The sequence below is a fragment of the Leptodactylus fuscus genome, chromosome 7 (genome assembly GCF_031893055.1).
Source record: "Leptodactylus fuscus isolate aLepFus1 chromosome 7, aLepFus1.hap2, whole genome shotgun sequence".
In the NCBI taxonomy this organism is placed as follows: domain Eukaryota; kingdom Metazoa; phylum Chordata; class Amphibia; order Anura; family Leptodactylidae; genus Leptodactylus; species Leptodactylus fuscus.
In genome coordinates this window covers 132,827,943-132,899,938 of record NC_134271.1, presented here as the reverse complement: position 1 = coordinate 132,899,938, position 71,996 = coordinate 132,827,943, and the positions used below count along the sequence as shown (strand labels likewise).

The 71,996-nt window shown below is 42.0% G+C and overlaps 4 protein-coding genes across 4 annotated transcripts in view; 1 reads left to right on the top strand and 3 right to left on the bottom strand.

Annotated features, from left to right (window-relative positions):
* LOC142213363 (vomeronasal type-2 receptor 26-like) overlaps nucleotides 1-2,642 on the top strand; it is a 14,922-nt gene extending 12,280 nt beyond the window's left edge. Inside the window, exons 5-6 of the mRNA XM_075281680.1 lie at nucleotides 21-144; nucleotides 1,729-2,642. Of these exons, the coding sequence (XP_075137781.1) occupies nucleotides 21-144; nucleotides 1,729-2,642 (1,038 nt within the window). The remainder of the gene's footprint in view (nucleotides 1-20; nucleotides 145-1,728) is intronic.
* Nucleotides 2,643-13,770: 11,128 nt separating this feature from the next.
* Nucleotides 13,771-34,183, bottom strand: LOC142212953 (extracellular calcium-sensing receptor-like). The gene is made up of 7 exons (XM_075281089.1): nucleotides 34,162-34,183; nucleotides 26,479-26,629; nucleotides 23,219-23,510; nucleotides 21,940-22,782; nucleotides 19,214-19,438; nucleotides 17,226-17,349; nucleotides 13,771-14,681 (listed from the first exon to the last, which is right to left on the bottom strand). Exons 1-7 carry the CDS (start codon nucleotides 34,172-34,174, stop codon nucleotides 13,771-13,773), a joined length of 2,559 nt encoding a protein of 852 aa, XP_075137190.1. The 5' UTR covers nucleotides 34,175-34,183.
* Nucleotides 34,184-36,981: 2,798 nt separating this feature from the next.
* LOC142213362 (olfactory receptor 6N1-like) lies at nucleotides 36,982-39,500 on the bottom strand. The gene is made up of 3 exons (XM_075281679.1): nucleotides 39,421-39,500; nucleotides 38,521-38,624; nucleotides 36,982-37,919 (listed from the first exon to the last, which is right to left on the bottom strand). The coding sequence occupies exons 1-3, from the start codon at nucleotides 39,498-39,500 to the stop codon at nucleotides 36,982-36,984; spliced, it is 1,122 nt and encodes a 373-aa protein (XP_075137780.1).
* Nucleotides 39,501-59,275: 19,775 nt separating this feature from the next.
* On the bottom strand, nucleotides 59,276-60,184 carry LOC142213361 (olfactory receptor 6C4-like). The gene has a single exon (XM_075281678.1). The coding sequence runs from the start codon at nucleotides 60,182-60,184 to the stop codon at nucleotides 59,276-59,278; it is 909 nt and encodes a 302-aa protein (XP_075137779.1).
* Between the last annotated feature and the right edge of the window lie 11,812 nt (nucleotides 60,185-71,996).

The following is a 71,996-nucleotide window of genomic DNA, read 5'->3' as shown; positions in this document are numbered from 1 at the left end:
TTTCTTTCTTTTTTTCCTAGACTCCACAATCTTTCTGCAGTTATCCTTGTTTTCCAGGCTATAGAAAGTCTCTTAAAAGTGGTAAACTGGCTTGCTGCTTTGACTGTATGCCGTGTAATGATGGGGAGATAACAAATGGCACAGGTATTAAGCTTTGCTAGCAATCGTATCAAATCTGTTCTTTAGTAGAGATGAGCGAACAACGTTCTATCGAACACATGTTCGATCGGATATCACGCTGTTCGCTCTGTTCGATTAGAATCGAACACCACGTGGAAAACTCTAAAAAAACTTGATTCCCCTCCCACCTTCTCTGGCGCCTTTTTTGCACCAATAACAGCGCAGGGGAGGTGGGACAGGAACTACGACAACGGGGGCATCAAAAAAAAATCGGAAAAAGTCATTGGCTGCCGAAATCAGGTGACCTCCATTTTAGACGAATAGTGGATTTCAAATCCGGGTCATATGAGAATGTGAACTTTGTGACTATGAGACAGGGATAGCTGTACAGGCAGGGATAGCTAGGGATAACCTTTATTTAGGGGGGAATATTATTAAAAATAACTTTTTTGGGCTCTATCGGGTGTGTAATTGTGATTTTTGTGAGATAAACTTTGCATTGGCCAGCGTTGATTGGCCAGTCTCCAGAATTCGGCCAATCAGAGCTGGCTCTGCCGGAAGAGGCGGAATCTAAGATCGCTGTACACCAGTCTCCATTCAGGTCCGACCTTAGGCTCCGCCTCCTCCGGCAGAGCCAGCGCTGATTGGCCGAATTCTGGATTTCAGGGTGTTGGCATCATTTCCTGTGGTGTCATTGTGGACTCTGTGACCATCCAGAGACAGATTTGGGTTTCCCCCTTAACGAGTAAATGTTCCCCATAGACTATAATGGGGTTCGAAACCCGTTCGAACAGTGAGCGGCTGTTCGAATCGGATTTCGAACTTCGAACATTTGGGTATTCGCTCATCTCTATTCTTTAGGCAATACCAGTTTCGCCTGTGATACAAAATTTTAATAAATAGTAATCAAAGCAATGACCTCACATGGCTCACATGGCTCTATAAACAAAAAATCTAAAAAGTTAAGGGACTTGGAGGGCAGGTAGTAAAAAAAGCAAATCCCTCCAGTGGGAAGAGGTTAAAGATAAACTGTTCTATGGGTGTACATGCCAGATCAATGTGTGAAGTACAACGAGCCTCCATGGTGTGGTCACACATTGATCTGGCAAGATGAAGGTCATTAGACCGAAACGTCACTGCTTAACATTGGATCAATTTCTCATTTATACCTAAATACCGTTTTTTCCATGGCGCATCAACCTATGTTATCTTCACAATAAATGTATTTGTTTATTCATCACTGAATCAAGAGTGGGCAGCAGATAACTTTTTTTTATGTAGATTATGTAGCCTGATCATGGTTGGGAGGAAAAACCTCCGATAGCTCCTTCTCACACTTAGGGTGAAGGAGACGGTCACTTACAGTGCTGCCAAATGCCGTCAAGGTCTCATACATGGGGTGAGATTTGTTCTCCCACATGGAGCTCACCATGGACAGTATCCTTCTATCACCCACCACCTGTACTGGGTCCAGAAGGCTCCCCAGGACAGAGTTGGCCCTTCTGATCAGCCTATTGAGGAAAGAAGACATTTCCTCTGATATGACAAAGTTTCTTAAAATATACTGGACTAGTATTTAATTGTTTTCTTAAAATTGTTCCTCTTTAGCTATGGAAACCTGTGCAAGCTGTCCAGATGATGAATGGTCTAATCCCACTAGAGATAAATGTATTAAGCGTCCTCTACATTTCCTATCCTATGAGGAGGATTTAGGGATATCATTAGCCATCATTGCCACCATCTTCTTTGGGATGACATCATCGGTGCTCTGGATTTTTGTTAAATACAGGAACACTCCTCTGGTCAGAGCCAACAACTGTAACCTGAGCTATGTTCTCCTGGTCTCTTTGATGATATGTTTCCTTCTCTCCTTCTTATTTATTGGACATCCTGAAGAACTGACCTGCCTCATGAGACAAACAACCTTTGGGTTTGTCTTTGCTGTTGCAATTTCTGCCATTCTGGGCAAGACAACAACAGTTCTCATTGCGTTCAATGCCACAAAACCTGGAAGCAAATTAAGAAAATGTGTAGGATCTCGGATATCTACAGGACTTGTCATTCTGTGCTCCTTGGGTGAATTCATCATCTGTGTCACTTGGCTGATCTCTGCTTCACCATTTGTTGAACTTGATACTAAGACTATACCTGGGACAATGATTGTACAATGTAATGAAGGTTCTATCATTGCTTTCTATGTTGCGGTCTCATATATTGGGGTTTTAGCCATTTTTAGCTTTATTATAGCATTTATATCTAGGAAGCTTCCAGACACCTTCAATGAGGCCCAATACATAACCTTCAGTATGCTGGTGTTCTGTAGTGTCTGGATATCTTTTATTCCAACGTATATATGCACTAAAGGAAAATATATGGTGGCTGTAGAGATATTTGCTATTTTGGCCTCTAGTGGAGCATTAATGGGCTTTATCTTTTTCCCCAAATGCTTCATTATATTTCTAAGGCCTGAACGTAATTCAAAAACTGATATTAAAGTTAAAGTATTTCAGGTTTACGGATAGATTTTATTTATCTCACTTTTAAAAAATAACCTTTAATTTTAATAACTTTTATGTACAATGGTGATGTTAATGGGTTATTATAAAATTTATACTTATTGGTTTTTCATAGTCCCCTGGATACTGTCACAGAAGAGGTCCAAAAATGTCCAAAGAGGACCAAAGACATTGGGAAACGCACATTGAGAGAGCCTAGAAGCGGTGAAGGAAGATGAGAATCAGTGTTTTTTATTTTACAGGGCCTCTTCTTGCTATGTTTGAAGAGTAAATTCATCATTTGTGGATGGGAAACCTAAATATTTTTGGGATTGGCCAAAATTTTGATTTTTGTAAAGCCCGACTCATGAATTGTTTCATTCGTTTCTAGGGTTAAGAACTGATCATGAAATCTATCAAATTAAAGTCAATGATTGCCAACTACAGAGCTTGGTTATCTTTGCCTCTTTTGCCAGATATTGAAGCCTTTGTTGATATGCAAATTAGCTCATCGAAGCAACAAGGGTTTTGCCACTTACCTCTTTGGAGCAACATCAATGCCCTCAATGCTCCAAAGAGCTCATTCTCATATTGATAAAACCGCCAATATCTTAGCAGATGAGGCACTGATTCGCAAGGAGAGTGCACCATTTAATTCAGGTGATCCTAACCTATCTGCAGGAATGGCTTGATATGTTGTATTCTAGTGATAGACACTCTTTAATGGAGTGGAAGTGTGCATGCTTCACAGCCATTCAATTCAAGTGGAGACACAGGTCAGAAGAAGTACTTAAGGTCATTACTAGAGTTGAGCGAGTAGTATTCGATCGAGTAAGTATTCGATCGAATACTACGGTATTCGAAATACTCGTACTCGATCGAATACAACTTGCTATTCAAATGGAAAAATTTGATGCAGAACCAGCATTGATTGGCGGAATGCTATACAGTCGGTCAATCAACGCTGGTTCTTCTCCTACCTTAAGAAGGCTTCACCGCGCAGCATCCCCGCGGCGTCTTCCAGCTCTGAATTCACTCTGCCAAGCATCAGGCCTGGGCAGAGCCGACTGCGCATGCCCGCGCTACAAGAAAATGGCCACTTTGACTGTAAGCGGCCATTTTCTTGTAGTGCGGAGATGCACAGTCGGCTCTGCCCAGGCCTGGTGCCTCGCAGAGTGAATTCAGAGCCGGAAGATGCCGCGGGGACGCTGCACGGAGAAGACTTCTCGGAGAATCCAGTCGGACTCTCACTCGTGGACTTGGTAAGTTCTATTTAATCAAATGTTGCCTACCCCTGAAACGAGCATTTTTCCCCCATAGAGTATAATAGGATTCGATATTCGATTCGAGTAGTCGAATATTGAGGGGCTACTCGAAACGAATATCGAATATTGAACATCTTACTGTTCGCTCATCTCTAGTGATTACCTTTTCAGAACACCTTTCGGGGTACAGGGTTTGATAGACCAAACAATTCCTACTAAGGATTCCATCAAAGGAGATTTATTTGCATATTATTTTCCCAGCATACCAGTTTCCTTAAACAGACATAGTTATTCACATCTAATTCACATAGTTATTCACTTCTCACTTAGCCAACTTCACTCTGACAAGGGGCAATAACCCCAAAATAGCTGTTTGTAATTGGGTCCTTTTTTCCCTTTTGGATGAAATATTTTTACTTAGCTTTTTCACAGTTCATACAACTAAATTTTAGGAAAGCCAGATATTGATCTAACACTAAAGCAAGGTCTCCGTTTAGCACCAAAGAGCACTTATTCACATAACAGTGACATAGGAACTCCATTTTATTCTCGGACCTTTTCAAAGTTATTTTGGTATATCATATTGGTTTATTTGCAGTTATATCTATTTTGTACCATTGTTTGTGCTTTTGAAAATAGTTCTAAATGTCTTTCTTTCAAATCACTGGTTTAATCCTACTATTATATGTCTATATCTTTCATTTAATTTTGTGTTGAGAGATGTTAAAAGAAATTAAAATGATACAAATTAACAGTAAGTAGTTTACTTAACAGTAAACAAAATTTCAACCTTACTTTACCAACTTATGTCTAACATGCAGTAAGGAAAAGCTAGTTTTACAATTCCCTAGCACTGCTGCAGGAACAATGGAAGAAGAGGAAGACAGACAGTGAGCCCTAAACTTGACCTAGCCCATGTCCCTACTTAATTGACACAACTGTCCTAATGACAGAAGTAACTTGGCGATGGTCCCTTCTCCGACATGAGTGTCACATAGAACAAGACAGGACAAACAAAACAGAAGCGAAGTAGGCAAACAAAGGGTCGAAATCAGAGTAACAAAGTGGTACAAAATCATAATCCAAAAGAGTAATCACAAGTGAAGCCAAAGGTCAGAGGTCAGTAATACAATAGTAAGAGAAAGTAGGAAGCTAGGTAGGACAAAGTAACAGGACTGAGTCAAAATTGTCAGCAAACCTGTGTGGGCTGATGACTTGTATATGGGAAGCCCAGGACCTGCCCCAGACTTGATTGATACATAGGCTGTCAATCACACAAGCAAGGCTAAAATTTTCTTAGATTTTTTTTTGTCTTTACCATGTATTAGAATTTTATACACAACAAAAGAGGTTTCCCAAAGACAAAATGATTTATAAAAATAAAAATAAAAAACATCTGATATTGTTCCATATAGACTATTTAATTCACCCAAATACCTTGAACAAAAATGTGCAAGTTTTGTGAGTCTCTAGGAGCAACTGAAAAGATCAGCCACTTCCTCCTCAGGATTTCCTCCACACAGTCTGCTGCATATCCGATGATATTTTGGGATGCACCCAGAGTGAGCTGCAAAGGACCACCCAGTACACCCCCTCACCCCCTTTTGCCATCCTGCTTCACCTCCTCATTTCCCTAGGAATTGAAAGAATGTTGTCAAACCATTTGTGATGCATATATGTGTATATACTGTATACAAGTAATACTGGCCAGCACTTGTGCAGGGCTACAGAGAGCTGCCTGGATTAGGTCTGACAGTCTTCTACTTTTTATGGTCATAGATAGGTTAGCCCACCCGGCATAAGAGAAGGAGAGCTATATACCTTCATATCTGAGGAAAGTGCCATAGTGTATACTATTGATAGAACGCTGTATGCCACATGTCAGGGGATACAGTGTGATACAGAAGATGCCACTTTAGAAGTTGCAAATGAGAAGTGTGCAAGCAATAGCCACAAACATCCACCCTTCTTCCCCCAAAACTCAGACATCTATGAAGCCCATAAGCAGGGGGGTGGTAGAATCTCTCTTCCCTTCACATAGCTCCCAACTGTCCCAGATCCGGCAGGACAGTCCCGATTTTGCACTTCTGTCACACCATCCCGGACAACTTACATATTGTCCCACTATGCCACTGAAGTGTTATCCTCATTAAAAAAAACTTTGCCCGATCACCATCAGCTGCTATCCCAGGGTAAAGGCTAAATACTATACCCCTGTGAGGACCTTCTGACAACAGTCGGTCACATGCTATTCTCTAGTCATGTGACTGGCTGTGCTTGTAAGAAGATCCTTCCACATGAAGAAAAGTTGTATCCCATGCAATGGAGGAAGATGGAGAGATGTTGGGTGCAGGGTGTACAGTGGGGGAGATGTGGGGTGGAGGGTATACAGTGTGTGGGAGATATGGGGTGCAGGATGTACAGTGTGTGTGGGGGAGAGATGTTGGGTGCAGGGTGTACTTTGTGGGGGGAAGAGATGTGGAGTGCAGGGTGTACTGTGTGTGGGGCAGAGACGTGGGGTGCAGGGTGTACTGTGTGGATAGGAGATATGTGGTGTGTAAGGTGTACTGTGTGGGGACAGAGATGTGGGGTGCAGGGGTGTACTGTGGGGTGCAGGCTGTACCCAAATAGAAATGTATGGGAATGAGTGGAGTCAGTTTAGAAGTGGGTGGGGCTAAATTTGTAGCGGTGCACATAACCCGCCCACATTTTATCCCTCCTTTTGTCCTATAAAAGTTAGAAGGTATGCATTCATAATCTCTACCACTGTCTCTGGAGCCTAGAAGCAGGAAGCTTAAGTAGGAGATCATTACTTTCTCTCTCCTTCTTCTGTACTCCAGAGAGGTTGGTAGAGATCACAAAGGGAGGTTAGAATTTGAGTGAGTGAAGGACGGGGGGTTCGGTGACTATTGCACACTCATCTTTCATTTTCTGCAGAATCTCAAACACACATGCACATGCAGAGACTCATCAATTGTAGACACAGTGGTACATCCTCATTCTGAGATGGTAATAGTGTTTGCCCACTTGGCAAAGGCGAGAAGGGTGATATCACAAGTATATGACTGCTGGAGGACGATCTGCTCCTTTGGCCTAGCAGGACAGTAGTAACATCAGTGTAACATGATTGAACAGCCATATGATACTGGGCATGCGACGAAGACTTCCAGTTTTGTCCGCCCAGCCGATCATGTGACATTAAGGGGGCACTATATACAGTCCTATGAAAAAGTTTGGGCACCCCTATTAATCTTAATCATTTTTAGTTCTAAATATTTTGGTGTTTGCAACAGCCATTTCAGTTTGATATATCTAATAACTGATGGACACAGTAATATTTCAGGAGTGAAATGAGGTTTATTGTACTAACAGAAAATGTGCAACATGCATTAAACCAAAATTTGACCGGTGCAAAAGTATGGGCACCCTTATCATTTTATTGATTTGAATACTCCTAACTACTTTTTACTGACTTACTGAAGCACAAAATTGTTTTTGTAACCTCACTGAGCTTTGAACTTCATAGCCAGATCTATCCAATCATGAGAAAAGGTATTTAAGGTGGCCAATTGCAAGTTGTTCTCCTATTTGAATCTCCTCTGAAGAGTGGCATCATGGGCTACTTAAAACAACTCTCAAATGATCTGAAAACAAAGATTGTTCAACATAGTTGTTCAGGGGAAGGATACAAAAAGTTGTCTCAGAGATTTAACCTGTCAGTTTCCACTGTGAGGAACATAGTAAGGAAATGGAAGACCACAGGGGCAGTTCTTGTTAAGCCCAGAAGTGGCAGGCCAAGAAAAATATCAGAAAGGCAGAGAAGGAGAATGGTGAGAACAGTGAAGGACAATCCACAGACCACCTCCAAAGAGCTGCAGCATCATCTTGCTGCAGATGGTGTCACTGTGCATCGGTCAACAATACAGCACACTTTGCACAAGGAGAAGCTGTATGGTTGAGTGATGAGAAAGAAGCCGTTTCTGCAAGCATGCCACAAACAGAGTCGCCTGAGGTATGCAAAAGCACATTTGGATAAGCCAGCTTCATTTTGGAAGAAGGTCCTGTGGACTGATGAAAGATTGAGTTGTTTGGTCATACAAAAAGGCGTTATGCATGGAGTCCAAAAAAACAGCATTCCAAGAAAAACACTTGCTACCCACTGTAATATTTGGTGGAGGTTCCATCATGCTTTGGGGCTGTGTGGCCAATGCCGGCACCGGGAATCTTGTTAAAGTTGAGGGTCACATGGATTCCACTCAGTATCAGCAGATTCTTGAGAATAATGTTCAAGAATCAGTGACGAAGTTGAAGTTACGCCGGGGATGGATATTTCAGCAAGACAATGATCCAAAACACCGCTCCAAATCCTCAGGCATTCATGCAGAGGAACAATTACAATGTTCTGGAATGGCCATCCCAGTCCCCAGACCTGAATATCATTGAACATCTGTGGGATGATTTGAAGCGGGCTGTCCATGCTCGGCAACCATCAAACTTAACTGAACTTGAATTGTTTGTCCAAAATCCCTTCATCCAGGATCCAGGAACTGATTAAAAGCTACAGGAAGCGACTAGAGGCTGTTATCTTTGCAAAAGGAAGATCTACTAAATATTAATGTAACTTTTCTGTTGAGGTGCCCATACTTTTGCACTGGTCAAATTTTGGTTTATTGCATAGTGCACATTTTCTGTTAGTACAATACACCTCATTTCAATCCTGAAATATTACTGTGTCCATCAGTTATTAGATATATCAAACTGAAATGGCTGTTGCAAACACCAAAATATTTAGAACTAAAAATGATTAAGATTAATAGGGGTGCCCAAACTTTTTCATAGGACTGTATGCTTCCTTTATAATTCTCATTTCCATCCTTACCTTCATCCTATTTGTATACTCTAACACTTGAATATGTTTCTGCCCTATATAAGGCCACCACCTCAAAGACCTAATGTTACCATTAACTAGGCACAAGAAGAAAGAATTGTAGCTATCTATGTTATATTTAAAATAGGAAAAAAAACTCCACTATGGTGTAGATATCATGCTATACACGCTATCCATTTAATAGATATACAGTTTTTTCCTGCTTGGTACCCAGTTACCTTTTGATATTGACCATCATTGTTACATTAGGATTTAGTGCTATGACATGGAATTGCCTCCATCCACAACACAACACACACTCTTCAGCCGTTGTGGTGATAATGCAGTTCTGCTATTAAAACTCTATTCTATACTAAATCTATAACTCTTAGTATATATGGACAACCATATCCTTAAAATTATACCCCACCTAGGTGGCTTTACACTTAACATCCATACATCAATATTTTACATTAGTCTTAATCATCGATGGCATAGGCAAATAGATGAATTAGAAAAAAACTAGAGATGAGTAAACCAGACTGTAATGAACAAAGTTTGTTATGAAATTTCCCAAAAATTTGGATTCTAAGGAATCCAAAATTGTTGGGGTTCAATTTGTATGAATATAGCAAAATGGGGGTCAGTCAGTAGCAATTTTACTCACTGTTTTCTGGGCAGATAAGATGTTTGAAAAAAACCAAATAAACATATATTGATCGCCTTTCATAGGCTGTCCTCTGCATCTACTGATGTTGTGGTCCTCTTCTGGGGTTGTATTGACTTCATTTGGCCCAGGGCTGAATAGTAAAATTAAGACTTTTAAAGGCCCCTGGAGGACAGTGGAATATTAGAGGATACCATAGAGGAATCCTGAAAGGTGAGTATAGATTCATTTATAACCGTATTCGACCCAAAAACTCCAAAGGTTCCGGGTCCCCCGAACGCAAAACCCTATTATACTCTGGAGCAGGGGTAGGGAACCTTTGGCTCTCCAGCTGCTGTGAAACTACAACTCCCAACATGCTCCATTCACTTCCATGGGGGTTCCAAGAACAGCAAAGCAAGTATGCATGCTGGGAATTGTAGTTTTGCAACAGCTGGAGAGCCGTACGTTCCCTACCCCTGCTCTGGAGTAACTAATAAATTGAGGCCCAGAGGAGATGGCAGAAATAATAAACTCTTATATTCACTTTCTCTCTCCTCTTCTGGGCATCTGCCTGTCCCTTTGCATGCATTTCAGGCCTCTTTCAGCCTCCGAATGATGTCACATACCCTGGGTTCACCTCCTGAGGACTATAACCATGACATCATGATTAGAGATGAGCGAACACTAAAATGTTCGAGGTTCGAAATTCGATTCGAACAGCCGCTCACTGTTCGAGTGTTCGAATGGGTTTCGAACCCCATTATAGTCTATGGGGAACATAAACTCGTTAAGGGGGAAACCCAAATTCGTGTCTGGAGGGTCACCAAGTCCACTATGACACCCCAGGAAATGATACCAACACCCTGGAATGACACTGGGACAGCAGGGGAAGCATGTCTGGGGGCATAAAAGTCACTTTATTTCATGGAAATCCCTGTCAGTTTGCGATTTTCGCAAGCTAACTTTTCCCCATAGAAATGCATTGGCCAGTGCTGATTGGCCAGAGTACGGAACTCGACCAATCAGCGCTGGCTCTGCTGGAGGAGGCGGAGTCTAAGATCGCTCCACACCAGTCTCCATTCAGGTCCGACCTTAGACTCCGCCTCCTCCGGCAGAGCCAGCGCTGATTGGCCGAAGGCTGGCCAATGCATTCCTATGCGAATGCAGACTTAGCAGTGCTGAGTCAGTTTTGCTCAACTACACATCTGATGCACACTCGGCACTGCTACATCAGATGTAGCAATCTGATGTAGCAGAGCCGAGGGTGCACTAGAACCCCTGTGCAAACTCAGTTCACGCTAATAGAATGCATTGGCCAGCGCTGATTGGCCAATGCATTCTATTAGCCCGATGAAGTAGAGCTGAATGTGTGTGCTAAGCACACACATTCAGCACTGCTTCATCACGCCAATACAATGCATTAGCCAGTGCTGATTGGCCAGAGTACGGAATTCGGCCAATCAGCGCTGGCTCTGCTGGAGGAGGCGGAGTCTAAGGTCGGACCTGAATGGAGACTGGTGTGGAGCGATCTTAGACTCCGCCTCCTCCAGCAGAGCCAGCGCTGATTGGCCGAATTCCGTACTCTGGCCAATCAGCACTGGCTAATGCATTGTATTGGCGTGATGAAGCAGTGCTGAATGTGTGTTCTTAGCACACACATTCAGCTCTACTTCATCGGGCTAATAGAATGCATTGGCCAGCGCTGATTGGCCGAATTCCGTACTCTGGCCAATCAGCGCTGGCCAATGCATTCTATTAGCTTGATGAAGCAGAGTGTGCACAAGGGTTCAAGCGCACCCTCGGCTCTGATGTAGCAGAGCCGAGGCTGCACAAGGGTTCAAGCGCACCCTCGGCTCTGATGTAGGAGAGCCGAGGGTGCACTTGAACCCTTGTGCACCCTCAGCTCTGCTACATCAGAGCCGAGGGTGCGCTTGAACCCTTGTGCACACTCTGCTTCATCAAGCTAATAGAATGCATTGGCCAGCGCTGATTGGCCAGAGTACGGAACTCGACCAATCAGTGCTGGCTCTGCTGGAGGAGGCGGAGTCTAAGATCGCTCCACACCAGTCTCCATTCAGGTCCGACCTTAGACTCCGCCTCCTCCAGCAGAGCCAGCGCTGATTGGCCGAATTCCGTACTCTGGCCAATCAGCACTGGCTAATGCATTGTATTGGCGTGATGAAGCAGTGCTGAATGTGTGTGCTTAGCACACACATTCAGCTCTACTTCATCGGGCTAATAGAATGCATTGGCCAATCAGCGCTGGCCAATGCATTCTATTAGCGTGAACTGAGTTTGCACAGGGGTTCTAGTGCACCCTCGGCTCTGCTACATCAGATTGCTACATCTGATGTAGCAGTGCCGAGTGTGCATCAGATGTGTAGTTGAGCAAAACTGACTCAGCACTGCTAAGTCTCTGCATTCGCATAGGAATGCATTGGCCAGCCTTCGGCCAATCAGCGCTGGCTCTGCCGGAGGAGGCGGAGTCTAAGGTCGGACCTGAATGGAGACTGGTGTGGAGCGATCTTAGACTCCGCCTCCTCCAGCAGAGCCAGCGCTGATTGGTCGAGTTCCGTACTCTGGCCAATCAGCGCTGGCCAATGCATTCTATTAGCCCGATGAAGTAGAGCTGAATGTGTGTGCTTAGCACACACATTCAGCTCTACTTCATCAGGCTAATAGAATACATTGGCCAATCAGCGCTGGCCAATGCATTCTATTAGCTTGATGAAGCAGAGTGTGCACAAGGGTTCAAGCGCACCCTCGGCTCTGATGTAGCAGAGCTGAGGGTGCACAAGGGTTCAAGTGCACCCTCGGCTCTCCTACATCAGAGCCGAGGGTGCGCTTGAACCCTTGTGCAGCCTCGGCTCTGCTACATCAGAGCCGAGGGTGCGCTTGAACCCTTGTGCACACTCTGCTTCATCAAGCTAATAGAATGCATTGGCCAGCACTGATTGGCCAGAGTACGGAATTCGGCCAATCAGCGCTGGCCAATGCATCCCTATGGGAAAAAGTTTATCTCACAAAAATCACAATTACACACCCGATAGAGCCCCAAAAAGTTATTTTTAATAACATTCCCCCCTAAATAAAGGTTATCCCTAGCTATCCCTGCCTGTACAGCTATCCCTGTCTCATAGTCACAAAGTTCACATTCTCATATGACCCGGATTTGAAATCCACTATTCGTCTAAAATGGAGGTCACCTGATTTCGGCAGCCAATGACTTTTTCCAATTTTTTTCAATGCCCCCGGTGTCGTAGTTCCTGTCCCACCTCCCCTGCGCTGTTATTGGTGCAAAAAAGGCGCCAGGGAAGGTGGGAGGGGAATCAAATTTTGGCGCACTTTACCACGTGGTGTTCGATTCGATTCGAACATGGCGAACACCCTGATATCCGATCGAACATGTGTTCGATAGAACACTGTTCGCTCATCTCTAATCATGATGTCAGATGGAGGCCTGAAGAGGACACAATGGACTGCCAAACATCACAAAGATGCTTGGGACAGATGAGGCTAGGTGGGTATAAGTATTTATTATTTTTCCTAACCTTCACTTATTCTACTATTAATTTTTTGACCAAACCTCATGAATAGAGATGAGCGAGTAGTATTCGATCGAGTAGGTATTCAAAATACTCATACTCGATCGAGTACCACTCGCTATTCGAATGGAAAAGTTCGATGCAGAACCAGCATTGATTGGCCAAATGCTATTCAGTTGGCCAATCAACGCTGGTTCTTCTCCTACCTTTAGAAGTCTTCTCCGTGCAGCTTCCCCGCGGCGTCTTCCGACTCTTCATTCACTCTGCCAGGCATCGGGCCTGGGCAGAGCTGACTGCGCATGTCCGCTTGTAGTGCGGACATGCGCAGTCGGCTCTACCCTCACTCGTGGACTTGGTAAGTATAATTTGATTGAATGTAGCCTACCCCTGAAACGAGCATTTTCCCCCCATAGACTAGAATAGGGTTCGATATTCGATTCGAGTAGTTGAATATTGAGGGGCTCGAACATTTTACTGTTCGCTCATCTCTACTCATGAACATTACCAGAACTTTGTGGGGTTAGCTCACCTCTTCAGAAAACAATAACATATGCTCATAGAAAATTATTTGGTTAATGTATACTTTTATTCTGAATCCAACCCAAGTGTCCCAATTCCAAATCTTGTTGACCCCATACTTTAATATACATGATGGTTTTAACACAACACAGAGAGCTTCATCCTTCATCAACGGATGTTTGATGTATATGAAGAGGATTGGCTGACTAGGAATTCTCAAGTTTTTATTTCCTAAGACAACCCCTGTCAGGAGATGATGTTTAACGTTGATGTCAAATTTTACATACGTTATGCACATATATGTCATCGATTACTTTTGCCTGGCTTTTCTTCCGGTAATAAATCTCTTTGTATTCATTTCTGGCTGCAGTAAAATAATGTAACACTTTGGAAAGAATATACAGACCAGTAGACCAGCACTGGAAGATATGATGGCAAATATCTCCACTGCCACCATGTGTTTTCCTTTGGTGCTCAAATAGGCTGGACCAAATGTTATCCACACACTAGCAAACACCAGCATGCTGAAGGTTATAAACTTGGTCTCGTTGAAAGTATCAGGAAGATTTCTGGCTAGAAAGGCCACTAGAAGGCTAACAGAGGCCAGAAGTCCCATGTAGCCCAAAACACCTGCAAAAAACACATTGGACCCTTCGTTACATTCAAGGATTATAGTTCCAATCTCGGCCACCATATTGAACTCTTCATAAGGAGTGGAGCTACATAACCATATTACACACAGGACAATTTGGATCAGTGTACAAGTTGGGACAATGTATATAGGAATCCTCAGGCCCACAAGTCTTTTTATTTGACTGTCAGGATTTGTAGCGCTAAATACCATAATAACAGTTACAGTTTTGGCCAATATTGCTGACAAGCATAGAGAAAATATGATGCCAAACAATACTTGTCGTAGCATACAGGTAGTCATGCTGGGGCGTCCAATGAACACTAAAGAACATAAGAAGCAAAGCATTAGGGATATGAGAAGCAGATAACTTAGTTCCCGGTTGTTGGCCTTGACTATTGGTGTCTGATGCTTGACAATAAACAAAGCAAGCACCGAAAATGTAAGAGCACAGAAAAGAATGGAGATGCAAGCTAGAGATGAGCCCAGTAACTCATCATAAGCAAGGAACTGGATAGATTTTGGCACACATTTCTCCTTAGACAAATCTGGCCACTGGTCTTCGGGACATTTTAGACATTTGGTACCATCTGGAAAGAAAAAAGATATTTGAAACTTGATATATTTGTGCTTCACGGTTAGACATTATTTTCATCAGGATTTTTTTTTTTTATAAGAAGTTTCTCTAAAGAAGTCTTCTCTAAATATTGCAGTCATATACACTGCCTGGCCAAAAAAAAAGTTGCGAGTGTTAATATTTAGTTGGGCCACCATGAGCACGAATAACAGCACACATCCGTCTCGGCATGGAGTCTATAATGTTCTGTAGTGTTTTTGTAGTGATTTTGATTCAATTCTTGAGTATCAGGGAGCCCAGGTTACGCAGATTCGTTGGGGGTGGTGAGTGACAGCGCAGGTTCCTTTCCAGCACATTCCAGTGTTTCATGTGCTTCTCGTCGCACCCGGACACGACCATCACTCTGGAACAATGTGAAACGTGATTCATCTGACCACATGAACTTTCTCCACTGCTCTAGGGTCCAATCCTTGTGGTCTCTTGCAAATGACAGGCGCTGACGTCTGTTGGTCTCTGTCACCAATGGCTTTCGTGTGGCGACACAACTGTTGAGACCCATTCCTTTGAGTTCTCGTCGCATTATTTGCTCTGAAATGTGTCGCTCCGTCGAGTTGAACATCTGTGTGAGCTCAAAGGTGGTTTACTGGCGGTTATTCTTCACCAGTCGCTTTAGGGACCTACGACCTCGAGTTTCGAGTATAGTCTTATGCCCACACTGTCCACAGTTGGAGGGGGGTTCTCCACCATCTCGCCATGCTCGTATGATATGCTGTACAGTTCTCTGTCCGATACCAGTTACTTTGGCTACCTCCTTGGTTGATTTGTTGGCCTGATGCAATCCAATGACTTACCCCTTCTTGAAGGCACTAACATCTCTTCCTCTGGTAGCTCTTCCGTTGGTAGACATCGCTTCACACCTTTAGTTATGATCTGCACTTGACAGGCTACAGCTCAATTATATATATTCAAGAATATATGCAAATTCCTGACATGAACAGTTAGTAATTATATCAGGGGTGGAACGGTACCTTGTTGCACAACGCAACTTTTTTTTTGGCCAGGCAGTGTAGTTGTGATGACTTCTGGAGTTCTTTTGATTCCCCATCAGAAAGTTATTACTGGTGAGAAGAAGGAGCTTTTAGTTCACAGAATCCAATTGGCTGGCCTACGAAATAATAGGAATCAGTCTGCCACCATCTACTGGCATTGAACTAATGAGCACATGACCACCATCGCACATGAGGTGGATTTTGTGAAAGAAGAACAAATGAACAGCAGGGAGCTTTATAACAAGTATCTAACAGCAATATTTCAGATTTCCTATAAAGAATTACTAAGGGAGCAAAGAACACATATATGCTTCTAAACTTATGAAACAGCTAATCGACTAAGCACTGCTAAAGGACCCTGGGTCATCACGCTTTGTCATTAGACACCTTATATTTTCCTTTGAGAGAATTCCATTTACAATTAAATGTTTTTATTACTTGAAAATTAATATGTGGATTAAGTTCTCTACCATCAGGTTGGTGGCATTAGGCTGGAACAGACAGACACGATTCAGAGCTCTCTGACACTATGTGGACTGTAAGGGAATTGCTAAAGGCAATATCCCAGTGGTTGCTGCTGAAACCAGGAAGGAATGTCAGAGACAGTGAACCCGAAACCTGACCCGGCCCCTGTCCCTGCCTACTTACCTCAACTACCCTAGTTGGTAGCAGGGCAACTGGGTGACAGTCCCTTCTCTAAATAAGTGTTACACAAAACAGGACAAGACAAAACAACACAGAAGCAGGGTCAACAAGCCAAGGTCAAACCAGAGAGACAAACAGTACCAAATCGCAATCCAAATGAGTACTAACAAGGAAAGTCAAAGGTCAGAACTCAGTAAGTACAATACAAGAGCAAGAGAAGCACTTAGCTAGAACAGAGTCTCAATAGCCAGCAAATATGTGTGGGCTGATGACCTGTATATAAGAAGTCCAGAACCCTCTCCAGACTTGATTAACAGATAAATTGTCAATCACACAGATAAGGCTAAGATTAACTATTAGAGGAGCAGAGGGAAACAAGGTGAAGAAGATGAGTGTGGTAGAAAATCAATTACAGAAGTGAGGGAATAGGACAGTGCGGGGACGCTGCGCCGGGAGAAGAATCCAGCCCGACCCTCACTCATGGACTTGGTAAGTAGAATTTGATTGAATGTTGCCTACCCCTGAAATGAGCATTTCCCCCCCATAGACTATAATGGGGTTCGAAACCCGTTCGAACAGTCGAACAGTCGAACAGAAATTACATTTTGAACCCCGAACAAATTAGTGTTCGCTCATCTCTACCAGCCACCACTCATCTCACCCACATTCATCCTGGTTGTGCAGAATGTGGAATGGAAGAAGGGTTCTGAAGTCTTCACTTCTATGGACAAGCCCTTTAAGTACCAATTTTCATTCAAATATACTACTAGTATTGCTGTTAGCTGGTTGTTTTTGTAATTATATATACTACAGTAGGATGGAAATGTCAAGTCAATGGTATCAGCTAAGCAGTCATGACATACCATCTGGATTAAGGATCTCCCCTTCTGAGCATGGAACACAATCAAAGCAACAAATCTTCTGTCCCTGTTGTGTGGCTCTTCTAAAGCCTTTCGGGCATGGATTACTGCATACGGACACTGGGGGCTAAAGGTATAATAAAAAAAATGCAATATATTAAGGAAGATATATGATAAATACAAATATACCTTCCTTTACCTTTCTTTGGCGGGACAAGCACAGATACTCTTTTTCGCGAGATGATCAGCTTATCGAACAATATTGTATTGCGATATTGTATCAAAAGTTTTATCCTATATGGGTCAATGTGTGGTCATCCATTATTTGTGTATGGATTGAAGTCTTTCAAGGGTTTTGTCAGCCTGTTGAGATATTGTAGTAAACTGGTTCATGAAACATAAAAGGGATTCCCCCTTTAAAATCTCCCTGGTGTTAGGCAGCCTCCTTGTTCCACCATTGCAGAGCTACAGGTCCCATTCTTCTCACCCATTTGTGTTGATGACATACGGGTGATATCACCAACTCCGACTTTGACTGGTCAGATGTTAAAGAGCTTCTGCCACCAGGGAAATTTTAATTTATCTGGAAAACCCTTTTAAGGGCTAGTTCACATGTGGGCAAAGGGGCGGATTTATTTTTTTTTTTTAATTCAAAAAGGTTTTTATTAAGTTTTTCAAAAGAGTACATAGCAAACATAGGTATCAAAGGCAGCGATAAATCACCGCAGTAACATGGCTCAACAATATAAAATACAGACAGAGTAACAATATATAGTATAAACAGATTTAACCAGTGAATGAAGAGTACTCCAGGGAGTGGGTACACAGGAACCTAATAATAAAGGGCTAAAGTAGAGTACTGTGCAATAGACAAAAGGGAATGTGTTAGATCATTACTAGATCTATATGTCACTAGAGTAACTACACCTGTGGAAAAAGGGGGGAAAAAGGGGCGGATTTTGACAGTGGACTTCGCTTCAAAATCCTCCCCTTTACAATGCTGGTCTATGTAGACCGCCGGGCTTTTCTTTCCCGCTAGCGGCGAAAAGAAGCGACCTGCCCTATCTTCTATCTTCCGCCCCCGGCAGCTCCCTCCTATGTCGGCTCATTCATTTGGGCCGACAGCGGAGGGGAAAGCCGCGACCGCAATGGTCGCGGCAGGCGGGTTTTGACAAGAGAGAGACACGGCTCAACGCGTCTCTCTCGGTGTCAAAACCCGCGCGGGCAGTTCACGTATGAACTGACCTTAAGTCCTCAACTAGACTCTAAACCAAGATTGGACACATCTGTACTGAGAAGTACACTCACTGACCCACAAAGTTTTTTGGTCAAGATTTTGAGGTTGAGTTGGCCTCAAAATCCTGACCAAAAAGACGGGTCCCATTGATTTCAAAGGTAGCTGGTCGTTTCTTTTCCTGGGAGCCGTTTGTTCCATCTCCCAGAAAAAAGAATGGACATGCTCATTCTTCAGGTGGATTGCGACTTGCGAATCCTGAAGACACTCCCAACTAGGCCTATTCATTTGGGTCTAATCCGGATCGCAGTGTCGCGACTGGATGCCGGTGCACTGCAACCGGCATCCAGTTGCGGCTACCCCACATTTTGGACGGCAACCTGAGACGGCCTCTGCCTCAGATTCCAGTCCAGAATACTACGTCTGAACTTAGCCTAAAACGTGGCCTCACAGTTATGTCTCAGGCAGATATGTTAATGATTACAGGTAGACAAGAGTAGATACTTAGTATTGCCACTAGAGGGCATTAAAGTGTTTTCACTGCTGATCTATAACAAACCTCTCAGAGGCTACTTTTGGGTAGTGCACTTATTGATGATAAATCTTTGTCTCTGTGACATAAGATTAAATGGCCTGGCATTATAAAACAGAAATTGTCATTTTAATTTGTTCATAGATTCAAAGCACTGTCCTTTTGTGATTGGAATTGACCATAGTTATATTGGAGCATAATTTCAAACCAATGGATGAAACTCACATGACTGTGTCCGTTCCAAACAATCCTTCTTTCTTCAATCTGCACTTCATTTCCTTTTGTGGCACGTGTATCAATTTTGCCAATGTTAATATACTGATTTCTTCCATTGGGATAGAGCTGCCAGTTCAGAATATCTAAGGAAAGTGGAATATCCCCATTCTTGTCAAAGTATATTTGCTCCCCTGCGGTATTTTTAAAATTGATCTTTTTAATGTAATATAATAGCTGAAAAATAAGAAAGAAATTATCATTTTTATGAAAAAAAAAAACCTAAAAAAAAAACCTAAAAGAAATTACTATTTTAACATCTCTTATGTATATTTCATTATTTTATGTACTAAATCCATTGCATACAAATGTTACTCTTTAGGACATTTTTTTTTTTATTATTATCATTCTGTACATAAGCAAAAATTAATTTGAATACTTTACTGCTATGGAAGAAATTATCTCTTTAGAACATGTACTTATCTGCTTTAAGTTTAATTGTATTTAGGTAACTATTTTTATTATTGTATACAGGACACACCACCAGCGTTTCCATAGGTATAATTGACATGCTGCCATTTCCAAAATCACAACGGTTTCGGAAATCGCAGCATTTCCTCTGTGTGTATTTTTCTGCAATGCGTAGATGGAATTAGTTACACCACGTGTGGCACAGACCTAAGGCTAAGGGCCCACGGGATGATACACAGCGCTAAAGTACTGCGGGAACAACCATGGCAGGAACACATTGTTTTCCTCTGCTGACTTTGTGTTACAACTACAGGAAAACCTCCAGTGTTTCTGTAAATATCATTGACATGCTGCGATTTCCAAAACCGCGCCAGTATTGGAAATCACAGTGTGTCCGCGCTGAAGTTTTTAAGTTTTTACCGTAAAGTTGGCATGGGATTCACATGAATCCCATCCACTTTGTAGATACCGTAAAACGCTTCGGGCAAATCAGGGCATTTTCAGACCATGGGGCCCCAGCCTAAAGAGTTTTCTTGGAATCATAGTGTAAGATCTATCCACAGTAGAAGCCATACATGTCTGTTTGTTAAGGGTTCACTTGGATTTTCACCAACCACACACCTCCTTTGAGTAGAGTTGCGGTGGTATATATATGCTATTCTAGTCAAATTCTATGACAAAGGAATGACAAAGATAGCCTAAGCTGTAATAGTCCCATAAAGATGAAATAAAATGATAGTGTATATAAGAATAGTGTAAGCCGATGGCTGGTCAGGTAATGGAGGAGGTGTACATCTCACCCAGACTACTATGGTGGGTAAGATGAGAAAACTCCAGAAAGAACATTTCTCAGCAGATAACTATTGTCTGATGAGGGTTATTTCAGAGTTCCGGTTACTGGGATGGATTTTTAAGAATGGCAGGTAGGTTGGTAATGGGACCTGTCATTCCACCCCCCTCCAGTCCACACTTTCGGGATGTTCCGGCAGCAACTCAGCTGTTGAGAGTCTCCTCGTCAAGGAGGCTTAAGAAGTCAGCTCCAACAACAGACTGGGGGCAGAGTTTGGCTGGAGAGCTGACAGAGAGGTGATATTTTAGGAGCTGTGTACTGAATGATTCAACTGGCTTTTTATTTCTGTTATCCTAGGTGAGGCAACCTATTCTATGTTTAGTTAGAGCCTAGCTGGGCAGGTATTTATTTTTGTATTGTTTCCTTTTGTTGCTGCACTACCTTTTTTGAATGAAAATAAAACTCTACTTTTGTTTTGGACTAAAGAAACTGGACTTGTGTGTCTATGCCACCCCACCTAACAACCCCAGACCCTGACAATAGAATAAACAGAATGCCACCGGACCCTCATTTTAATGATTGGTATTAGTCCCAGTTGGGATCTCAGCAATCTATTTTGGAGGTGACTGCATTTTCCCCTAGGTGATAATTCGTGGTTATGGGGCAATCCCTTTCATTCATTATTTTGTAAGCAACTAAGTATCCGCTAGTATATCTGTAGTATAGGCTTGGAAAGCTGGACACATGAATCTCAATTAGTCTTCATCGACTTTTGTTGGGGACCAATCAACACTTCTGGAGTGTGTAATAAAAAAATGGGCTGGTAGGGTATGGGGTTATGATATTGTGTATATTGTTTGTTTATATTAATATGTGTCAATTATGAGCTTCATTACAAATATTAATGAACATGTTTTTTAAGACTTGGCTCCAGTCCATAGGTTTCGGATATACAAGTACAGAAACAGATTAGGAAAAATAAAAGCGTGTGTGCAAAACGAACAGGACAGAATAACACATTGCTAGGCCAAAGTGAGTCTAAAGGTAGATTCACCCAACAGCATTAATTTCACTGTCAGTAAATAGGACAATTAAGATGATCATTATTTTGATGGTTCATTGTCATGGGCTATTAAAAAACAGGTAATTTGGTATTTTTGCTATTTTCACGGATCTATCCCTACACTCAAATGTAAGGGGGAACCATGAAAATCGGTGGCCCTCAGCGGTAAGATGGCCATTAAAAATGGATGTTTTTCATATCTGTCTTACACCTCTTTTGTGTGGATTTAGCCTAAAAGAGCAGTCTTAAATACCAGGATTGGAAGGAAGGAAGTTAAGCAGGTGAACACTAATTGTTAAAGTGGCAGGACACACACAAAGGTAGTCAGCGAGCTAGGTGTACTGGAAAGCAGAACACCAGTGAATACAGAGACCCGGAACTACAATAAGTAGTTTACCATAACCGAAGATTTACCTGCCAAGGTTTATGTCTCAAGACATCTGCACAAGATCCATTGGCAAATGGCCCTTGCCCTGGTATACATGTATGCATCTGGTGCAATGCGTGGGCAATTGCAAACACGGCATTATGGATTTTGTATGTGTATCTAAAGTAGTAGACATCATACACATTAGGATCAATACTGTCAACCTTCTCTTCTCCTGTACACCAAACACTTTGATCTTGAGAAACATTTAAGGAAGAATAATTATATGGATTTCCCGGTGGCCAAACACAATCAAAGGCTTTTTCCCAAAATGTTTTGATAAATATGTCATTGGGAAATTTAGATGGGTGTATGCTCTGAAGAAATTCTTTAAAACCTGGAATTTTTTCGCTTGGCTGTGCTATGCCTATACTGCCATTCAATGTTGTTAATACGTCAACTCTTGGGAAATCCGACGTAATGGACCAACTAGAACAGGCGAACCATACTTTACTTGTAATATTTTTAAATGAGGCTTCCTCCATGAGAGGAATGATGTTCTCCATCGTAGAATATACAACAATTACTGTTGCTTTAGAATTCTTGATAACGTCAATGATGCGGATAACTGACTCCATTGAGTTGTGTATGGGAAGAATTTCCAGAAAAGCTACACAACCTCCATTTTCTTCGACTTTCTTCATCAGTAATTGAGAACCAGATCTTCCCAGCTCATTGTCTGTGGTTATGATTCCTACCCAGGTCCAATTAAAGTGACCCACCAATTGAGCCATTTCAATGACTTCGTAGTCATCATTGGATATGGTTCTAAGGAAAGAAGGGAACTGCAATTTGTCACTTAGAATTGGATGTGCTGAGGCATAACTTAACTGGAAGAGGAAGAGAAATGGAAAATAAGTGACAAAATGACAATACCATACCATGAAAATGTATAATATATAGACTACAATGTTTTAATTTGGTCGTAAAGTTGTGGTTGCTTGGGATTAGGGTTGAGCCGATCTTGAGATTTCCTATTTTAGATAATTTTTCAGCCAATCCCGATCCCGATCATGAAATTTGCTCGATCAACGATCGGGATCCAATCTTTCCCGATCTCGATAGCTCAAACCTACTTGGGATTCAAGGATTAGAGAGTTACAAAAAACAAGAACTCTCAAGACCCTACAACAGGAACAAGAACTTGTCCATCGATTTGCGCCTTCCCTTTTTATCTGGGACTACTTTATTACAAACTGTAGATCCATTATAGATGTACTTTATGTATAGAATGAGAGAATTGGTATAAAATATAATTCCTCTTACCTGAGGATATTTGTACAGGCCCAGAATCCTAGCCATTGGTATGGATGACTTTGACGGCATGTCCCCCACTATGGCAGATGGCATTCTCTCCTTATGGCAATTGAAGTTTGGCACCGTTTGTTTCTCTCCTGATAAGATCCATGTCGTCCCCATTAAAGACCTAACTTGATCGTAGCAGGAATCATAGAGTTGAAAACCCAAAGTAATATTTGGAAGGACGTCAGATGACTGATTAATTTCCCATATAGCATATACCATAGCAAGGAGATAGCGGTAATACCTTATGTGAAATCTGCAAAAAAATGTTATGTCCTTTTATGATTATTATTAGAAAGCATTTCATGCATTGAGATATTAATATTGAAAAATAAATCATCTCTTCATATGTTTCTGTACATCAGAATTTAGCACATGGTCCCACATGGTATTAGAATAAAGATGGCCAAATCCATCTGCAGCTATCTTTGCTCTCCCCATTGGGAAAACCTAAGTTCTTGGTCCAATAGAGTGTCCCGGTGTATGGGGAATGGAAAGGAAATAGCTGTTGGGCAAATAAAGATATGGCCAACATCAGCTGAAGGTGTGTGGATAGTTTAAGGCCATCTCTACTCAACCTGTATGGTGGTATAGGAATCTCCCATACCAGTGTATAGCACCATATTGCCATGGCAGTCTAAAAAAGGAACCCCAATAGCCTATATTAGAATATCTGCATAATGCAATATCCGATGGTACACTTTTTCATTCAATAAATCTGTAAAAACAAATCTGCGCATTTATTACGTCTCAATAGGCAACGGGAGAAAAATGGAGACATAGTTTGGGCTACTTGACCGCAATGTATGCCATGTTACTGAACTTAAATAGAACTATAATACAGACTTTATATTTTACAGGGTAACTAAAAATATAGTCAAAATTTTCCCCATTATTGTCAATGAAGAGCACAGCAGTCCATGGAGGATAAGCATTGATAAATCCTTCTATCCCTAGTCAATGTTTATATAGTCACCTTGCCATTCGGAAGTCTCAAGAACAATCTGGCGTTCTGCAGCAAAAAAGCATTGCAGGAAAAACAGGTGTCAACACATAGCGGTTCTTCCTGCAGCGCTTCCTGTTTCAATAATACCTATGTGGCGTTTCTGTAGATAGAATTGCTAGGCTGTGATTTCCAAAAATTCAGTTTTTTACCCCAAAGTGGACTTGGGATTTGCAAGAATCCCATCCACTTCACTCTGTAAAATACAGTGATTTTTTCCGCAGCCTTTACACCATATAGGGCTCTGGTCTCAAACCTATAATGACAGCCAAATTGCGTGAAGGCTAACTTTTCCAAAAATAAATCAGAAAAGGTTAAAAGGAACTTTAAAAAAAAAAAAAAAAAAAAAAAAAAAAAAAGAAGCTGGATCTGTCTTCTCCATATCTGAATAAGTTGCTATAGTTCTGCAATAGTTCCCTTGTGGGGATATATGACAGCAGGGTTGGACTGGGGTGTCTAGGGCCCACCAGTGGAATTGTTTCTAGGGGCCCACCGCCAAGACCCTGCAGATCAGCGGCGGTACCAAGACACGATGACTAAAGGTAATAACATGTCGGGAGCCATGCTGCTCACCCACTACACCATGTGCACTACCTAAATGTACCACTACACCTTGTATGCCAAGTGAACAGCGCGGCTCCTAGAAATGCTACTATCACCCGTAGCTGCTCGGTCCTGGAAAAGCTGATCTGCAGAGGTCCTGGCTGTTGTATCATCGCAGATGTAATATTGATGGCTTATCCTAAGGACAGACCATCAATATTAGAAAGATGAATAAATCCTTTAGGGCTAGTTCACACGGAGATACATGAACTCTGCGTGTGAACATTCGGTCGCAGATGCCAGGCATCCCGTCATGGCATTCCACTTTAGATTAGGCCCAAATGAATGGGCCGGAGCCTCGCGTCGCAGATGCTGAGACTGACTCAGCCACGGAATCTGCAGCAAGATAGGACAGCTCACTTTTTTTCTTCTACTAGCTAGCGGAAAAAAGAAGCAAGCGGCTCCCATTGAAGTCATTGGGAGCAATTTTTGGCAGCGGATTTTGAGGCAGATTCTGCCTCAAAATCCGCTGCCTACTTCCCCGTGTGAATGAGCCCTTAAAGTGGTTGTCCAGGAATTGGAGCAACTCATGTCCCGGGCAGGAAGTGTAAAATCAAAAACAAATATGAACAGAACATGCGGACAGAGAAGTACTTCATGATCTACTTTCCTGTCCGCATGTTCTGTACAGAGACCGTGTGGAAAGCACACGGACTCCATTATAGTCTATGAGGTCCATGTGCTTTCACTGCACACTGCTTGCTAATGCTTACGTAGTTCATTCGGGGGAGGCATGCGGACTCCCCGAACGGATTACCAAACGCAGATATGAACCAGGGCTTATACATATACCGTATATACATTATAATAGCATATATACACACATATTTATTTATATACATTCATATACCATATATGTCATATATATACTTGAATGTATGAATACTATATATACTCACATATATACATACACTCACTCCTACACATTATTATAGTATACTGTATATACATACCCGTATACAAACATACAGTACCCACACAATATACAAGACACAAACTTTAAACAAATATACACATATATACATATTAAATAGACAGATTTTACCAAAATTATATACTCACATTTTCCAGAAGAGTGAACCATCACAGCAGTCTGCTTCCAGTCTTCCCCACACGCTCCAATGTGAGAGAGGACTCACTGTGAGGAGGAGGGGGAGGGGAGGGAGGAAGTCCGGGCAGCACAGCAGGTCGTCACAGGAAAGCAGCCACAGCTATAGCAGGTCAGTGAAAGGATTACGAGCAGCCATTATAGCTGATGCTGAAGCTGCACACGTGTCCTCCGATATATATACTTTCCCTATATTTTGGGAGGACACTATGTGCAGCTTCAGCATCAGCTAATGGGGGCCCGTGTGTGTTGAGGCAAATGCAGATGCATTGGTCAGGTGCTCGATTGGGGGCCCCTGACCAATGTATCTGCATTAGTACAATGAGGACTTAACAGTCGGGGCTCGGGGCCCACCGGGGGATTCACTGGTTCCCCGGTGGGCCAGTCCGACCCTGTATGACAGCACTCTGTTTTTTCTTATAGGTGAGGGGCTACACTCTATAATAGCCATATGTCGTAATAGATTACAGTACCCTACAATTTCTTGTAGTCATGCATACTAATACTTACGTGGTGCATTTTAGTGATGGCGGTGGTTCTTCAAATGTGACTTTAGGATATTCTACATCCAAGTGTATAGCAAAGAGTCCTCCAAGAGTAATATCACCTTCCAAAGAGTAACCATTGATGTCCTCATGACTAAGTCTACAGCCATCCAGAGCTTTTCCACATGTCTTATTACAGTTCCTTAGCAGCAATAGACAGATATAGGCGAGGTAAGAGCAAAGACTGTGCAGACTCCACTTCATTCTGTACTTAAAGATAAAGGCACCAATATTAGTTACTAGTAGCTGGGAATCCAATTCTGCTTGATATATAAAATTTTGGAAACATTTTAAGGTATCTTTTTCTGTTTCCCCTGCGGATTAGTCTATATCGATACCTATATAGCGTTTCTGTAGATATAACTGCAATTTACTAAAATAGGAGTATTTTTGAAAATAAATCTGCAATGTTTTGGATGATATTAGCCAGAATCCCATCCACTTTGCAGGTCTTGTTAAATGCAGCTTTTTTTTTTGCCACAGTGTTTCCACTGTGTTTTCGTTACATGGGACCCCGGCCTTACACTGAGGTCGCACATTGCACAAAAGCTGAGATTTTTGTTTCGTATTTCACTGCAGCTTTTTGAGAAAAAGCTCCAAGAGTATATGGTATATACTATATAATAGGTGAAATAAATGAGATTGTGTGCCAGGATGATTTATAGCTTGGTCAAAAGAAAGAGAACTGTCTGGACTCTTCACTATTGTGTGCTTGGTGCACCTTGTGGCAAAAGGAACTCTTCTGAATCTGCATTTGACATGATCTGGTCACAAGTCTCTGCCGCAGCAGCATGGTGACTGCAGCATGGGTAGTCCTAGTAACAGGGAGATTGCTAAGAAATCCCACTGAGCATCCTGTCACAGATTGTCATTACTGTACAGTGTGTTATCTCAGGAGTCAATGTGTTTCATTGTATCTAGACCTATAACTGCTGAGTCTACACTTCTCAACGTGTCACATGTAGCAATGTAAAGTTTAGTTTTCAAAATAACATCAGTAAAGAATTTTTATCAGTCTGTATTATGTTTGGGATAGATAGATAGATAGATAGATAGATAGATAGATAGATAGGAGATAGATAGATAGATAGATAGATAGATAGATAGATAGGAGATAGATAGATAGATAGATAGATAGATAGATAGATAGATAGATAGATAGATAGGAGATAGATAGATGATAGATGATAGATAGATAGGAGATAGATAGATAGATAGATAGATAGATAGATAGATAGATAGATAGATAGATAGATAGGAGATAGATAGATAGATAGATAGATAGATAGGAGATAGATAGATAGATAGATAGATAGGAGATAGATAGATAGATAGATAGATAGATAGATAGATAGATAGATAGGAGATAGATAGATAGATAGATAGATAGATAGATAGATAGATAGATAGGAGATAGATAGATAGATAGATAGATAGATAGATAGACAGACAGACAGACAGACAGACAGACAGATAGATAGATAGATAGATAGATAGATAGATATAGGAGATAGATAGATAGATAGATAGATAAGAGATAGATAGATAGATAGATAGATAGATAGATAGATAGATAATAGATAGATAGATAGATAGATAGATAGATAGGAGATAGAGAGATACATAGATAGATAGATAGATAGATAGATAGATGATAGATAGATAGATAGATAGATAGATAGATAATAGGTGATAGATAGATAGATAGATAGATAGATAGATAGATAGATAGATATGGGATAGATGGATAGGTAGATATATATTGGATAGATAGATAGATAGATAGATAGATAGATAGATAGATAGATAGGAGATAGATAGATAGATAGGAGATAGATAGATAGATAGATAGATAGATAGATAGATAGATAGATAGGAGATAGATAGATAGGAGATAGATAGATAGATAGATAGATAGATAGATAGATAGATAGATAGATATTGGATAGATAGATAGATAGATAGATAGATAGATAGATAATAGGTAGATAGATAGATAGATAGATAGATAGATAGATAGATGAATAGAGATAATAAAATAGAAATAGTGAGATGAGATACTTCTCTTACTCACTTGCAGGACGCAGTAAATATATCCGCTCACGTTTGGCAGTCTATTTGATGGTTTCTATATATAGATAATATATTAGTTCTTACCTCTCAAAAGAGAGTAAAACATTTCAGGAAAATCTCTCCATAGTCCGAGTACTTCAGGGTTACTATGTAGCGTTTGATCCACTGTTATGCATTAGTTTTAGCAATGACGTAATACAAAGATAATCTTGATTTTGTCTATTTACTTGTACACTGAAATTCTTTGCTCTTTGTTTCTCTAGGATCTCATGTTAAGCACTGGACTTAGATATTTCACCTATAGAGGTCTTCTGCACTGCAGACAGGAGGTCCACCATGGTATTCTTATATAACCCCACCTGTGTGATATCCCTGCGGTGTATCAGCTATAGGCAGATATGATTATACCCTGTGTAAATGATAGGCTATACTCTGTTATTATAGACAATCATTATAATTAAATGGATCAGCACTTCTTCACGCCCAGATGTAATGAGAGAGTTAATTGGGGTCCTTGTGCTGACAAAGTAAATGTCTGCGTAGTGAAGCAATCTTATGTATCTCTGAGCATCCAGGGAGGCACAGGGGATGTCATGATGTATTCCTAAAGGACACATAGCTAGAGATAGAACACTGGTTATTAGGAATCTTCTATGAAGCATACATTACATTGTTCCATCTCTGGTCTGCATTGATGATGTAAGCAGCTTATAGCAGTTTATATAATAAGATAAGATAATCCTTTAATAGTCCCACAGTGGGGAAATTTCAGTATGTTAAAGCAGCATAGTAATACAGATACAGGATAATACACAGTAATATAATACAGACATAGACACACATATGCTGAGAAGAGAAGATATACTAGGAGTCCATAGCAGCTAAGGAATGGAAGAGAAAGAAAGAAGACTTCATAGCCATAATCATTAGTTTTCTGTGCGGAGTGATCTTCGCTTGGTCTGATGTAGATTATACAGCCTGATCGCTGTTGGAAGGAAGGACTTGCGATAGCTCCTTCTCACACTTGGGATGAAGCAGACGGTCACTTACAGTGCTCTCAAGTCCCATCAGGGTCCCATACATGGGGTGGGATTTGTTCTCCCGCATGGAGGTCACCACAGACAGTATCCTTTTGTCACCCACCACCTGTACTGGGTCCAGGGGGCTCCCCAGGACAGAGCTGGCCCTCCTGATCAGCCTGTCAAGTCTATTTCTGTCTCTGGTTAATATACTGCTCCCCCAGCAGGCCACACCGAAAAAGATGGCTGAAGCAACCACAGAGTTGAAGAAGGCCCTAAGAAGTGTCCCCTGGACTCCTGAGCAGGTAGAGTCTGCTCTGGCCCTTTCTGCAGCGCCTCCAGGTGATCAGCCCAGTCTAGTTTATTGTTGAGGAGCACACCCAGATACTTATAGGTCCTGACTATCTCAATACATGTTCCTTGGATCTCCACCGGGGTTGGGGCACTTCTCCGTTTACTAAAGTCCACAACCATCTCCTTGGTCTTCCCAGCATTAATCCTGAGCTGGTTCTGCTGGCACCATTTAATAAAATCCCGGTTTAAGTCTCTGTATGCCCTATCGTCGCCATCAGTGATAAGGCCTACTATAGCAGAGTCATCGGAGTACTTCTGTAAGTAACATCTGGATTAGTTGTGCCTAAAGTCAGCAGTGTACAGTGTGAGGAGAAATGGGGCAAGAACTGTACCTTGTGGTGCCCCCGTACTACAGATCACAGTGTCAGACACACCGTCTTGGGCTCTCACATACTGAGGGCGGTTTGTCAGGTAGTCTGGTATCCAGTTGGACAGGTGATGGTCCACACCACCAAGGTTCAGCTTCTCCCTCAGTAGCCCTGGCTGAATGGTGTTGAACGCACTGGAGAAGTCAAAGAACATTATTCTCACAGTGTTCCCGGGTTTCTCCAGGTGAGAGAGAGCTCTATGAAGAAGGTGGATGATGGCGTCATCTACCCCAATGCCTGGCCGATAGGCAAACTGGAGGGGGTCCAGAGCGGAGCTCACTAGGGTGCATATAATAATAAACAATTCATATAATTATTTTAATTAGTATTATTTTAATCAGTATCAATAAGATGACTTTACACCAATAGACCAATGTCTACATACGAGGGTATGAAAAATTTCCGGCCTAACAAAGAAATAAGACATTTTTTCTTCAAATTTATTTTTATTTTTCAACATAATCTCCTTGTAGACACTTCTCCCAGCGATGCTCCCATCTCTTTAACTCATCCAAAGAAAAGTTGGGATCTTTCTCTTCAAAATAGTTTGGGTCTAGGGGCAACATGGTGGCTCAGTGGTTAGCACTGCAGCCTTGCAGCAATAGTTCTTACTTTTTCAAGAAAATCTATGAAGATAACTCCATGACATTCCCAGAAAACAGTTGCCATCACTTTCCCACCTGAAGGAGCTGTCTTTGCCTTTTTTTGAGCCGATTCTTCTTTCGCAGTCCACTGTTTTCTGGGGTGTCATGGTGTATCCAAGTTTCATTCACAGTAATTAACCGGCACCAAAACTCTGATTTATTGCGACTAAACTGCTCCAACAGAGCTTTGCAAATGTTCATCTGAACACATTTTTGGTCCAGAGTGAGCAATCGTGGCCCCCAGTGCGCGGTCAGCTTTCTTATCCCTAAATTTTCAACCAATATGTGGCAAATACGTTCTTCTGATATTCTCATAGCCTCTGCTATCTCTCTAACCTTCATTCGACGGTTCTGTAGCACCATTTGGTGAACTTGAGCAATGTTTTCGTTCGTGGTTGCAGGTTTTGGCCATCCTGACCATTCATCGTCAACCAAGTTGGTTTGGCCACGTTTAAATTCAGCTGCCTAAAATTTGATGGTGGTACATGATGGTGCAGAGTCCCCGTACACAGCGTCCAACTTGTCTTTAATTTGTGAAGGCGTATTGCCTTTCAAAAACAAATATCTAATGACAGCTCGATATTCGATTTTATCCATGTTCACAAAATCACTCACATCGACTCACTTCAACGTCTGTCAAAGAAAAAACGCCGGTGCAAAATGGCTGAAATTCCAACGCATGCACGAACACATTCCCCAACTTTGGTTGACGAGTGTTGCCATCTACATGTGGGGGTCAGAAACTTTTCAGACTACCTCATATTGCTGTTCGACACGTAATATGGCGCCCACTGGTGTTCTTTTTGTTCACTCTCAGAACGCCCACCTATTGTGTCCAGCCACTTCTAATGATCCCTACACACTGGCAGGACATTTTTCATGGCCGTTTTGCATCCCAGGTCTGGACATTTTCACAGATCCCTCTATATTAGAATGTATGGTGGAATCAGTGCAAACAAACAAGAATAGAGTATGGCCTACACTTTATACCTACAGTGAAATTAGTGTGACTATGTGAATAGAGGCTTAATTCGTCACCTATGTATAAGTGGGTGCAGGTGGACTGGCTGAGCTACTGACCAACAAAACTGGACACATTTGGTGGACATTCAGAGAGGTAGCTCTACAGACAGTAGGGGTCACTATTAGACATGAGCAAACAGTAAAATGTTCGATATTTGTTTTGAGTAGCCCCTCAATATTCGACTACTCGAATCAAATATCGAATCCTATAATAGTCTATGGGGGGAAAATGTTTGTTTCAGGGGTAGGCAACATTCGATGAAATTATACTTACCAAGTCCACGAGTGAGGGTCGGGCTGGATCCTCCGAGAAGTCTTCTCCGTGCAGCGTCCCCGCGGCATCTTCCGGCTCTGAATTCACTCTGCCAGGCATTGGGCCTGGTCAGAGCCGACTGTGCATGTCCGCACTACAAGAAAATGGCCGCTTACAGTCAAAGCGGCCATTTTCTTGTAGTGCAGACATGCGCAGTCGGCTCTGCCCAGGCCCGATGCCTGGCATAGTGAATGAAGAGCCGGAAGATGCCGCGGGGAAGCTGCACGGAGAAGACTTCTAAAGGTAGGAGAAGAACCAGCATTGATTGGCCGACTGTATAGCATTCAGCCAATCAATGCTGGTTCTGCATCAAACTTTCCCATTTGAATAGCGAGTAGTGTTCGATCGAGTACGAGTATTTCGAATACCGTAGTATTCGATCGAATACCTACTCGATCGAATACTACTCACTCATCTCTAGTCACTATAATGAGTATATAATAGCAATATTTAATCATGTGCATGGAAAACATTCCAAATAAAACTTATTTTCTGATTGTATGCTAACAGAATAAATTATTATGTATTAATAGGGGACAGGCCTTTAATATTACAGTGACCCAGGAACCTGATATATAAAATGTTATTTCTGCTCTTTTATTGGAGAAAATGTAAATGCTATACAGCCAACCAGGCTACAAATACTCAAAAATAAGTTAGTGACCTAAGCTTTCAATGTAGCATAAATCAAACATGGAAGCTCACTAAGCATAAATGCATAAATATATCTTCCATTACAAAGGTAAACAGACATGATGGAAGATAGTTTCCGACATGTTGTTTACATTAGTGTCAATGGATACAGACACAGAATCAGTGTGACTGTTCTCTGCGACAGTTTAATATCCGTTGCTGTCATCCTATGCCAGAAGACAGCAATGGACATTAACAAAGATAGTGTGAACGCCCCATGAGATGCTTTATTATGCTTGTTGTCTTACTGAACTACGTAGGTGTATATCTATATTGTCCTTATTTAGTGATCCTAGCACATTTACTATAATAGTATTACTATGTGTTGGCATTGTTACCTGGTGGAGTTTTGATCTATGTGGTTTCTACTCCTGTCCAATATCTATCTATCTATCTATCTATCTATCTATCTATCTATCTATCTATCTATCTATCTATCTATCTATCTATCTATCTATCTATCGTGGCTAGATTTATTTTTTAACAAAAAAAAAAAAAAAAGCCATCTTCTATTTTCAATCAATGTAGGGTATTTTTGGACTATGAGAAGTGGGAGTAAGCGTTCCTCTGGCACATGACAATATAATTGTATAATTACAATACTTGGCGATATAATGACAGGTCTTGCAAATGAAATCTACAAGGACAAAATAATGGAATCCCTCAGCTAAACCCAGAGAAGATTTGCTGACTTTGTATTGTGGCTGATATTGGATTGATCGGAAAATGTAAAGCTGTGAAGATGGGATAAATTTGCACGTTTCACTTTTGAAATATATACAGAGGAGAGAGCAGAACCCATAACAAAATCAAAATAGGCTTCCTCAACTTTCCCAAACTCCAAGCTGATCATCAAACAGAGGCTACATCGGGGTAAGATCTTATACTAAAAATCGCCATATTCTGAGGTTTCATGGGACATTGCTAATATATAATATTTTATCAACAGACCAAGTGTGTATGGAAAAACAGGAACCTGATAGTAATGGGATCCTGGTTTGACTTTAACCAAGAGTCCTTTATTTGAGCATGGATATTCTCTTGGTGTCTGTGATTTATTTATGGTTAATATATACTCCATAGGATTATCAGGATTATTTTACAGATTATGGGATATTTGGAAGCGTATAAAGTATAAGAACACTTTGAGACTGCAGCTACTTTTAGCTTTCATGATGTGTTTATTTTTGCTTCCCTCATTCCAAGAGCCAAAACCTTTCATTTTTCCATTTAGCTGTGCAAGAACTTGTTTTTTGTGAGTTTTATTTTTCAATGGCACACTTTTGGGGCTACGTGCTGTAGTGCACAATTTATTGGTGATAGCTGAAGACAAGAATGTGAGGCCTTTAAAATCAAAGAACAGTTAGGGTAAGGTCACACCTGAGATTTTTGGACTGGAATTTGATGTGATGCCTCAGATTCTAGTCCAAAAAAAAGGCTAGCCGCGACTGGATGGTGGTGCAGTGCACCACCATCCAGTTGCGGGATTCCGCTCCGGATTAGGCCCAAATGAATGGGCCTAATCGGGAGGGAGGTGTCGCGAGGCGGACGTCTGCGGCTGATTCAGCCTCAGGTTCTGGACAAAAATACGGGTAGCTGCGACTGGATGCTGGTGCCGTGCACTGGCATCCAGTCGCACACTCCGCGCCGGATTAGGCCCAAAAGAATGGGCCTAGCCGGGAGTGTCTTTAGGTGGATGTCGCGAGGCAAATCCGCCTGCAAGAATGAGCATGTTGCTTTTTTTTCCCGGGAGCTCCCGGAAAAAAAAACTGACTGGCTCCCATTGACTTCAATGGGAGCCATCTTTTTGGTCAGGATTTTGAGGTGGATATGGCCTCAAAATCCTGACCAAAAAACCCTGTGTGAACCCAAAGGAAACCTTGAATGGGTTCCTGACAAGCCCCAGGCCATAGAAAGTTCCTGAATTTATTTTGGTCATATCCATTGGCAACCGATCAAGACTAAAGATGTCACCATAAAGATGGTTTGAAAAAATATTTTAAACTGTAACATTTTAAATAAAAAATATAATAATAATAATAATAATAATAATAATAATAATAATAAAAATATTATTATATTTATTTTTATTTTTTTTCTTTCAACTATTAAGGGTCTGACAGTCTATAAATTTAATTATGGTTATTCTTAGGATTCAGATGCAAGATCACAGTAACCAGGAGTAAAGTACAAGCTATAGGAGAGCAGCAGCAGAATCAGGCTGACAACTGCAAGCAGTAAAAAATGCTGCCTAAGGGTGCATTCAGACTACGTAACGCCGGGCGTGTATGAGAGCCGTACACGCCGGCATTACGGCAGACTGCCGAACACTTCCCATTCACTTCAATGGGAGCGCTCGTAAACGCCGCTGTTACGAGCGCTCCCATTGAAGTGAATGGGAAGTGTTCGGCAGTCTGCCGTAATGCCGGCGTGTACGGCTCTCATACACGCCCGGCGTTACGTAGTCTGAATGCACCCTAAATGTAATACACCACCAAGACCGGCCTCAGATGCCTTCACCAAAGCTCCTCACAAGAAGAGATGGATTTTCGCTGAATCTGAAGACTGGAATTGTCACCTGAACAGATGCATGTACTACAGATAGATGCACTGTAGCAGAAACCTAAAACCAAATGTGCACACAACTCACAGGGACAGAGATAACAAAATGGTCATCAAGTCACAGGTAAAAAGTTGAAGATGGCAATGAGAAAGCAAATCATAAGAAGTTGAGCCTGGAAAACCAAGCCAATAGTCAAATCCAATCCGGAACCCAGAACAAAATCGCAAGACGGAGAGGAATCCAGGAACAAAGCCTGAGGTCAATATAGGAGTAGTCAAAGGAAAGTAGGTGCAAACCAGGAGCAGTAAACTAGCAGATAGCAAACTGAGCTAAGGGTCCATTCACATGGAGGAAAATGGTGAGGAATTTGGTGTTGAATTTCAGCTCTGAAAGAAAAGCCTCCCATTGACTTCAATGGGTTCCTTTTTCTGCTAGTAGAATGGGAGGCTTTTTTTTTTCAGAGCTGAATGGACCCTAATAGTCTGCACATGAGTAAGGAGGGCATGGCTTTATATAGTCCTTTATATAGTCCTGCTGTTAACTGGTCCAAGCCAGGACCAGGAACTGCAGTAGCTTCCCAGGTTATCCAGTTAATGTTAGGGTGAGTTCACACGGGGTATTTGGGACCTGAATTTGACGTGGAGGCCACCTCAGGTTCCGGTACAAAATATGGGTAGCTGCGATTGGATGCCGGTGCACCTGTCGCGCACTATGAGCCAGGAGCCAGAACAAACAACTCCTGGAAAAAAGAACTGACCCGCTCCCATTGATTTCAATGGGAGCCATCTTTTTGGTCAGGATTTTGAGGCAGATTCAGATTCAAAATCCTGACCAAAATACCCCGTGTGAACTCAGCCTTAAAGGTACAGCCGCCGGATAGAGAATCCTATTGATGACAAAACCCTGTTAAGTCAATAGAAATTACTATGACAGATTGTTTCTCAGATTGTTTTTGTAAGAACAGCGAGGCTCTGGAACTCTCTGCCCCAGGAAGTGGTAATGGCGGATTCACTGAACAAGTTCAAAGTGGGCCTGGATGCCTTTCTTGAAAGAAAAATATAACGGGTTATGGTCTCTAGATTTTAAGGACACGTTGATCCAGGGTTTTATACTGACTGCCAGATTTGGAGTCGGGAAGGAATTTTTTTCCCCTGAAATAGGGCAATTGGCATGAGCCTCATGGGTTTTTTTGCCTTCCCCTGGATCAACACTGGACTTGATGGACTAATGTCTTTATCCAACCTCATCTACTATGTAACTATGTAACTATCCATTCTACTTATGGAAAGCATATCACACGTGGAATAACGCACATACAATATTCAATCTTTACTTGAGATCATTTTTTTTTTCATTTTACAATGCACATTCCAAAAAAATTCCACCTTTACTATCACTTCTATTTCATAAATGAGACTTTATTGCTGCTTTACAAGGTAACCCAGATACCTTCTGAAAACATTTTTCACATCTCTGTTTCTGAAGGTATAAATAAATGGGTTTACGAGTGGGGTGACCGCTGTGTACATGAGAGCAAGAAATTTATCATACTGACTACCATTAGGTTTTACATAAACAATGGTGGCTGTGCCATAAAAAAGACTGGCCACGATCAGATGTGAGGAACAGGTGGAGAAGGCTTTCTTCTTACCCTCTCCACTCCTAATCTTCAAAACCGTTATAATAATACGTATATACAATCCTAAAATGATGATGAACGGGACTACAACATCAATGAAAGCAACTGAACTGGTTAGGACAATGACATAGACAGGAATGGAGCAAGCCAAACTCTGGAGTGGGGCAAAATCACAGAGGAAGTGGTTGATTTCATGAGGACCACAAAATTGTAAGCGAGCGGTGATGATAGTGGGTGCCAGAACAATAAGGAATCCTACTAGCCAAGGCACAATGGCTAACTTAATACAAAACTGATTGGTCATTATAGATGGGTAACGCAAAGGGCTATTAATAGCCAGGTGTCGGTCAAAGACCATTATGGCCAGAAGATAACACTCGGTGACCCCTAGAGAGTTGAAGACATACAACTGGGTAAAACAACCGATAAATGAAATTTTCTTCTCCGATAATACTAGGTTAGAAAGGAGGTTGGGAACGGTGGAAGAAACAAAAACGATCTCTAAGGCAGCAAAGGTGGAAATATATAAGTACATTGGAGTATGAAGAGAGAGTTCTAACTGGACAATAGCTATAATGGCAGAATTTCCCACAACACAAATAACGTAGGTCAGTAGAATCAAGATAAACAGCAAGATCTGGAGGTGTTGAAGGGCGGAGAAGGACAATAACGTGAATCCATTGACTGATGTGTGGTTAAATATCTCCATTTTAGTTCCTACAGAAGAAACAAAAGATATTTTGATATTGATCTTTTAGCCGTAATCGTTCTACATAGAGCATAGGTCCTCAACTGTTGGATCATGGTCCAAACCTAGACCAAAGAAGTCATGTTTCCATACCCTATGGACCTACCACTATAGATATTCTGGAGACAGCAGTGTTTCCTCTGCAAAGTAAGAATGCTTTCAAAAATAGTGTTAGTGTTTTTCCCACCCCTGCCTCAAACTTTGGCATATCAAAATAGATTCCTGGATTAATTGCACATCACCAGGGCATAATAAATATTATAATATACAATTAAAGGAATTTTTTTTTTTCTTTTTGAAGTCATACATTTTTAATCTGGTATTGAATATATAACGGATGAGGTTTTTTTTTTTTTTTTTGTTTTTTTTTGAAGCATTATGTTATCTGTTTATAGAAATTGTAAGATTACTACTTGTAACCAGATCTGTCCTTCAGTAGGGTGGGTGGTCCAATTGTCCATTAATGTCTTCATATATAGAGTCCAAATAATATTGTCATAAAATTTTTATGTTTTAAATAGATGGCCTCTTACCTTATTGCGTTGTGATTGGTCATAACAGCATATGTACTTTGTGAAGGTGAGGGTGGCAGAAGATCAGTCCTGCGCCCATGGATTCGGACGTAAGTATAAGCACCAGAAAGCTCATACGTCAACCGTGTGGATAAAACAAGTCTGTTTATTGGAAAACATGGAAAACACAAAAATTCATTGAAAATTCTATTCTGTTCTATTCTATTCCTTGAATTCTAATTGATTGAAATATTCTAATTTTAAAGAAATTAAACAGAATCAACTTACTTAAAAAAAAAAATCTCGATATATATTGTGCATTAGAGCTTGCTGTGCCCCCTTTTATAATAACATTGTACAAAGGAAAATCCCCTAAGCAATTAACGTGTTTTCCTTGACTTCTGGGAATTAGGAGACCTTAGAGACCACAGAAGTGAGTTCATTAGTGTGTACACGGATTAACACTAATCTCATTAGTTCGTTCAACAATAATGAACTTCTTTCTACTGAATGTAAAACATATCGGAATGAGTTTTACTGACATGAGAATGTTGAATTTTCACCACAATTCTCATACAATATTAATATGGACTGTGTGTTCTGAATATATAATATTAAATAGGTAATGGGGTTAAGCTGAGCTTGAGATTTCAGGATCGATTTTAAAATCCGATTTCCGATCATTTTCCAGCTGATCCCAATTGTGATTGTGAAATTTGCTCGATCGCCATTTAGAATCCGATCTTTTCCAATCCTGATTGCTCGAACCTAGTAAATGCTTCTCTATGGGAAAAGTCACTTTTAGGGTTGAGCTGATCTTGAAATTTCAAAGTCCGATTTCGGATCATCTTCCAGCGGATCCTGATCGCGATTGTGAAATTTGCTTGAGCGCCAATCGGGATACGATTTTCTATGATCCCAATCGCTCAACCCTAATAAGATAACTTTTGTGACCTACAGTACCTTCAACCACCTCTCTGTTATGTCCTGGAAATCAGTTCTCCATTTTCTTCCTCTTGGACCAGTACATGAGGACATGTTAGACTGCTTAATTCACAGAGGAGGAAGTGGAACACTCTCTCCCATATAGAGACACATACGATATAGAAACTAAAACTTCCCTTTTATTACATCTATAGTAAAATGATATAAACCCTATAAAATGTCAAACAGACCACACTACTAATAGGGTATAATTCTCCAAATTCCACTTACTTGTAAAAAATATACACACAAGTGAGAATGATTTCACAAACAGGTAGGAGGGTGTAGTGTAAGCTAGTTGACCCTATTTCTGGGTCACTCCCTCAATCATATTGTGCATGAAAAATGTGCTTTAGGGCTGACACAAATACAAAATCAGTGACCTCTTAATCTTTAAGCAAGTGTGTACCACTCCTCCTTGAGGCTACTGGCCTACTACCATGCCAACAGGAGGTAAAGGGGATCACAGAAATTATAGGTCTCCTGGAAGACAGCCAGTTAATAAGGCACCCCAAACAACGCTACTAGATACTACAACTCACATTGCTCCTCCAGCATACCACATGTGCATAACATGGTAGTGTGACACTGTTCTAAACCTCATTTGCCTTGGCTAATGGAGTCCCACAGAGGAGGAACTGCTCTGTGTCCTCAATCAAGAAATAGAATCCTGGCTTTCTTCACAACAACTCAAAATTGGAACCATGGTGTAACATCCCTGCCTGTTCGGGTCTCTGTACCGCCCTCTGCTCATGTGCTGCAGCGCAGGAGGCGGGTGCAGTTTGGTTCTTGGCTTAAAGTTTTTGGTCGCACTGTGTGAACTCGGCTCTAGTTCTGTGATTGCATTTGCACTACACTCGTCTTCTGCCTTTGTTGCCTCTGTCCATTAAATGGTTAATTTTGTCTTGCCTGTGATTGACAGCCTGCCTTCCTGTCAACTCCAGGGGCGGGTTCTTCCTCCCTATATAGCCTTTGCTCCCATTCACACCATGCTTGCTATTACCGTGTGCTCCTTACTGTCACTATTTTTGCTTGCATTCTTAACCTTGACCTTTGGCTTTCCCTACTGACAATTCTTTGGACTCCGATTTGGCACTGCATCGCTCGACTGTTACTGATCCTTGGCTAGCTGACCTCTCTTTGTTGTTGTCCGTCTTGTCTGTGTTTTGTGTCTCACCTATACAGGGAGGGACTGTCTTTGTGGTTGTCGCCTATTACCTAGGATAGGGCCTGGCAATAGGAAGGGTCAGTTGGGGGCTTCAGCTTAGGGCTCACTGTCTCTTGTGTCCCGTCCCAGGGTTTAAACAGTTACTGGGGAATTGCTGTCCTAGCAATTCCCTTACACATGGTGACTAAGGGTAAGTTCACATAGAGTAACGTGCCGCATGATGTGGTACATATACGCCATGTGAGACTTTGCAGGCTGTATACGCTCCCATTGATTTCAATGGGAGCCGGGATCGTATACGTGGCGCTATTTTGCGGCCGTGATTTTGCAGCTGCAAAATCACGGCCGCAAAATAGCGCCGCGTATACAATCCCGGCTTCCATTGAAATCAATGGGAGCGTATACGGTCCGCAAAGTCTCACACAGTGTATGCGTGCCACATCACGCGGCACTTTACTCTGTGTGAACTTACCCTAACAACGGGAAGAACATGGTATCTGCGCTGTGTCAATTAGGGCTAAGCCATGCACCCCGAATGGTGCACATGTTCTATCTAGTTTTCAGGAATTTCCTTAAGTCTTCCACCCATCTGCAAGACATCCTAAAAATGGCCAGGAAACTTTACATGCGCTTCATCCACTCATACACTGCCAAACCTCCTTGAGCTTCAGCAACATAGGCTGATATACGACTTTTCCACCCGTTGGAATTCCACCCTCAGTATGTTGGATGGACTGTATGAGCAGAGAAAGGCCATAAATGATTTCTTGATAATTCAAGCAAACAATGGTACTCCCCTGTGAAACTTCAATGTTAGCCAGTGGCAGCTCATGCTTGACACCTGTCGTTTGCTGGTGCCCTTTGCGGAGGCCACTTTATTTGTCAGTTGCTACAGGATAAACAACGTAATTCCTGGAAAAGATGTGGGTAAATCTGGCTGGTCAGGGGACTAGAGACATGGCGCCTACATCTCCCCCTGTGGGGGCTAAACTGTAGGAGGAAGAGGACATTGAAACACAAGCAGTTTGGGTGGCCCAGACACATTGTGGCAGTATGCAGTGGAGATGGATGCAGGGAGACCCTTCAAGTCACTTGTACAAATATCCCAATACATGCTCACTTGCTTGCGTAGTGACAGACAAATTGTTACCATTTGGCTGATGACTACTGGCTCTCCACCCTCGCTACTGGTCAAAAATGGGGGCCTTTTTTACACCTACTGAGAGTGAGGAAGAACTGAACTACAATATAGACATCTATAGAGACATCCTATGTAGTCATTTGGCCACTGCCTATCTGCAACAACGTCCATCCTCTTTCAGGTCTGACCTGGAGAGCCACAGTCGCTCACCTTGTACTGCCATGGTGGCAATGGAGGGGGGTTAGAGGGAGCAGGAGCAGTATCAACTCCATCAGCAGCAGCCTGAGCCTAGAGTCGCTGATGAGCAGCAGGAGTGAAGAAACTCCTCACCAACCGATTGAAAGAACAGTGCACCCTGCCACCCATCATTGAAGATTCCTCTGCAGACTTTCTGCTTCAATTATACCTATAGGGAAATTGCCAGCATAGATAAAATGACATGCTGTAATTTCCAAAACAGCAAGTTTTCGAAATCACAGCATGTCCGGGTTGCGTATTTTACTGCCATGTGGGGCCCCCACCTTAGAATTACATTAATAATAGAGATGAGCGAGTACCACTCGCTGTTCGAATGTAAAAGTTCGATGCAGAACCAGCATTGATTGTCCGAATGCTATACAGTCGGCCAATCAATGCTGGTTCTTCTCCTACCTTTAGAAGTCTTCTCCGTGCAGCTTCCCCACGGCATCTTCCGGCTCTTCATTCACTCTATCAGGCATCGGGCCTGGGCAGAGCCGACTGCGCATGTCTGCTTGTAGTGTGGGCATGCGCAGTCGGCTCTGCCCAGGCCCGATGCCTGGCAGAGTGAATGAAGAGCCGGAAGACGCCGCGGGGACCCTGCAAGGAGAAGACTGCTCGGAGGATCCAGCCCGACCCTCACTCGTGGACTTGGTAAGTATAATTTGATCGAACGTTGCCTACCCCTGAAACGAGCATTTTCCCCCCATAGACTATAATAGGGTTTGATATTCGATTCAAGTAGTCGAATACTGAGGGGCTACTCGAAACGAATATCGAACCTCGGACATTTTACTGTTCGCTCATCTCTAATAAATAAAAGCGTTTCAAAGTAATTGGCACATAAAATCACACATCGGATTTGAAAAATTGGTCTGCGTCTTGAAATTTTAAACTGGCTGTGTCTTGAAAGGGTTAATTGATACAGTATACATGTATTTATCTTTACTACGTACTTGACACAGTGTATGAATTGCTTATTATATATTATTATATATGTGTGTATTATTGATTAAGGGAATATATGGGGTCATATTTATTCACGGTTTGATTGTCACTTTGTTTTGATTATTTTTTGTTGCATTATTTGCTTTGCATGTTTCACATTACGCATGCATTACACATTTTATTGCACTTATTCACTTCTATATTCTATAAGAACGACAGTGTATAATTTGTATGCACAGTATATACCATCTACTGGTTGTGAACTGATACTGCACCATATGCTTGAGCCCGCATTATTTACACAGTGAGGTGGGAGCCTTGTGGCAGTGTTTGGCATGTACAGTCCTATGAAAAAGTTTGGGCACCCCTATTAATCTTAATCATTTTTAATTCTAAATATTTTGGTGTTTATAACAGCCATTTCAGTTTGATATATCTAATAACTGATGGACACAGTAATATTTCAGGATTGAAATGAGGTTTATTGTACTAACAGAAAATGCGCAATATGCATTAAACCAAAATTTGACCGGTGCAAAAGTATGGGCACCTCAACAGAAAAGTGACATTAATATTTAGTGGATCCTCCTTTTGCAGAGATAACAGCCTCTAGTCGCTTCCTGTAGCTTTTAATCAGTTCCTGGATCCTGGATGAAGGTATTTTGGACCATTTCTTTCTACAAAACAATTCAAGTTCAGTTAAGTTTGATGGTCGCCGAACATGGACAGCCCGCTCTCAAATGATCTGAAAACAAAGATTGTTCAACATAGTTGTTCATGGGAAGGATACAAAAAGTTGTCTCAGAGATTTAACCTGTCAGTTTCCACTGTGAGGAACATAGTAAGGAAATGGAAGACCACAGGGACAGTTCTTGTTAAGCCCAGAAGTGGCAGGCCAAGAAAAATATCAGGAAGGCAGAGAAGAAGAATGGTGAGAACAGTCAAGGACAATCCACAGACCACCTCCAAAGAGCTGCAGCATCATCTTGCTGCAGATGGTGTCACTGTGCATCGGTCAACAATACAGCACACTTTGCACAAGGAGAAGCTGTATGGGAGATTGATGAGAAAGAAGCTGTTTCTGCAACCACGCCACAAACAGAGCCCCTTAGGTATGTAAAAGCACATTTGGACAAGCCAGCTTCATTTTGGAAGAAGGTACTGTGGACTGATGAAACAAAGATTGAGTTGTTTGGTCATACAAAAAGGCGTTATGCATGGCGTCCAAAAAAAAACAGCATTCCAAGAAAAACACTTGCTACCCACTGTAAAATTTGGTGGAAGTTCCATCATGCTTTGGGGCTGTGTGGCCAATGCCGGCACCGGGAATCTTGTTAAAGTTGAGGGCCGCATGGATTCCACTCAGTATCAGCAGATTCTTGAGAATAATGTTCAAGAATCAGTGACGAAGTTGAAGTTACGCCGGGGATGGATATTTCAGCAAGACAATGATCCAAAACACCGCTCCAAATCGACTCAGGCATTCATGCAGAGGAACAAGTACAATGTTCTGGAATGGCCATCCCAGTCCCCAGACCTGAATATCATTGAACATCTGTGGGATGATTTGAAGCGGGCTGTCCATGCTCGGCGACCATCAAACTTAACTGAACTTGAATTGCTTTGTAAAGAGGAATGGTCCAAAATACCTTCATCCAGGATCCAGGAACTGATTAAAAGCTACAGGAAGCGACTAGAGGCTGTTATCTTTGCAAAAGGAGGATCTACTAAATATTAATGTCACTTTTCTGTTGAGGTGCCCATACTTTTGCACTGGTCAAATTTTGGTTTAATGCATATTGTACATTTTCTGTTAGTACAATAAACCTCATTCCAATCCTGAAATATTACTGTGTCCATCAGTTATTAGATATATCAAACTGAAATGGCTGCTGCAAACACCAAAATATTTAGAACTAAAAATGATTAAGATTAATAGGGGTGCCCAAACTTTTTCATAGGACTGTATGTCATCGTATTGATAGTTTTGCGTGACCTATATGATGAATGTGGTGGCATACACATATTAAATTACTATTTGGTGACATCATCACACTGTGGTGTTCTCTTTTTGTACACCTTGCACAATGTACTTACTTGTGGCTTCATATGGCAGTAATAAGACATGCTATCCTGCCATACTCAATAGTCCATTGCACCATGATATCCTCCAGCCTGTTTAGTTATGCACTGTGCCTCAGTCCTCCGAAGCCCCGGTGAGGCACAGGTGACATAACTCACATATGTCACTAGAGATGAGCGAACACTAAAATGTCCGAGGTTTGAAATCCTGTTCGAACGGATTTCGAACCCAATTATAGTCTATGAGGGGAAATGCTTGTTTCAGGGGTACGCAAAATTCGATAAAATTATACTTACCAAGTCCACGAGTGACGGTCGGGCTGGATTCTCCTTGAAGTCTTCTCCCGGTGCAGCGTCCCCACGTCTTCTTTCGGCTGGAATTCACTCTGCCTAGGCATCGGGGCCTAGGCAGAGCTGACTGCGCATGCGCGGACATGCGCAGTCGGCTCTGCCTGGCCCAACGCCTGAGCAGAGCCGACTGCGCATGTGAGGGCATGCCCGCGCATGCGCAGTCAGCTCTGCCTAGGCCGGATGCCTAGGCAAAGTGAATTCCAGCCGGAAGAAACTGCGGGGAAGCTGCACGGAGAAGACCTCTAAAGGTAAGAGACGAACCAGCATTGATTGGCAGAATGTATAGCATTCTTCCAATCAACACTGGTTCTGCATCGAACTTAAACTTCGAACAGCTAGTAGTGTTCGATCGAGTACGAGTATTTCGAATACCATAGTATTTGATCGAACACCTACTCGATCGAACACTACTCGCTCATCTCTATATGTCACCAGATTTTCTCCAGCAACTTCTGAGACTGCTCATTGGTCACATGGGGCACTGGACGAAGCACCCAAATGGACATTAGAGCAATGGGCCAGTTGAGTATTTTACACCTTTCCTGGCCTCCTCTGGGATTTGTTTAATTCCTTGATAACCCATTATTGCTAATATAAGGACTAGTGTGAACGTAAGTTATGATAAGGTTATTAGTTAATCTATACATGGTTTGGCTGGACCCACACACACCCGATACCAATGGTTCATATATTTAGGATTAATTATCAGTATCAAAAATGCATTTGGGGCCAGAAAACCCCTTCAATATTTGTGCAGTGATATTGTATGGCCCTATCTTATTTTATCCTATCTCTATATTTGTTATGAGTGTTTTTTATGATATTTTACATTTCTGATTAATAAAGTTATATATCATTATTCTTCTATATGATTTATTGTATCGGGTGTATCTTGAGGTTAATTGTGTATTGTGGCCACCTATTTGCTTGGCTGCACTATGTATACAGAGTATTATGACATAGTACCAAGCAAATGTTTGGATTATCAAACTTTTTTTGGTGCCTACCACATATTATACCACACAGTCCAGTCACATTAATATGACCACCTGTCAAAGTCCAAAATAAAGACCTTTGGCAGAGCAGACCGCTGAGAGACATGCAGGAAGAGAAGAAATGTTGTGATGATGTCACTGGGATGTTGAGCCATGCTGACTCCAGTGCCATGACCAGCTGCGCTAGGTTACACGATTGAACATCCATGGCACGAAAAACCCGATCGAGGTGGTCCCACAGATTCTCGATTGGGTTCAAGTCTGGGGAATTTGCTGGCCAAGGGAGTACGGTAAACTCATCCTGGTGCTCCTCGAACCACGCATGTACACTGCGAGCTTTATGACACGTCAGATTGTCCTGCTGGTAGATGCCATCATCCTGAGGAAAAACAATTTGCATGTAGCGGTGAACGTGGTCCGCAAGGATAGATGCATACTTGTGTTGATCCATCGTGCCTTCCACAATGATGAGTGCACCCAGATGGCTGATGACACGTGCCTTCTGCCATTGGTTATTTAACGTTGACGTCAAAAGTAGGCGCTGGTCACAAAAATATGACTGGACTTTGTATATTCTTGAAAAACTATTGACAGGAATATTTCTACCAACTCATACCATTTTATTAGAAAATAGTGGGCCTTATGGCTCGGTTTATTGAATTCAGCAAAACCTTCTTCACATCGCGGTTTCTAAAGGTATAAATAATAGGATTAATTGTTGGCGTGAATGCTGTATACATAAAGGACAAGTATTTATCATAATGGCTGCTTTTCGTCTTGACGTACACTACGATGGCTGTGCCATAAAAGAGACTGGCCACAATGAGATGAGATGTACAGGTGGAAAAGGCTTTCCGTTTTCCAGCTTCGCTCTTGATTTTTGTAACCGTCTTTAATATATGGATATATAATCCTATGATTATGAGAAAAGGCACAACGACACCAACGATGGCCGTTGCGGTCGCTGAAACACTACTAACAAAAGTGTCAGAACAGGCCAAGCTTTGTAGTGGGCCCATGTCACAAAAAAAGTGGTCAATCATATTAGGGTCACAATATTCCAAGTGTGCTATAATGGTAGATGACATTAGAAGAAGGCTAAATCCAAAAATCCATGGAAACATAGCCAATCCAACACAAACTGTAGGAGTCATGAGAGTTGGGTAATGTAAGGGGCTATTAATAGCCATATGCCGATCGAAGACCATCACCAGAAGGAGATAGCACTCGGTGACACCCAAAGAGTTCAAGAAATACATCTGGGTGACGCATCCATTGAAGGATATTGTGTTGTTTGCTGCCATCAAAATGGTCAAAAGTTTTGGGACAGTGACTGTGACAAACATAACTTCAGAGGTCGCGAACACACTGATGAAAAAATACATCGGGTTATGGAGTGAATGTCCGATTTTAACAAGAGTGATTATCGCACAGTTTTCTACAATGCAGGTGATGTAGGTCAACGAAAAAAACATAAAAAATATTTTCTGGATATCCTGATGCAAATCATTGAAAGCCAATAAAATGAACTCTTGAACCATGGTTTCATTTCTTGGTAACATTTTGTGGGGAAAAAATTAACCGAGTTATATCAACCATATATGTTGGGTTGCTCCACCAATACAACAATGGTATAGAAGGACACAATGTAGATCTCTTGGAATAAAAGAGGGGCAAGCTGGAATATAAGGGAAAAACAAGTAAACCTAAAATTAAAATAGTACGTAATTATAGTACTACCGCTCAAACTCCAAACACAGTTCACAATGTCATCTTTGGGTCAGAGACCTCCACTCCCAATACCTCACAATTGGGAATACCCCACAGTATCATATTTTTATTAATGGTTAGTCTTCTCATTTATTTCACAGCTACAAAAAAAAAATTACATATAGTATAATACCATCCATCCTCAATAATGTTAAAGGGATTATTTTTGAAGGTGCCAACATTCACCTAAGTGCTTGAAAAAGGTCGAACTGCCACTAAAAGAAACATTCACAGGGATGTGTCTATCACAAAGTCCATGCTGAAAGGGAATGAGCCCCCAAATAAACCCAAAAGGTGGCAAGAAGGTCAGGGTACAGTTATCTCCTTGCTGGAACAGGGAGACCAATAGCTCACCCATGGACTATCACCCCAATGTGTACTACCAGGAGCCAACAACTTGCCCACCTTCACATAAGCAGAGTTGGGCCAGGTAGCAGGGAAGGAGGGAGCCTAAGGGCCACACAATTTCTTGCCCTAGATGTTGTGAGGGTTCACATCACGCCATGCTGATGTCCAACCCAGGATTGGATTATGGTATAATGTTTGGTTTATATAGAGCACATTCCATTTGGGGGTACACATGTATTGTATCTGCATTATTAACCTAGAATAAGTGATCATATTTGCATCAGAATTAAAGATGAGCGAACACTAAAATGTTCAGGGTTCAAAATCCGATTCAAACAGCTGCACACTGTTCTGTTCGACTGTTCGAACGGGTTTCGAACCCCATTATAGTCTATGAGGGGAAATGCTCGTTTCAGGGGTAGGCAACATTCGATCAAATTCTACTTACCAAGTCCACGAGTGACGGTCGGGCTGGATTCTACTCCCTGCGCAGCATCCTCGCATCCTCTTCCGGCCTTGAATTCACTCTGCTAGGCATCGGGCCTGGGCAGAGCTGACTGCGCATGCCCGCACTACAAGCGGACATGCGCAGTCAGCTCTGCCCAGGCCCGATGTCTGGCAGAGTGAATTCAGAGCCGAAAGAGGACGCGGGTACGCTACGCAGGGAGAAGACTTCTAAAGGTAAGAGAAGAACCAGCGTTGATTGGCCGACTGTATAGCATTCTGCCAATCAACGCTGGTTCTGCATCAAATCTTAACTTTGAACAGCTAGTAGTACTCGATCGAGTACGAGTATTTTGAATACCGTAGTATTCGATCGAATACCTACTCGATCGAGTACTACTTGCTCATCTCTAATCAGTATGTCAATGACAACTATGGATCTGCAAAAAGACTTGCATGTTTCCGCTTGTATGGGTAAGTCTGTACCACAAATGCAAACTGTAATAGGACATTCTCCATATTTTGCAGATGGCACAGACACTGATCTGTAAAAACAACAGAGACCATGGAAATAAATGGGTCCATACACTATCTCCAGTAACAGTTCCTTAATATACTGAAAACATCTATGGTCATGTTCTGGACCCTAAGGTCCATACTAGGTCACACATAATAAATTTATCAATGAAACATCCCATCACAATGAGAATCAAGATAAACATTTTTAGAATTGTGTGCTTTAAGATACATAGTATATTACTTGCAGGATAACCCCAATAGTTGTGATCACAAACTTTACTGCAAAGTAATGCAAGGATTTTGTAAATTTTTTCATTTCTATTATTCTGTCAGATCAAGGTAAGGAAAGGCTCCTATGAAAAAATTATTGCAAGTTCCTCTTCCAAGGAAGAAGAGTGAGGGACCATTGCTGGACATGTTTATGGGGAGAGTTGAAGGTGTTATTTCATATGCCATATATCTCATGCTATAAAACACAGAAACATAAATTAAAAAGTAATTCAATTGTCATATGTACCCCAAAATGGTGGAACTGATAACTACCAATTGTCCCATAAAAAACAAGACCTCACAAATTGTCCCATAAAAAACAAGACCTCACAAAGCCACACTGAAAAAATAAAATGTTCTAGGTATTAGAATGAACTCATAGAAAAACATTTTGTTACATTGTAGATTTGTTGCTCTATTGTGCAGTTTAATGGTTGGCAAGAACAAACTCGTATCTGTACAATATATAATTTGCAACAGATTTTTGTTATATATTTTATTTTAATATTTGAGATTAGTTTGTTCGCTATATGTTATTTTAATTTTATTTTTTTTATCTTGCATTACATCTGTTGGATTGCCTACCTCGCTTTGTAGAAAACTCTTAATATCCTCTTGACAAAGGCCAGCTTGATTCCAGATCAACCAACATTTCAGAAAAAATTCCACCAGGCCGATCGTTCTGGTGCAAAACTTGTAATCTTTACCTTTGCGTGTTCAATTGATACAAAAATACAATGCATTCTTCTATTTCTTTGGATAGTGTTAAAATGAGGTGCAGAGGTTTAACCTTATATAGCTTATGACTGTGATCGTTTACACAAGGGGGTAGTTTCATTAGTTCACAACTTTATTAAATAATTACTGTAGTTTTGTTACATTACTGAAAATAATAGGTCCTTGTAGAATTTCTACCTCCATTCTAGTGAGAATAAGAGTTTTTGTTGTAGTCAGAGTATTAATCGTATGCGAAAATAGTTAGAAGCACAAATGCTGAGAGTTCTTTATAACTCTGAGAAAGTAACCATTTCGATTTTGAGACTTCAGGAAAGTCAATGTTTAAAGGGGTTCAGTTTACATTATTTCCTACGGTGATTTTATGAAGGTAGATCTGGGGGTTTTGAGCTAGTTTGGACCCCAGGTCATGTGAATAATTTCCAGGCTCCTCCTCCATCTTCTCCTTATTTCACAGGTGGTTACATGTGCTGACTGTAGTAAAGCCAGTCCCCATAAGGGCTCGTTCACATCTGCGTTGTTCGGTCCTTATTGCAGGTTTCCGTTTCCTGCATAAAACAGATGCAGGAGACGGAAGCCTGCAGGAGACTTTCTCACCCATTCATTTGAATGGGTGAGAAAGCTGTCCGGCCGTGCGCGGCAGTGAGCGTTTTGCGCTCTCCGCCGCGAATCCGGGTTTTATAATCCGGACACAGAGTCGGACATGCACTACTCTGTGTCCGGATAAAAAAATCCGGTTTTGCGGCGGAGAGCCTAAAACGCTCACCGCCGCGCACGGCCGGACCCGATCTATGGTTTCCGTCTTCTGCCATGCAGAAGACGGAAACCATAGTACGGAGACCCTGAACGCAGGTGTGAACCCAGCGTAACACAGCTCGGAACCCCCATATCCAGAAAATTGTCAAAGGAAGCTAACTCCCTGGATGACCCCCTTAACCATTTCTGTATATATATTAGAATAATGTCTATAACATGTTTATATGTTGGGCCATCGGTGTGGTTGTTGTAGTGCGATCAAGACAGGATTCCAGCTCCCCCACTGATCCGTGGCCTCTAGAACTATACCCTTTTTTTGCAAATTGTGAGCCCCATATATGTTTTTTTTTTTTTTTTCCCCTATCAGTATGTCTTTGTAGAATGGGAGGAAATCCACACAAACAAGGGGAGAACATACAAACTCCTTGCAGATGTTTTTCCTGGCAGGAATTGAACACAAGGACTCCAGTATTGCAAGGCTGCAGTGCTAACCATTGAGCCACCGTGCCCCAACTATACACTTGATAGACTCTGGACCAGATAGATCTGCCCACTGTGTAATGGCAGTGCCAGATAACTGCAGTTCAACTTCTATTTCCCACTGATACATATAGTATATGGATAAGTAATCAATAATAATAGGATAGGAACTCTTAAACCCCGTACCAAAGCAGTCATTTTTATTTTATTCTTGTATTATTATTTTTTTTTTTACTTCCAAAAGCCACAACTTTTTGATTTTTCTGTTTACAAGAACAAAGGATTTTTTTTGCAGAGAATATTATACTTAAGAGTAGAGATGAGCGAACAGTAAAATATTCATTATTCGTTCTGAATAGCCGCTCAATATTCGACTATTCGAACGAATATCGAACCCCATTAAAGTCTATGGGAGAAAATGCTTAGTTTCAGGGGATCCCACCATTCGACTCAGGAGGGTCACCAAGTCCACTATCACACCTCAGCAAATGATGCCAACACCTCTGCAATGCAACTGGGACAGCAGGGGAAGCATGTCTGGGGGCATCTAACACACCAAAGACCCTCTATTACCCCACTATCACAGCCTAACAACTACACACTCTCCACACTCAAAAAAACCTCTATCAAAGTAGGAAAATACCTGGAAACCTTCTTTACTCCCCAAATGGATGGACACAAACCCAAATTTAAGCTCAACAAATATTAACAAGCACCCATTTAAATCACGTTGCCCATGACAACCGCAAATTGAATAGGCAATGGGAAATCCATCAGTCCCCACCCTGAACTGTCATTGTGGATGTGTGTGTGTGTGATGTGGTAAGACCTTCCAAAATTCACTTTTCTATCCCATAACATGAGCCCCTCCAAATTAAGTTACAGGCCCTTAAGCTTAGCTACCAGCAGAGATTGAGACCCTTCAGGTGACTTCAGCCTCTACCTGCAGAGTTTTTGGCCCTTTAACTTAGTTCAGCCTTGCACCAGCAGAGATTTGTTGGCCCTTTGGGTGAGTTGAGCCTTGCACCAGCAGTGTTTTTGGCCCTTGGCGTGAGTAGAGCCTTTAAAAAGCAGTGTTTTTGGCCCTTGGAGTGAGTAGAGCCTTGCACCAGCAGTGTTTTTGGCCCTTGGAGTGAGTAGAGCCTTGCACCAGCAGTGTTTTTGGCCCTTGGAGTGAGTAGAGCCTTGCACCAGCAGCGTTTCTGGCCCGTGGAGTGAGTAGAGCCTTTAAAATACAGTGCTTTTGGCCCTTGGGGTGATTAGAGCCATGCAGAAGCAGGGTTTTATTTTTTGGCCCTTGGGGTGATTAGAGCCATGCAGCAGCAGTGTTTTATTTTTTGACTCTTGGGGTGACTAGAGCCATGCATCAGCAGGGTTTTATTTTTTTGGCCCTTGGGGTGACTAGAGCCATGCAGCAGCAGGGATTTATTTTTTGGCCCTTGGGGTGACTAGAGCCATGCAGCAGCAGGGTTTTATTTTTTGGCCCTTAGTGTGACTGGGCAGACGTCATTGCACCCTATTTGACCGGTGAACCCCAGAAGGCCTATTATGACCTCTGCCAGCAAGATGTCCAGGACTATGATAAGTTAAAGGCGGAAATTCTTGCTCGGCTGGGGGTAACCACTGCTGTCCGTTCCCGGCGGGTACATACTTGGAGCTACCAGATGGACAAGCCTGCAAGATCCCAGATGTATGACCTGATTCACCTAATGAAAAAGTGTCTGGAACCAGACACCTGTACCCCTGCAAAAATGGTGGAGAAGGTGGCCCTAGACACCAGAGCTCTTCCTCCTGCGTTGCAGCGCTGGGTTGGACATGGAGACCCCAAAGATGCCAAATAGCTTGTCAGCCTTCTGGAAAGGTACCTGGCGACTGAGGCAGAACTCTGTGATGACCCTACAGCGCGACCATCCCTCAGGAACACCAGGTGGAGGGCACCTCCCTGTAAGATTGTTCCGTTATTTGAGAGCAGAGGGAAAAGAGCTTGTGATGGGTTTTCTAGGCAGTCCACCAGCCCAAGAAGGGACTCTCTGCTGGAGAAACCAGGGCTGGTACAGTGTTGGAGATGCCATGAGCGGGGACATATTGCTGCCCAGTGCCCATTCACCTCTGAGCCAATGGACTGTGATGCTGGTAGGCGTCAATCAATTTTTGCCAGACCTGTCTGTGCTGCAGCACCGGGACTAGAGACTGGGCCTCAAGTCTGCCAAGTTGTGGTGAATGGCCATTCTGTCCAGGCATTGTTGGACCCTGGTATCCTGGTTACTCTGGTACATTCCAGCTTGATATCTGGGGAATTTATCCAGGACAAACGTAAGAGTCTTTGTAGCATCCATGGGGATGTCAAGGACTACCCCATGTCCAAGGTTACAATAGAGACTATAGTAGTATCTGTTTATTATTGGCCAGGCGTGTACAGGGAAGTTAAGGACTACTGTGCGTCCTGTCCTATGTGTCAGGTACATGCCCCAGTCCCACATTTCCGTAGTCCCTTGGTTCCCCTGCCCATCATTGAAGTGCCTTTTGAAAGGATTGCTATGGACTTGGCTGGTCCAATAGTCAAGTCAGCTAGAGGTCACCAATATATTCTGGTTGTCTTAGATTACTCTACTTGCTATCCTGAGGCGGTTCCCTTGCGTAATACAACACCAAAGAGTATTGCCCGTGAGTTATTCTATGTGTTTTGAAGAACAGGCATACCTAAAGAGATACTGATCGACCAAGGCACACCGTTCATGTCAAAGGTGATGAAAGAGTCATGCAAGCTGTTTAAAATTACCCACATACGGACCTCTGTGTGTCACCCCCAGACAGATGGGTTAGTGGAGCGCTTTAATAAGACTCTCAAGCATATGCTTAATACGGTGGTAGAAAAAGATGGTCGTGACTGGGATTGCCTGTTGCCATACCTGATGTTCTCTATTAGAGAGATTCCACAAGCATCTACAGGTTTTTCCCCTTTTGAATTAGTCTATGGTAGACACCCCAGGGGCTTATTTGATATAGCCACAGAAACCTGGGAAACGGAGGCTTCCCCATACCGTAGTGTCATAGAGCATGTAGCGCAAATGCAGGATCGCATTTCAACCGTTATGCCAATTGAAAAAGAACATCTGCAAAGAGCACAAGAGGCCCAAAGCAGAATTTACAATCATTCTGCCAGAGTCCAAGAGTTTAACCTAAGGGACAGAGTCCTTATTTTGGTGCCTACTGTGGAAAGCAAATTCTTAACAAAATGGTAAGGCCCATATGAAATTGTGGAAAAAGTAGGGCCAATCAACTATAAAGTTCACCAACCAGGGAAAAGGAAGCCTTTTCAAATCTACCATATGAATTTGATTAAGCCCTGGAACCAGAGGGAATCCTTGGTGGCCTTAAATACAGAGTACAGAGGTGGGTGATTTGTTGCCATCAACCCCTCCAGTCCGTGTGAATGAGACCCACTCAGTGCCCCAGCAACAGGAGGCAAGAGAAATCCTGCAGCAGAATAGACACAAGTTCTCTGATCTACCAGGATGTACACATCTGATAGAGCACCATGTAGAGACAGAACCTGGGAGGAAAGTAAACCTCAAACCCTACAGAATACCAGAGGCACGTAGGGAGGTAGTGTCAGTTGAGGTTAAAAGTATGCTGGAGTTAGGTGTAATTGAGTAATCCAAAAGTGAGTGGTCTAACCCAATTGTATTGATACCAAAGCCCAATGGTTCGTGGCGGTTCTGCAATGATTTTAAAAAAATGAATGAGATTTCCAAGTTTGACGCTTATCCCATGCCCAGGGTTGATGAGCTTATTGAGAAGTTGAGTACTGCCAGGTACATAACCACACTGGACCTTACAAAAGGCTACTGGCAAATACCTTTGTCTAAGGAAGCCAAAGAGAAAACTGACTTTGTTGTTCCGGAAGGTCTGTTCCAGTGCAGGGTTATTCCATTTGGTTTACATGGAGCTCCTGCTACCTTTCAGAGGTTGAAGGACCAGATCTTGAGGCCACATCGTGAATACGCGGCTTACGCGGATGATGTGATAATTCATAGCCCAGACTGGGGAAGTCACCTTTGTAAGGTGCAGGCAGTACTGGACTCCATAAGTGAGGCAGGCCTTAATATCAACCCTGAGAAATGTGCTTTAGGGCTGGAGGAAGCCAAATACCTGGACTATGTCATTGGCAAAGGGGTAATAAAGCCCCAAATCAATAAAGCGGAGGCAATACATAACTGGCCAAGACCGCTAACCAAGAAGCAAGTGAGGGCATTTCTTGGCATTGTGGGCTACTATTGGAGGTTTGTGCCAAACTTTGCGTCTATTGCAGATCCTCTCACTGACCTGACGAAAGGTGGGAAGTCAATGATGATCCACTGGACACCAGAGGCAGAGGAGGCGTTCCAGAGGTTAAAGCAAGCTCTATGCCAGCAGCCAGTGCTGATAGCCCCTGACTTTAGGAAGGAGTTCCTGGTGCAGACAGATGCCTCAAATGCAGGTCTAGGAGCAGTGATGTCCCAGGTTGTAAATGGTGAGGAGCATCCAGTAATGTACCTAAGCAGGAAACTGTCCCCCTCTGAGAAAAATTACGCCATTATAGAGAGGGAATGTTTGGCCATTAAGTGGGTGCTGGATGCTCTGAGGTATTACCTCCTGGGGAGAAGTTTAAATTGATCCCTGACCATGCTCCCGTTACATGTATGAAAATCAATAAGGACAGAAATTCTAGGGTTACCTGATGGTTCCTGTCTCTGCAAAATTTTGTATTTGATGTAGAACACAGGCCAGGGAAATTATTCGGAAACGCTGATGCCCTGTCAAGAGTGCATTGTATGATGGCCACAAATGCCCAGCCCTCCGGTCTGGAGAAGAGCGGGGGGATATTTAAGCCGATGGCTGGTCAGGTAATGGAGGGGGTGTACATCTCACCCAGACTACTGAGGTGGGTGAGATGAGAAAACTCCAGGAATGTTTGTTCTCAGCAGACAACTTTCATCTGCTGAGCATTTTAGTAAATGCTCAGTATTGGGCTGGATTTTTAGGAATGACAGGTAGGATTGGTAGTGGGACCTGTCATTCCACCCCCCTCCAGTCCACACTTTGGGGATGTTCTGGCAGCGACTCAGCTGCAGAGAGTCTCCTCGTCAAGGAGGCTTAAGAAGTTGCTCCAGCAGCAACACTTTGGCAGAGTTTGGCTGGAGAGCTAACAGAGAGGTCATATTTTTGGAGCTGTGTCCTGAATGATTCTACTTGCTTTTTGGATTTCTGTTATTCCAGGTGAGGTAACCTGTTCTATGTTTAGTTAGAGCCTAGCCAGGCAGGTATTTCATTTTGTATTGTTTCCTTTTGTTGCTGCACTACCTTTTTGAGTGAAAATAAACTCTACCTTTGTAGAGTGTACTATAAAAACGGATTTGTGTGTCTATGCCACCCCACCTAGCAACCCCCAGACCCTGGCTATATATATATATATATATATATATATATATATATATATATATATATATATATAGTTTGGACACACCTTCTCATTCTCATTCAGAGAGTTTTCTGATTTTCATGACTATGAAAATTGTAGATTCACACTGAAGGCATCAAATCTATGAATTAACACATGTGAAATTATATACTTAACAAAAAAGTGAGAAGCTTTGATTACTGGTAATAACTGGAAATGGTTTTCACTTCACAGGTGTGCCCTGTCAGGTTTAATAAGTGGGATTTCTTGCCTTATAAATGGGGTTGGGACCATCAGTCGTGTTGTGCAGAAGTCAGGTAGATACACAGCTGATAGTCCTACTGAATAGACTGTTAGAATTTGTATTATGGCAAGAAAAAAGCAGCTAAGTAAAGAAAAATGAGTAGCCATCATTACTTTAAGAAATGAAGATTAGTCAGTCCAAAAAATTGGGAAAACTTTGAAAGTGTCCCCAAGTCCAGTTGCAAAAACCATCAAGCGCTACAAAGAAATTGGCTCACATGAGAACTGCCCCAGGAAAGGAAGACCAAGAGTCACCTCTGCTGCGGAGGATAAGTTCATCCGAGTCACCAGCCTCAGAGATCACAGGTTAACAGCAGCTCAGATTAGAGACCAGGTCAATGCCACACAGAGTTCTAGCAGCAGACACATCTCTACAACAACTGGTAAGAGGAGACTTTGTGCAGCAGCCGGCCTTCATGGTAAAATAGCTGCTAGAAAACCACTGCTAAGGACAGGAAGCAAGCAGAAGAGACTTGTTTGGGCGAAAGAACACAAGGAATGGACATTATACCAGTGGAAATCTGTGCTTTGGTCTGATGAGTCCAAATTTGAGATTTTTGGTTCCAACCACCGTGTCTTTGTGCGACGCAGAGAAGGTGTATGGATGGACTCTACATGCCTGGTTCCCACCATGAAGCATGGAGGAGGAGGTGTGATGTGTGGGGGTGCTTTGCCGGTGACACTGTTGGGGATTTATTCAAAATTGAAGGCATACTGAACTAGCATGGCTATCACAGCATCTTGCAGCGGCATGCTCTTCCATCCGGTTTGCGTTTAGTTGGACCATCATTTATTTTTAAACAGGACAATGACCCCCAAACACCTCCAGGCTGTGTAAGGGCTATTTGACCAAGAAGGAGAGTGATGGGGTGCTACACCAGATGGCCTCCACAGTCACCAGACCTTAACCCAATTGAGATGGTTTGGGGTGAGCTGGACCGCAGAGTGAAGGCAAAACAGCCAACAAGTGCTCAGCATCTCTGGGAACTCCTTCAAGACTGTTGGAAGACCATTTCAGGTGACTACCTCTTGAAGCTCATCAAGAGAATGCCAAGAGTGTGCAAAGCAGGAATCAAAGCAAAAGGTGGCTACTTTGAAGAAACTAGAATATAAGATATATTTTCAGTTGTTTCACGCTTTTTTTAAGTATATAATTCCACATGTGTTAATTAATAGTTTTGATGACTTCAGTGTGAATCTACAATTTTCATAATCATGAAAACTCTTTCAATGAGAAGGTGTGTCGAAACTTTTGGTCTGTACTGTATATAAATGACGTAAGTTTAGCATTACCTTAGAAGCAAGTAATAACATTTCACAGAAGACAAATGGCATTAAGAGTTGCATAAATAATGAAAAATGTATAAGGTTAAACTTTACCACATCTGTAAATAATTTATCACACTACATATAAAGTGGCTAAAATCCATAAAATTCACAATTAGTAATTATACAAGTATTAAGGAAGAGAGTATGGATGTGGATGGACATGTGATGTGTTTTGGAGAAACTATTGTCCTGTGCAACAAGCAGACCTGGAACCAGAGAATAATGGAAAAATAAAAAATATATGGATTTTATAAGGTAGGGAGTAAAAATAAAACATGCAAAAAGGAAACTTCTATGGTGGGATTAATAAGGAAAAAAAATATATTGTCTCTTGTTCTGATCCTCCAGCTGAACAGAGGCAAGAACGCAATGACGATGTGAACGTATTCTAAGTTTAAAGTTCTGTACCAAGTAAAATATTGTTACTACTACTGATAAATAAAAGATTTTAAAAAATCAACTAATGACATTTTCCAAAAATATGTATCTTTTAACACAATTTTTATTATCCTTTTACTTTAGTTTCATGATTTGCCTTATTGAGTTCTTGAAAACCTTTTTCACATCCCTATTCCGAAAGGTGTAAATAAAAGGGTTAATTGTTGGGGTGAAAGCTGTGTACATAAAAGCCAGATACTTATCATAATGAGTGCCTTTAGGCTTAACATATACAATGATGGCGGCACCGTAAAAGAGACTAGCCACGATGATATGTGATGTACAGGTGGAGAAGGCTTTCTGTTTCCCGTCTTTACTCTTGATCTTGGTAACAGTCATTAAGATATAGACGTAGAATCCTATAATGATGAAGAAGGGCACAACTACATCGATGACAGCTGCTAGGCTTGTAGACATACTGCTAGTAAAAGAGTCGGAACATGCCAAGCTTTGCAGAGGAGCCAGGTCACAAAAAAAGTGGTCAATCATATTAGGACCACAGAAGTCCAATTGGGCTGTAACGATGGCCGGTATTAAAATAATAGTGAATCCAAAGATCCAGGGAAACATGGCTAGTCCAATACATACGGTTTGGGTCATGATGGCTGGGTAACGTAATGGCTTATTAATAGCCAGATGTCGATCAAACACCATCACCATAAGGAGATAGCACTCGGTGACACCCAAAGAGTTGAAGACATACATCTGAGTAAAACAGCTAATGAAAGATATCGTGTTGTTATGTGCAACTAGAATGGCCAAAAGTTTTGGAACCGTGACCGAGACAAAAATCATTTCCAAAATGGAGAACACACTGATGAAAAAATACATTGGCGTATGAAGGGAATGTCCTATTTTAACGACGATGATGATTGAAAGGTTTCCCAAAACGCAAATGAAATAGGTCAGCAAAAAAAATAGGAAAAGTAAAATTTGGAACTGGTGCAAATCAACGAACGCCAATAAAATAAACTCTTCAACCATGGTTTTATTTTTCTGTTCCATTTCTCAGAATAAATGTCAAGTTATTAAACAAATTATTATTATTTTTAATATTTAACATTGATACATATTGTGATGACAAAAATTTTTACTTTTGCCTGATAAATCAAATGGTCTAGGATTGTAATACCAAGGCTGCCTTACTCCTGGAACTGGATCGTACCAAATGAGATTGTTTTCAGAAATTAATTTTTTTTAATGATCTTTTTTATAAAGAAAATAGGAACAAATAAAAAAAGCAGTATGTAAAAAAAATCCTTCTACAATTAAATTGACTGTTTTTTAAAAATAATTTTGTAAAATTGGAATTTGTAGGTTAAATCATATTTTGCAATTTTTTATGCCTTTTTGTACAGTGCGTGTAGCACAGAAAGCAATTCTCACAGTTTTGATTAATAAAATCTTCTCTTGCCCTTTCTTTGAACATGTTGAAAGGAGGTAATTTATATAATTTTGTAAGATTACACTGGGGAGTGCTACAGTATTTACGTGTTTTCATTAAATCTGGTCCTAACAAGGTCCTTAGTGACTATATATTCTACTATTATAATGGAAATTCAATGGAGAATTGTTGCAATGATTAGAGATGAGCGAACAGTAAAATGTTCGATATTCGATATTCGTTTCGAGTAGCCCCTCAATATTCGACTACTCGAATCGAATATTGAACCCTATTATAGTCTATGGGGTGAATATGCTCGTTTCAGGGGTAGGCAACGTTCGATCAAATTACACTTACCAAGTCCATGAGTGAGGGTCGAGCTGGATCCTCCAAGAAGTCTTCTCCGTGCAGCGTCCCCGCGACGTCTTCCGGCTCTGAATTCACTCCGCCAGGCATTGGGCCTGGGCGGAGCCGACTGCGCATGTCCGCACTACAAGCGGGCATGCGCAGTCGGCTCTGCCCAGGCCCGATGCCTGGCAGAGTGAATTCAGAGCCAGAAGACGCCGCGGGGATGCTGCACAGAGAAGACTTCTAAAGGTAGGAGAAGAACCAGCGTTGATTGGCCGACTGTATAGCATTCGGCCAATCAATGCTGGTTCTACATCGAACTTTTCCATTCGAATAGCGAGTGGTACTCGATCAAGTATGAGTATTTTGAATACCGTAGTATTTGATCGAATACCTACTCGATCGAGTACTACTCGCTCATCTCTAGCAATGATCACTGCATTCTTTTTTATTTTTCATGAACATTTGGGAATAAGAACCGTAAAACCTGATCTTAAAGGGATTCTATCAATAAAAATCTATTTTTGTCCCTAACACATAAGAAAAGCCTTAAGAAAGGCTATTCTTCTCCTACCTTTAGATATCTTCTCCGTGCTGCCGTTCGGTAGAAATTCCGTTTTTCTTCTGGGGCTACATGCTGGCTCAGTGGTTAGCACTACAGCCTTGCAGCGCTGGAGTCCTGGTGTTCAAATCCCGCCAAGGGCATAAAACCATCTGCAAGAAGTTTGTATGTTCTCCCCGTGTTTGCATGGATTTCCATCCCATATTCCAAAAACATACTGATAGGGAAAAAAATGTACATTGTGAGCTCTATGTGGGGCTCACAATCTACATTTAAAAAAAAAAATAAAAAATTCTGTTTTTCTTCTGTAAACAAATGAATTATTTTGCAGCACTGGGGGAGTCCCCAATGTTGCATTTGCAAAGCCCCTAATGTGCCAGAACAGTGGAAACCTCTCCGATATGACCCCATTTTGGAAACTAGACCCCACAAAGAATTTGTTTTTAGAGTTTTTAGACACCATGTCCAATTTGCAGTTCCCCAAGGTGCTAAAACAATGGAAACCCCAAAAATCCTACCCTATTTTGTAAACTAGACCCCTCAAAGAATGTATCAAGGGGTATAGTGATTGCTTTGACCTTTCATATGTTACACAGAACTGGGCTGTGAAAATGGAAAGCAAAAATTTTTTTGGACAAGCTTGTGGACTGTTGAAACAAAGATTGAGTTGTTTGGTCATACAAAAAGGCGTTATGCATGGCGTCCAAAAAAAAACAGCATTCCAAGAAAAACACATGCTACCCACTGTAAAATTTGGTGGAGGTTCCATCATGCTTTGGGGCTGTGTGGCCAATGCCGGCATCGGGAATCTTGTTAAAGTTGAGGGTCGCATGGATTCCACTCAGTATCAGCAGATTCTTGAGAATAATGTTCAAGAATCAGTGACGAAGTTGAAGTTACGCCGGGGATGGATATTTCAGCAAGACAATGATCCAAAACACCGCTCCAAATCCTCAGGCATTCATGCAGAGGAACAAGTACAATGTTCTGGAATGGCCATCCCAGTCCCCAGACCTGAATATCATTGAACATCTGTGGGATGATTTGAAGCGGGCTGTCCATGCTCGGCGACCATCAAACTTAACTGAACTTGAATTGTTTTGTAAAGAGGAATGGTCCAAAATACCTTCATCCAGGATCCAGGAACTGATTAAAAGCTACAGGAAGCGACTAGAGGCTGTTATCTTTGCAAAAGGAGGATCTACTAAATATTAATGTCACTTTTCTGTTGAGGTGCCCATACTTTTGCACTGGTCAAATTTTGGTTTAATGCATATTGTACATTTTCTGTTAGTACAATAAACCTCATTCCAATCCTGAAATATTACTGTGTCCATCAGTTATTAGATATATCAAACTGAAATGGCTGCTGCAAACACCAAAATATTTAGAACTAAAAATGATTAAGATTAATAGGGGTGCCCAAACTTTTTCATAGGACTGTATGTCATCGTATTGATAGTTTTGCGTGACCTATATGATGAATGTGGTGGCATACACATATTAAATTACTATTTGGTGACATCATCACACTGTGGTGTTCTCTTTTTGTACACCTTGCACAATGTACTTACTTGTGGCTTCATATGGCAGTAATAAGACATGCTATCCTGCCATACTCAATAGTCCATTGCACCATGATATCCTCCAGCCTGTTTAGTTATGCACTGTGCCTCAGTCCTCCGAAGCCCCGGTGAGGCACAGGTGACATAACTCACATATGTCACTAGAGATGAGCGAACACTAAAATGTCCGAGGTTTGAAATCCTGTTTGAACGGATTTCGAACCCAATTATAGTCTATGAGGGGAAATGCTTGTTTCAGGGGTACGCAAAATTCGATAAAATTATACTTACCAAGTCCACGAGTGACGGTCGGGCTGGATTCTCCTTGATGTCTTCTCCCGGTGCAGCGTCCCCACGTCTTCTTTCGGCTGGAATTCACTCTGCCTAGGCATCGGGGCCTAGGCAGAGCTGACTGCGCATGCGCGGACATGCGCAGTCGGCTCTGCCTGGCCCAACGCCTGAGCAGAGCCGACTGCGCATGTGAGGGCATGCCCGCGCATGCGCAGTCAGCTCTGCCTAGGCCGGATGCCTAGGCAAAGTGAATTCCAGCCGGAAGAAACTGCGGGGAAGCTGCAAGGAGAAGACCTCTAAAGGTAAGAGACGAACCAGCATTGATTGGCAGAATGTATAGCATTCTTCCAATCAACACTGGTTCTGCATCGAACTTAAACTTCGAACAGCTAGTAGTGTTCGATCGAGTACGAGTATTTCGAATACCATAGTATTTGATCGAACACCTACTCGATCGAACACTACTCGCTCATCTCTATATGTCACCAGATTTTCTCCAGCAACTTCTGAGACTGCTCATTGGTCACATGGGGCACTGGACGAAGCACCCAAATGGACATTAGAGCAATGGGCCAGTTGAGTATTTTACACCTTTCCTGGCCTCCTCTGGGATTTGTTTAATTCCTTGATAACCCATTATTGCTAATATAAGGACTAGTGTGAACGTAAGTTATGATAAGGTTATTAGTTAATCTATACATGGTTTGGCTGGACCCACACACACCCGATACCAATGGTTCATATATTTAGGATTAATTATCAGTATCAAAAATGCATTTGGGGCCAGAAAACCCCTTCAATATTTGTGCAGTGATATTGTATGGCCCTATCTTATTTTATCCTATCTCTATATTTGTTATGAGTGTTTTTTATGATATTTTACATTTCTGATTAATAAAGTTATATATCATTATTCTTCTATATGATTTATTGTATCGGGTGTATCTTGAGGTTAATTGTGTATTGTGGCCACCTATTTGCTTGGCTGCACTATGTATACAGAGTATTATGACATAGTACCAAGCAAATGTTTGGATTATCAAACTTTTTTTGGTGCCTACCACATATTATACCACACAGTCCAGTCACATTAATATGACCACCTGTCAAAGTCCAAAATAAAGACCTTTGGCAGAGCAGACCGCTGAGAGACATGCAGGAAGAGAAGAAATGTTGTGATGATGTCACTGGGATGTTGAGCCATGCTGACTCCAGTGCCATGACCAGCTGCGCTAGGTTACACGATTGAACATCCATGGCACGAAAAACCCGATCGAGGTGGTCCCACAGATTCTCGATTGGGTTCAAGTCTGGGGAATTTGCTGGCCAAGGGAGTACGGTAAACTCATCCTGGTGCTCCTCGAACCACGCATGTACACTGCGAGCTTTATGACACGTCAGATTGTCCTGCTGGTAGATGCCATCATCCTGAGGAAAAACAATTTGCATGTAGCGGTGAACGTGGTCCGCAAGGATAGATGCATACTTGTGTTGATCCATCGTGCCTTCCACAATGATGAGTGCACCCAGATGGCTGATGACACGTGCCTTCTGCCATTGGTTATTTAACGTTGACGTCAAAAGTAGGCGCTGGTCACAAAAATATGACTGGACTTTGTATATTCTTGAAAAACTATTGACAGGAATATTTCTACCAACTCATACCATTTTATTAGAAAATAGTGGGCCTTATGGCTCGGTTTATTGAATTCAGCAAAACCTTCTTCACATCGCGGTTTCTAAAGGTATAAATAATAGGATTAATTGTTGGCGTGAATGCTGTATACATAAAGGACAAGTATTTATCATAATGGCTGCTTTTCGTCTTGACGTACACTACGATGGCTGTGCCATAAAAGAGACTGGCCACAATGAGATGAGATGTACAGGTGGAAAAGGCTTTCCGTTTTCCAGCTTCGCTCTTGATTTTTGTAACCGTCTTTAATATATGGATATATAATCCTATGATTATGAGAAAAGGCACAACGACACCAACGATGGCCGTTGCGGTCGCTGAAACACTACTAACAAAAGTGTCAGAACAGGCCAAGCTTTGTAGTGGGCCCATGTCACAAAAAAAGTGGTCAATCATATTAGGGTCACAATATTCCAAGTGTGCTATAATGGTAGATGACATTAGAAGAAGGCTAAATCCAAAAATCCATGGAAACATAGCCAATCCAACACAAACTGTAGGAGTCATGAGAGTTGGGTAATGTAAGGGGCTATTAATAGCCATATGCCGATCGAAGACCATCACCAGAAGGAGATAGCACTCGGTGACACCCAAAGAGTTCAAGAAATACATCTGGGTGACGCATCCATTGAAGGATATTGTGTTGTTTGCTGCCATCAAAATGGTCAAAAGTTTTGGGACAGTGACTGTGACAAACATAACTTCAGAGGTCGCGAACACACTGATGAAAAAATACATCGGGTTATGGAGTGAATGTCCGATTTTAACAAGAGTGATTATCGCACAGTTTTCTACAATGCAGGTGATGTAGGTCAACGAAAAAAACATAAAAAATATTTTCTGGATATCCTGATGCAAATCATTGAAAGCCAATAAAATGAACTCTTGAACCATGGTTTCATTTCTTGGTAACATTTTGTGGGGAAAAAATTAACCGAGTTATATCAACCATATATGTTGGGTTGCTCCACCAATACAACAATGGTATAGAAGGACACAATGTAGATCTCTTGGAATAAAAGAGGGGCAAGCTGGAATATAAGGGAAAAACAAGTAAACCTAAAATTAAAATAGTACGTAATTATAGTACTACCGCTCAAACTCCAAACACAGTTCACAATGTCATCTTTGGGTCAGAGACCTCCACTCCCAATACCTCACAATTGGGAATACCCCACAGTATCATATTTTTATTAATGGTTAGTCTTCTCATTTATTTCACAGCTACAAAAAAAAAATTACATATAGTATAATACCATCCATCCTCAATAATGTTAAAGGGATTATTTTTGAAGGTGCCAACATTCACCTAAGTGCTTGAAAAAGGTCGAACTGCCACTAAAAGAAACATTCACAGGGATGTGTCTATCACAAAGTCCATGCTGAAAGGGAATGAGCCCCCAAATAAACCCAAAAGGTGGCAAGAAGGTCAGGGTACAGTTATCTCCTTGCTGGAACAGGGAGACCAATAGCTCACCCATGGACTATCACCCCAATGTGTACTACCAGGAGCCAACAACTTGCCCACCTTCACATAAGCAGAGTTGGGCCAGGTAGCAGGGAAGGAGGGAGCCTAAGGGCCACACAATTTCTTGCCCTAGATGTTGTGAGGGTTCACATCACGCCATGCTGATGTCCAACCCAGGATTGGATTATGGTATAATGTTTGGTTTATATAGAGCACATTCCATTTGGGGGTACACATGTATTGTATCTGCATTATTAACCTAGAATAAGTGATCATATTTGCATCAGAATTAAAGATGAGCGAACACTAAAATGTTCAGGGTTCAAAATCCGATTCAAACAGCTGCACACTGTTCTGTTCGACTGTTCGAACGGGTTTCGAACCCCATTATAGTCTATGAGGGGAAATGCTCGTTTCAGGGGTAGGCAACATTCGATCAAATTCTACTTACCAAGTCCACGAGTGACGGTCGGGCTGGATTCTACTCCCTGCGCAGCATCCTCGCATCCTCTTCCGGCCTTGAATTCACTCTGCTAGGCATCGGGCCTGGGCAGAGCTGACTGCGCATGCCCGCACTACAAGCGGACATGCGCAGTCAGCTCTGCCCAGGCCCGATGTCTGGCAGAGTGAATTCAGAGCCGAAAGAGGACGCGGGTACGCTACGCAGGGAGAAGACTTCTAAAGGTAAGAGAAGAACCAGCGTTGATTGGCCGACTGTATAGCATTCTGCCAATCAACGCTGGTTCTGCATCAAATCTTAACTTTGAACAGCTAGTAGTACTCGATCGAGTACGAGTATTTTGAATACCGTAGTATTCGATCGAATACCTACTCGATCGAGTACTACTTGCTCATCTCTAATCAGTATGTCAATGACAACTATGGATCTGCAAAAAGACTTGCATGTTTCCGCTTGTATGGGTAAGTCTGTACCACAAATGCAAACTGTAATAGGACATTCTCCATATTTTGCAGATGGCACAGACACTGATCTGTAAAAACAACAGAGACCATGGAAATAAATGGGTCCATACACTATCTCCAGTAACAGTTCCTTAATATACTGAAAACATCTATGGTCATGTTCTGGACCCTAAGGTCCATACTAGGTCACACATAATAAATTTATCAATGAAACATCCCATCACAATGAGAATCAAGATAAACATTTTTAGAATTGTGTGCTTTAAGATACATAGTATATTACTTGCAGGATAACCCCAATAGTTGTGATCACAAACTTTACTGCAAAGTAATGCAAGGATTTTGTAAATTTTTTCATTTCTATTATTCTGTCAGATCAAGGTAAGGAAAGGCTCCTATGAAAAAATTATTGCAAGTTCCTCTTCCAAGGAAGAAGAGTGAGGGACCATTGCTGGACATGTTTATGGGGAGAGTTGAAGGTGTTATTTCATATGCCATATATCTCATGCTATAAAACACAGAAACATAAATTAAAAAGTAATTCAATTGTCATATGTACCCCAAAATGGTGGAACTGATAACTACCAATTGTCCCATAAAAAACAAGACCTCACAAATTGTCCCATAAAAAACAAGACCTCACAAAGCCACACTGAAAAAATAAAATGTTCTAGGTATTAGAATGAACTCATAGAAAAACATTTTGTTACATTGTAGATTTGTTGCTCTATTGTGCAGTTTAATGGTTGGCAAGAACAAACTCGTATCTGTACAATATATAATTTGCAACAGATTTTTGTTATATATTTTATTTTAATATTTGAGATTAGTTTGTTCGCTATATGTTATTTTAATTTTATTTTTTTTATCTTGCATTACATCTGTTGGATTGCCTACCTCGCTTTGTAGAAAACTCTTAATATCCTCTTGACAAAGGCCAGCTTGATTCCAGATCAACCAACATTTCAGAAAAAATTCCACCAGGCCGATCGTTCTGGTGCAAAACTTGTAATCTTTACCTTTGCGTGTTCAATTGATACAAAAATACAATGCATTCTTCTATTTCTTTGGATAGTGTTAAAATGAGGTGCAGAGGTTTAACCTTATATAGCTTATGACTGTGATCGTTTACACAAGGGGGTAGTTTCATTAGTTCACAACTTTATTAAATAATTACTGTAGTTTTGTTACATTACTGAAAATAATAGGTCCTTGTAGAATTTCTACCTCCATTCTAGTGAGAATAAGAGTTTTTGTTGTAGTCAGAGTATTAATCGTATGCGAAAATAGTTAGAAGCACAAATGCTGAGAGTTCTTTATAACTCTGAGAAAGTAACCATTTCGATTTTGAGACTTCAGGAAAGTCAATGTTTAAAGGGGTTCAGTTTACATTATTTCCTACGGTGATTTTATGAAGGTAGATCTGGGGGTTTTGAGCTAGTTTGGACCCCAGGTCATGTGAATAATTTCCAGGCTCCTCCTCCATCTTCTCCTTATTTCACAGGTGGTTACATGTGCTGACTGTAGTAAAGCCAGTCCCCATAAGGGCTCGTTCACATCTGCGTTGTTCGGTCCTTATTGCAGGTTTCCGTTTCCTGCATAAAACAGATGCAGGAGACGGAAGCCTGCAGGAGACTTTCTCACCCATTCATTTGAATGGGTGAGAAAGCTGTCCGGCCGTGCGCGGCAGTGAGCGTTTTGCGCTCTCCGCCGCGAATCCGGGTTTTATAATCCGGACACAGAGTCGGACATGCACTACTCTGTGTCCGGATAAAAAAATCCGGTTTTGCGGCGGAGAGCCTAAAACGCTCACCGCCGCGCACGGCCGGACCCGATCTATGGTTTCCGTCTTCTGCCATGCAGAAGACGGAAACCATAGTACGGAGACCCTGAACGCAGGTGTGAACCCAGCGTAACACAGCTCGGAACCCCCATATCCAGAAAATTGTCAAAGGAAGCTAACTCCCTGGATGACCCCCTTAACCATTTCTGTATATATATTAGAATAATGTCTATAACATGTTTATATGTTGGGCCATCGGTGTGGTTGTTGTAGTGCGATCAAGACAGGATTCCAGCTCCCCCACTGATCCGTGGCCTCTAGAACTATACCCTTTTTTTGCAAATTGTGAGCCCCATATATGTTTTTTTTTTTTTTTTCCCCTATCAGTATGTCTTTGTAGAATGGGAGGAAATCCACACAAACAAGGGGAGAACATACAAACTCCTTGCAGATGTTTTTCCTGGCAGGAATTGAACACAAGGACTCCAGTATTGCAAGGCTGCAGTGCTAACCATTGAGCCACCGTGCCCCAACTATACACTTGATAGACTCTGGACCAGATAGATCTGCCCACTGTGTAATGGCAGTGCCAGATAACTGCAGTTCAACTTCTATTTCCCACTGATACATATAGTATATGGATAAGTAATCAATAATAATAGGATAGGAACTCTTAAACCCCGTACCAAAGCAGTCATTTTTATTTTATTCTTGTATTATTATTTTTTTTTTTACTTCCAAAAGCCACAACTTTTTGATTTTTCTGTTTACAAGAACAAAGGATTTTTTTTGCAGAGAATATTATACTTAAGAGTAGAGATGAGCGAACAGTAAAATATTCATTATTCGTTCTGAATAGCCGCTCAATATTCGACTATTCGAACGAATATCGAACCCCATTAAAGTCTATGGGAGAAAATGCTTAGTTTCAGGGGATCCCACCATTCGACTCAGGAGGGTCACCAAGTCCACTATCACACCTCAGCAAATGATGCCAACACCTCTGCAATGCAACTGGGACAGCAGGGGAAGCATGTCTGGGGGCATCTAACACACCAAAGACCCTCTATTACCCCACTATCACAGCCTAACAACTACACACTCTCCACACTCAAAAAAACCTCTATCAAAGTAGGAAAATACCTGGAAACCTTCTTTACTCCCCAAATGGATGGACACAAACCCAAATTTAAGCTCAACAAATATTAACAAGCACCCATTTAAATCACGTTGCCCATGACAACCGCAAATTGAATAGGCAATGGGAAATCCATCAGTCCCCACCCTGAACTGTCATTGTGGATGTGTGTGTGTGTGTGATGTGGTAAGACCTTCCAAAATTCACTTTTCTATCCCATAACATGAGCCCCTCCAAATTAAGTTACAGGCCCTTAAGCTTAGCTACCAGCAGAGATTGAGACCCTTCAGGTGACTTCAGCCTCTACCTGCAGAGTTTTTGGCCCTTTAACTTAGTTCAGCCTTGCACCAGCAGAGATTTGTTGGCCCTTTGGGTGAGATGAGCCTTGCACCAGCAGTGTTTTTGGCCCTTGGCGTGAGTAGAGCCTTTAAAAAGCAGTGTTTTTGGCCCTTGGAGTGAGTAGAGCCTTGCACCAGCAGTGTTTTTGGCCCTTGGAGTGAGTAGAGCCTTGCACCAGCAGTGTTTTTGGCCCTTGGAGTGAGTAGAGCCTTGCACCAGCAGCGTTTCTGGCCCGTGGAGTGAGTAGAGCCTTTAAAATACAGTGCTTTTGGCCCTTGGGGTGATTAGAGCCATGCAGAAGCAGGGTTTTATTTTTTGGCCCTTGGGGTGATTAGAGCCATGCAGCAGCAGTGTTTTATTTTTTGACTCTTGGGGTGACTAGAGCCATGCATCAGCAGGGTTTTATTTTTTTGGCCCTTGGGGTGACTAGAGCCATGCAGCAGCAGGGATTTATTTTTTGGCCCTTGGGGTGACTAGAGCCATGCAGCAGCAGGGTTTTATTTTTTGGCCCTTAGTGTGACTGGGCAGACGTCATTGCACCCTATTTGACCGGTGAACCCCAGAAGGCCTATTATGACCTCTGCCAGCAAGATGTCCAGGACTATGATAAGTTAAAGGCGGAAATTCTTGCTCGGCTGGGGGTAACCACTGCTGTCCGTTCCCGGCGGGTACATACTTGGAGCTACCAGATGGACAAGCCTGCAAGATCCCAGATGTATGACCTGATTCACCTAATGAAAAAGTGTCTGGAACCAGACACCTGTACCCCTGCAAAAATGGTGGAGAAGGTGGCCCTAGACACCAGAGCTCTTCCTCCTGCGTTGCAGCGCTGGGTTGGACATGGAGACCCCAAAGATGCCAAATAGCTTGTCAGCCTTCTGGAAAGGTACCTGGCGACTGAGGCAGAACTCTGTGATGACCCTACAGCGCGACCATCCCTCAGGAACACCAGGTGGAGGGCACCTCCCTGTAAGATTGTTCCGTTATTTGAGAGCAGAGGGAAAAGAGCTTGTGATGGGTTTTCTAGGCAGTCCACCAGCCCAAGAAGGGACTCTCTGCTGGAGAAACCAGGGCTGGTACAGTGTTGGAGATGCCATGAGCGGGGACATATTGCTGCCCAGTGCCCATTCACCTCTGAGCCAATGGACTGTGATGCTGGTAGGCGTCAATCAATTTTTGCCAGACCTGTCTGTGCTGCAGCACCGGGACTAGAGACTGGGCCTCAAGTCTGCCAAGTTGTGGTGAATGGCCATTCTGTCCAGGCATTGTTGGACCCTGGTATCCTGGTTACTCTGGTA

Coding starts and splice junctions, on each gene's coding strand:
- LOC142212953 (XM_075281089.1), bottom strand. Junction 22,783..23,218: donor GCCTGTACAAATATCCTCAG/GTAAGAGGAATT, acceptor TTCCTCTTCCAG/TTAAGTTATGCCTCAGCACA. Junction 14,682..17,225: donor GGAGATCCTTAATCCAGATG/GTATGTCATGAC, acceptor TTTTCTTTCCAG/ATGGTACCAAATGTCTAAAA.
- LOC142213361 (XM_075281678.1), bottom strand. CDS start 60,184: ATGGTTGAAGAGTTTATTTTATTGGCGTTCGTTGATTTGCACCAGTTC.
- LOC142213362 (XM_075281679.1), bottom strand. CDS start 39,500: ATGTCCTCATGTACTGGTCCAAGAGGAAGAAAATGGAGAACTGATTTC. Junction 38,625..39,420: donor GAGAGGTGGTTGAAGGTACT/GTAGGTCACAAA, acceptor TCCAATAAACAG/ACTTGTTTTATCCACACGGT. Junction 37,920..38,520: donor GCCACCCTCACCTTCACAAA/GTACATATGCTG, acceptor TTTCTTCTGTAG/GAACTAAAATGGAGATATTT.